At 40.0% G+C, this 64,885-nt stretch overlaps 2 protein-coding genes across 2 annotated transcripts in view; both read right to left on the reverse strand.

Moving 5' to 3' along the window:
• Positions 1-21,356, reverse strand: part of LOC308684445 (uncharacterized protein) — a 69,389-nt gene extending 48,033 nt beyond the window's left edge. The window contains exons 1-5 of the mRNA XM_081355659.1: positions 21,187-21,356; positions 4,349-4,538; positions 4,098-4,236; positions 3,877-4,010; positions 2,996-3,149 (exon numbers count right to left, since the gene is read on the reverse strand). Coding sequence (XP_081211785.1) covers positions 2,996-3,149; positions 3,877-4,010; positions 4,098-4,236; positions 4,349-4,538; positions 21,187-21,268 — 699 coding nt within the window. The 5' untranslated portion in view covers positions 21,269-21,356. The remainder of the gene's footprint in view (positions 1-2,995; positions 3,150-3,876; positions 4,011-4,097; positions 4,237-4,348; positions 4,539-21,186) is intronic.
• Positions 21,357-35,364: 14,008 nt separating this feature from the next.
• Positions 35,365-60,588, reverse strand: ces2b (carboxylesterase 2b). Its single transcript, XM_081355658.1, has 31 exons — positions 60,496-60,588; positions 60,246-60,392; positions 60,043-60,120; positions 59,546-59,693; positions 59,298-59,447; positions 58,751-58,823; positions 57,061-57,221; positions 56,785-56,974; positions 56,560-56,698; positions 56,320-56,453; positions 52,664-52,817; positions 52,436-52,540; positions 52,230-52,328; positions 51,261-51,407; positions 51,051-51,128; positions 50,433-50,580; positions 50,200-50,349; positions 49,966-50,038; positions 49,301-49,461; positions 48,970-49,159; positions 48,750-48,891; positions 48,539-48,672; positions 46,221-46,374; positions 46,008-46,112; positions 45,818-45,919; positions 44,325-44,468; positions 43,771-43,848; positions 43,514-43,661; positions 36,007-36,156; positions 35,826-35,898; positions 35,365-35,735 (listed from the first exon to the last, which is right to left on the reverse strand). Exons 1-31 carry the CDS (start codon positions 60,532-60,534, stop codon positions 35,552-35,554), a joined length of 3,978 nt encoding a protein of 1,325 aa, XP_081211784.1. The 5' UTR covers positions 60,535-60,588; the 3' UTR covers positions 35,365-35,551.
• Between the last annotated feature and the right edge of the window lie 4,297 nt (positions 60,589-64,885).

A 64,885-nucleotide genomic window follows, 5' to 3' on the forward strand; every position in this document is an offset into this window, starting at 1 on the left:
TCCAAAACTCTGGAATAGCCTTCCTGATATTGTTCGAGGTTCAGACTCGCTGTCCCAGTTTAAAACTAGATTAAAGACGCATCTCTTTAGCCAAGCATTCACATAATTATTACCTTTTATACTACAGTTAAATCAGATCAAGGGCCCTATCTTGCACCCAGCGCAACTGACTTTGTACACCGACGCATGTATCATTCCTATTTTGCACCCGCGCAAAGCGCGCTTTTCCCTCCACAGAAGCACGTCGCTAAACTAGGGAATGAACTTGCGCTCCCTGGGCGGTTCAGCGCAAAAAAGGAGGCGTGTTCCAGCGCAAACGTTCCTTCATGCTATTTTGCAGGTTTAGAAAACAATTGCGCCACTAACCAGGAAAAAATAGTTTAAAGTCAGTGGCGCGTTGCGCATGTTATTAATATGCTATTTTAAGGGCGCATGCTTGGCCATAATCAATGTAGCGTGTGCACAACGCGCATACACTTTGATTCTCTCAATTACACAGAAGCAGCAGTTTTCATTTTTGCAAATCATACATTATTACGATAGATAGATAGATAGATAGATAGATAGATAGATAGATAGATAGATAGATAGATAGATAGATAGATAGATAGATAGATAGATAGATAGATAGATAGATAGATAGATAGATAGATAGATAGATAGATAGATAGATAGATAGATAGATAGATAGATAGATGGACAATTTATTATAAAAGCATACATCTAGCTTACACATTTACCCAAATTATCATACGCATTTTTAACCGAAGTTAATTTGGGTGGGTTTCTCCATCCCCAACGTCCCTGACGAGAGCGTTGCTCTCCTTGGCTGTGAACCGCTCCTGGCGCGCGCCTGGCAAATCCGCCGTTATAATAGGAATCCGCTTAGAAAAAGCGCGCCTGCTCTTAAAGGGAATGTGAGATGACGCTCTGATTTGTTTATTTCACGTTACGCCCAAACCACACCTATGACTAATGAAGCTACTTCAGACCAGCCCAATTTAGATTTGCGCCTGGCGCAAGAGTCATTTATCCCGCCGGGAAAATAGCAACAGCGCCAAGACCCGCCCCCAAAAGTTACTTGCGCTTTGACACTTGCGTTTCAGATCATTAAAATAGGGCTCCAAATGTATTAATATTATGAACAGCAGCTACGCTAATTATTTCCCATCTGCTTTTCTGTTGTTATGTCGGGACGCTAGTCCCGAGGTAAATAGTTGGTCAGCTCCAGTTTGTATCCAGCCTCTCATGGAGACTTCAGATGCCCAAACACCCGTGAAGAGATGACTCGATGCCTGTGAAGAGAAGACCCGACGCCTGTGAAGAGACGACTCGATGCAAGCAATGTTATGCCCTAAATTAATACATGATTAACTAACTTTATTTTTCTATGTACATTTATGAAATGCACTTTCTGTAAAGCTGCTTTGAAACAATGTGTATTGTGAAAAGCGCTATACAAATAAATTTGAATTGAATTGAACTATAGACATAACCTCAGCTAAATCTATAGCACTACATCTAGCAGCTGAACCAGGCGATAAATGAAATACAGTGTTGCTCACAGCAACTCTACATATAACCCTACCAGGACTGAACAAGCCTAAAGGGAAGCAATGTACCGAAGGAAGCATGCAAAGAAAGAATTCCTCAGCTTCCAATATAAACCAGACTAATGGGCTGAAGAAGCAATAGAAAATGGTTTGCAAACCGTGATCCAACCACTCAAAGCCCCACTGCAACCTTAGAGTGGCCTGAGGACAGGGATCAACCCATTCACAAGGAGCATAATCCTGCTTCAACCCCAATATGACAATTTGGGTAATTGTAAGAAAGTGGAATTTTCCATACTCAACCTCAGCTGTCAAGCTCTACTCGTCCGCACCCTGCTCGGGAGCTCAACCCTACTTCAAATCACTCAAGCTCAAATCAACAGATGCTATTATCCCAGCGAGTTCAACCTAAGCCCCAGAAGAACATACTGAACAACAGCATTGCTCTGGACCAGATAAGATAGTGGATTGCATCATCTCATCACGACTCACGCTCTTAACATTAGTCCATACTCTGTGCTTAAGCTCCTGCAAAAGCAGGATGTAAGCATTAAGCAGGGTTCTCCTAGAGAAGCGAGCAGAGATCAACTGCACCCGCTCTAATCTCCAAGCCTAAAAATCTGGAGAGGGCGATAGACCTCTTTAATTCCTCCATAGAAAAAACACCTGCAGGACCATGAAGGAAGACCCCCAAATCAGCGTAAACTGAATGGGGGAGCCTAGGGAGAGAGTAATGACTACTCCTTCAACCCTGACAGACCCCCAGCGAGGGATACATCTCCTGAAAGCTGCTGACTGAGACCTCGCCTTTGTAACTTCTCTACTACCGCCTCACCGGCAGTCTGTAGAGGTCAGAGTGTGACATCAGAGCATCAATAAGAAAGTTTTTTTAATTTTCCTTGTCACAGATGCCTCTCTGTAGCAATTATAGCAACCACTGAATGACCAATGCACACTCCCTCCTCACGTGAATAGTTTACCTACACGGGACATAATGAACCAGATTCCTCCATGTTCTCCACAACTGACACAGCGAGTTCCTTCGAAAGGGAACTTGTGGTTATGGTAAGGGGTGTGACATTTCCCAAACATGCTCGAGGCAGTTGACCAATCACAGCACACTGGTCCAGCCAACCAATCAGAGCACATTTTGCTTTTTTAAAAGGAGGGGCTTCATAGAGACAGGAACAAAACAGAGTGTTACTGACAGACTGGGAAGAGAGGTGCTGCAACTGTGTGAAATATGTAAGAAAATATGAAAACCTATTCTATTAGACCCCCAAAACAAAATCAAGACTTCGTAAAAGGGCATAATATGGCCTCTTTAATAAATACTATAATACACTGCATGACAATTAAAACTGAAAATGATATTTTCAAAGATATATATATATATATATATATTTTTTTTTTTTTTTTTTTTTTTTTTTATAAATTCTTACATGTAAAGACACACTGACTCCTCCAGCAGACTCTCCAAAGATGGTCACCAATCCAGGGTCGCCCCCAAAGCTGTGGATGTTCTCCTGAACCCAATGAAGGGCAGCCACCTGGTCCAGAAGACCATAGTTTCCTGGCGCATGTTCATCTCCTGTGCTAAAGGGCAGAATATAATCATACAACTCCATCAAGAGACCTTAGACCTCAATTGCACTGAAACTATTAAACTAAACAATCAGAGATTCTAAAGCATCACAATCATGAACTAGTAGGACTTTATAGACATTCAAGTCTGAAGTCCAAAAACACATGGCCTGCTGAATGCAAACCAAACCTAAACCTTTATAATGTTTGATGTGTCATCTTTTTATGTTACTCCAACACCTGGACAGGTAAAATGAGAAAAAGTACTTCAATATATTGGCAGTGATATTATTTAGAACTACACAGAAAGGTTTGTTGTTAAACTGACATGAACTGTCCCATAAATGTTGTTTTTTGTGCTCAAATAGCACTAAAAAAGCTTATTTTTTCAGGCAGGACCAGCCAATGCATATGTGCAGTCCCAAGGTGCATTTCAAATCACTGACTGTTTCTACAGCAACTGTGACACAATAACTTTATCAATATATCAGTCTTTTATTTAGAAGGCTGGACTTATTCCAAAATACTGTGCAGTCAACTTTCTCCCATTCATAGTATGAGTGTACAGTCTTTCTATAAATATAGTCTTTGCACTAATGGAAGTTGCATTCATGTTTTAGCATGTTCATTTTCTATCATGTAGTTAAAGGTTGTTAGCACATTTCTAGCATGTTTTAGATTTAGTTGAAACTATTTTGGATTTTATTAGATCTTTATGTTGGTAACAATTAGTTTTTACCTGAAAAATCCAAGTAGACCAAGCCTGTATTGAATCAGGACCACAACTACATCTTGATAGGCAGCCAAAACATGTCCGTCAAACATGGAAGCAGAGAACGTCGAAAAACCTCCACCATGGATCCAAACCATAACCTTTTGCAACATTAAAATACTATTAAAATGCATAAAATACATATAATATTCAAATACATAAACATCAACCAAATCATTTACACTTACAGGAAACTTGTCATTAGCTCCAGGTTTAGAAGGTGTGTAGACGTTGAGGTAAAGACAGTCCTCTGCTGAATCAGGAACCTCTATATTCATAGAAAAATTGCCCACCAAGTCTTCAATTAAATGCTTATCCTGCAGACACCTGGGACAGACACAGAGTAACACAAGTCTCACCACTTGATCGCCAGTGTAAAATCTAGGACCTGAAGCAAATGCCTTGATCTACAGGTGGATTAGCTTTGATTTATTCTCACATGAGCGGCTGTTTTGTAGCATCTCTCACTCCGACCCATTTCTCTGCAGGTTGGGGTGGAGCGAGTCTCAATGAACCCACGGGTGGCTTGGCAAACGGAATGCCCAGGTAAGAATGGACAACTGTGTCCTTTCCCTTTGCTTTCATGTGTGATCCTTTCAGGGCCCCATATTTGGTTTGCAGGACAGGTCCTGTGTAATTAATAAAAAAAGAGAGTGAAAATAAAGTTGTTTTTTTTTAATTACTTTAAAGAAATGAATTGGCTTAATTGCCTAAATAATCCCTCTTCACTTTGGAATATTATCCCTAATTCTATTTTCTCTAAAGTTGGTGGCCTGAATTTCCTCATACTTTGTAATAATGTTAAAAAGATTCCAGTCAAACCTTCTAATATCTATAAACAGGTGCTCTTCGCTTGGTCCCTAATATACAAACACAACTTTTCTCCCCACAGATATTACTTATGGAAAATAAGGATATTCTCTACAAGAATAAATCACTTTTCTTTGACAACTAGTTGAAAAATTACCTTTTTTTAGTTGAACAGCTTTTTTAACTCACAGTGCAGACTTTATAACTATTTAGATTTTTTTTACAGAAATATAAAATTCCTATAACTGCTAATGAATATGCTATTGTTTTCAATGCTATTCCCTCTGGAGTGTATTTCTGTTGCAGGGTTCTACATTTCCATGGCCATGTACTTACTCTTTGAACCTAACTGACACAAAGATCGGAAATATATGCTTTTCTGTAGAGCAACAAAAAAATATATAATTATAAAATCAGAGCTACATACTATGGAATTACTTTTGTGCCAATAATAATGAATGTACCTTTTCAAGAAACTAATGAAAATATAAACTGAAACTAAATAAAATATCATTGAAACTTGAAATATTGAAATAATATTATTGAAATAATAAATCACAGGCAAATTATTTGACTTCGTTTTTAAAGGTGGTATCAGCGATTTCAGGCCCAAACATAAATGATCACATTCATCTTATATTTCCTAACGATCCGCTAGCTGCCCGCCCCATAAGCATGCTGTCAAAAAACACGTCTCTCTAGGTAGCCTAGGCTCTGAGATCTGCACACAAAAACAGTTGGTATCAACATCACTCAAAACCAAAATAAATAGTGTTCCAACCAATCATCGACAGGGGCGGGTGTTGTGAGGTTTTCGCGTGCAGCCGTGCTCGAGCGCAAAACCTCACAACACCCGCCCCTGTCGATGATTGGTACAGATTTTTATTTTTAAGTATTTAAAAAAAAAAAATTTAGGATACTATGCATCCTGATAAAGTTCCCTTGGCCTTTGGCATTAAAATAGCCCCACATCATCACATAGCCTTCACCATACCTAGAGATTGGCAGATTTTAATTCCAAAGGCCAAGGGAACTTTATCAGGATGCATAGTATCCTAAAATAAAATAAAAAAAAAAATACTTAAAAATAAAAATCTGCCTGCCTCTATGGGAATTTAACATAGGGGTGTACTCGCTTATGCACCATGTATTTTAAGGAAGAACATTTATTTATTTACGATACATTATTCATTCACAAAGAAAATTGGTGTCCTTAAAGGTTGGATTTTTCCTAATTTTTTTAATTAAAGGTATAGCGGAGGATTTTCTTTTTCCGGGTGGGTAGTGTAAACTATTGTTGGTCCACCTAAGTGTCAATCATTCTGGTGATATGTTTACGTAAGGCCGTCGTACGTGCTCGTCCCTTAGTTTTCGCTTTCTGCGCATGCGCACTTTCAGGTGTTTATGTGTGGTGAGCTAGAGCTCAGCCATTCATTGAAGCTCGCCGTTTCACCGGGTCCTTTGAAAATGTCTGAGGGTCGCAAGAGAAAAAGTTTGTACGAACTGTATGAGAAGAAGAGAAAGGCCTCAGAAGAGAGAAACAAGATCAGAGTGTTTTTGGGAGATTGTTTCACACGATGGCGTGCGCTGAAAACACAGGTTGGGCTTCCCACTGATGCCTCAGTCACGAAGTTTCTACTCGACAGGTTAAGTTTGGATTGCTATTTGGAGAAAAAGTGCAAATCTTCTTTTGGAAAGAAATCTTGTATGAGCGATGCCGACAGCAACTTGTAAACAGAGCGTGCACGAGGAGAACCTCGCACACGTTTAATAGGCGTTCCCTCTCGGGAACAAGTAGAGTGTTGCGCATGTGCATTTTTTCAAAAAGTGGAGAGGGCGGTTCTTATCTAAAATTCGGAAAGATCCTCCGCTATACCTTTAAGGCATTAAGTTCAATTTCCAAAATATGATTTTTTATTCCTCTTTTTAGTCAACTTTAGCATGGGTGTATTCACTTATGCATTGCACTGTATATACTGCAAACTTACCTCCATTCGTTCACAGTTTAACAGCATCCCTCCACCACCCCATCTCCTCACTTCTAGTCCTAAATACTCTTACAACAACGGGGGAGTACTCTGGGTTCGGGCAAAATTTGAGAGCTCGGAGCCCTCCCCCGGACAGCAATAATACGCCAAATACGCATAATCTTTACTCTGTTTAATTGATGTAAGGGTGAACTCGTGAATTCCATAAACGTTGAAGTGAATTGCTGGTTTTGTCATTCTTCTGAGGAAGATGTTATTCACTTGTTTTGGCAATTTACCCAAACAGAGACATTTTGGTCAGATTTGTTAAATGTTTATCCAATCTATTTTGTAAAGACTTTTCTTTCTGTTTTAAAGGTGTTTTCTTTGGATTGTTTGACTACTCAAAAGAGAACACCAAACACCTAAAAGCTCACACCAAACTATTACATAATTGTAATGTTCTTATTAATAGCTGCTAAACTCCTTACCTCTTTTTTGTTAAATAGTCAATTACAAGGGATTCTGATGATCATCTGATGATAACAAATCTGCCAATTTGCCGATGACACACTTAAAAAAAAAAAAATTTAACCTTGATCACATCAAAGTTTTCTCTAAAGCTTCTGGACTATCTTTGAATTTTGACAAATGTGAACTGCTTCCTTTAAAGCAACACCAAAGAACTTTTCCACTTCGGTCCCCCTACAGGTTGGAAGCGGAATTGTCCATTACCGCTGTCGTAAATAATTTAGCCTACCTCAGCTACTGTTGCACGCATGCTCGCTGTTTATCCAGCACCGCCCAGCTTTGGAATGAATGATGTCCACAGACAAGGTAGAGTATGTTGCATGATTTTATGAAAGTATGATATATTGCGACATCAGAAACGAAGAAAAACTAAATAATGACTATTGTAACGCTGGCCGTAAATCAAGTCAAATTTGTAGTTTCTTATGTCTCATTCGAACTACAGGCAAACTTGCATAGTGCGGTTATAGCAGATATAGGGCCGCAAAGCGAATGCAGAAGTGCCTTTCGCCCTGTTACGACTTGATGAACGACTGAAACGATTTTGGATTTTTTTTAAGGTAAAAAATTATCTTTAGTGCTGCTTTAAAGTCTCGCTCTGCCCCTCCCTGCACAATATTCCTATTAAGTCTCAAGTGAATTATTTGGGCATAGTCATTTGCAAAGATGACAATGCGAGGGAAAAACTAAACTTTGATCCGGTAATTGCTAAGGCTAAGAAAAATTTTAATTCCTGGCTCTAAAGAGACTTAAAGCTACAATATGCAAGAATTTTTTTCCGCTAGAGGGCGCTACATTCCAAACAACAACAACGGCGTAGCTTGATGACGATGTGAAGGAGTGTGGAATGATGGCAACTGTTGTTTTAAATTCCACCGTGGATGTAAATCAGTCAGACGGGAATCATAAAATCATGTTCATGCATGGGGTAAAGTTCTATTTTTATAAATGTTGCGTTTAATGACATGCTTTTTGTGGCGAGGGGGGCGTGGTTTAGCGCGGTCTGTAACGGGAGAGAGAGAGAAACGAGGCGAGCGGGACGCAAGTAGGTCAAGTGCAAATGACGAACACCTGTCTTCATACCTGGGACTGATTGCGCACACACCTGCATCTCATTCAGACTCTCTATTTAAACCACACTCAAATAGAAGATCAGTGCGAAGTATTGCATTGCCACGGCCTGTAATTTCTGAGCGTTTACCCTATTCTACTGATCTAGTTGCCGACCTCGGATTGTTATCTCACTTCTGCCTGCTTGCTGTCTGTCTTGACTTGGATTGCCTTTGGATTATTGTCTCTTGCTGCCTGCCCCGATCTTCTGCCTGTTACCTGATTTCTCTCTCTGTGTTGACCTCTGATTTCCCTGTTTGCTGTTCTCTGACCCCTGCCTGTTTGACGTTCCTTCAATAAAGCTGCAAATGGATCCTTCTCAATCTCCTGTATCATTACAGAATACTTCGCCATCAACTGATCCAGCAGCTGTTCTGCAGATATCCACTGAACTTACCTCTCAAGCATCTCGTCTGGATCTACATCACCATCAACTTAGTCATTTGACTTCACTCACAGAGAAACTGGTTCAGGGTCTGCAAGAACTACGAACTGCGATCACAAATCCTCCTGTTGCACCTGCCAGTTCTTCCCCAGAAAATCCTCCACTGGCTGCCACTTCCTCAGTAAATCCACGGCTGGCTTTCCCCGAGAAGTTCGATGGAAACCCCACGAAATGCAAGGGATTTCTGCTTCAATGTACTCTCTTTGTGGAGCAACAACCGTCATTATACACCACCAACGCAAGCCGGATTGCGTTTGTTTGTTCACTGCTCACAGGGCGAGCGCTAGAATGGGCTACAGCTGTTTGGAGAACTGATCCTTCCTTCCTTTAGTGAATTTTTGCAACAATTCCGCCAAGTTTTCGAACATTCTACTGAGAGAGGAGACGCCGGGGAACAACTACTATCTCTCACTCAAGGGAATAAAACTGCAGCCGAATATGCTCTAACTTTCCGCACACTCGCAGCACAAACTGACTGGGTCGAGAGCACTCTGAAAACTCTCTTTCGCAAAGGTCTCACCATGGAACTCCAGTCCGAACTAGCTTGCATCATCACGAAACACCCACTCAACATGAACCCATGCAGATTGGTTTTACTCACATCACTCCAGAGGAGAGAGAGCGCCGCATACAACACCGATTGTGCTTGTATTGTGGTCAATCAGGGTACATGAAATTTGCATGCCCAACCAGTCCTTCTGCCAGTTCCCGTGCGGTGAGTCTACGCATAAAAATTTCTATGAATCCATCCAGTTTCCAATTGCCAGTAATTATCACGATAAGAGGAACGATTTTTAGAACCATAGCTCTCATTGACTCCGGGGCTGCTGGAAACTTTATGTCCCGTACTTTTGCTGAACAATGCAGACTCCTTGGCAGTGGAGGCGTTAGACGGCCGACCCCTCGGAGAGGGAAGGATTCAGGACACCACAGAAGAGATTAAACTTCACGTTGGCACATTGCACACAGAGATCATCAGTTTTTATGTCATTCAATCACCCCATCATCCCATCATATTGGGGCATCCCTGGTTACACGCTCATAACCCACATATTTCCTGGAAGGAGGGTCAAATCATACATTGAGATGCTTCATGCCAGAACCGCTGCCTGACTCCTGTGACTCGCATATCGCTTCAAGAGACGAAAAGTGAGCCCTCGAATCTCAGCAGCCCAACTCACCGACTACCTAGGGTGAATCACATTCCTTTGCAAAACACAGAGCCTGAATCCTCAGCTAACAAAGAACCTAACATACCTGCTGTATACACAGACCTCCTCGAAGCCTTTAGCAAGAAGAAGGCATCCCAGCTCCCCGAACATCGCCCTACTGACTGTGCCATAGACCTCCTTCCGGGTGCTTCTCCGTCTCGTGGACGGATATTTCCTCTATCCCAACCTCAATCCGAAGCCATGAAAAACTACATCCATGAGGAATTATCCAAAGGTTTTATCAGACCCTCAACTTCCCCTGCTGCCGCTGGGTTTTTCTTTGTCAAGAAGAAGGACGGTGGTCTACGACCCTGCATTGACTACCGGGCACTAAATGATATCACAATCAAGTTCCGCTACCCCCTACCACTCGTGCCCGCGGCACTCGAACAACTCCGCAAAGCCCAGTATTTCACTAAACTGGATTTACGCAACGCATATAATCTGATCCGTATTTGTGAGGGGGACGAGTGGAAGACGGCGTTTTCCACCACTAGTGGGCACAATGAATATCTTGTCATGCCTTTCGGTTTATCCAACAGTCCATCCGTTTTTCAATCCTTTATGAACGACGTCTTCCGAGACATGCTGGACAAATGGGTGATCGTTTACATTGACGACATTCTAATTTATTCCAATTCCATGGAGGAACACATTCAGCAGGTCAGGCTGGTCCTTGAACGAATCATACAACATCAACTCTATGCCAAAGCTGAGAAATGTGAATTTCATCAGACAAGAACGTCCTTCTTGGGTTACATTATTGGTCAGGAAGGGGTCGCTATGGACGAAAGAAAGGTAAAATGAGTTCTGGACTGGCCGCTACCTCAAACCCTCAAAGAATTACAACGTTTCCTGGGGTTCGCCAACTTCTACAGAAGGTTCATTAGAAATTTCAGCATCATCGCGGCTCCTTTAACCGCAATGACCAAACATCATTCGACTAGATTAAAGTGGTGAGAGGAGGCAGAACAGGCTTTCAAGGAACTCAAATCCCGATTTACATCTGCACCCATCCTCCATCATCCAGACCCTGAACGCCAATTCATTGTGGAGGTAGACACTTCTAACACAGGAGTCGGGGCTGTACTATCACAGCGACAGGGTAACCCAGAAAAAATTTATCCATGCGCCTTCTTCTCCCGCAAACTTACGCCAGCTGAACAAAATTACGACGTGGGGAACAGAGAATTGCTCACAATGAAATTGGCACTGGAAGAATGGCGACACTGGCTGGAAGGAGCAAACCAATCCTTTGTCATCCTAACCGATCATAAGAACCTGGAGTATCTACTGTCAGCTAAACGCCTAAATCCACGACAAGCCAGATGGGCACTATTCTTAACTAGATTTCAATTCACCGTCACATATCGACCAGGAACCAAGAATATCAAAGCAGATGCTCTATCACGTCAAACTCTATTACGCCAGCTGAACAAAATTACGACGTGGGGAACAGAGAATTGCTCACAATGAAATTGGCACTGGAAGAATGGCGACACTGGCTGGAAGGAGCAAACCAATCCTTTGTCATCCTAACCGATCATAAGAACCTGGAGTATCTACTGTCAGCTAAACGCCTAAATCCACGACAAGCCAGATGGGCACTATTCTTAACTAGATTTCAATTCACCGTCACATATCGACCAGGAACCAAGAATATCAAAGCAGATGCTCTATCACGTCAAACAGAAGGCACAATTCAGAACCACACTCCAGAGAACATAATTCAGACAAATCTACTGGTAGCTCCAGTACAGTGGGATTTAGTCTCGGAGATTCAACAAGCGAACAGTCAGGTGAGACCCCCTTCTGAATGTCCGGATATTTTACTGTTTGTTCCAGAAACTCCGCTCCCGGCTCCTTGATCATGTGCACTCCAATCCCAGTTCAGGGCATCCAGGAATCACGGCTACCATTCATCTCTTGCAGAATCGCTTCTGGTGGCCGACGCTACGGGTCGACACCACTATACATTTAACCCTCTGAGGTCGACAAACGCGCCGGCGCGTTTTGCTGGATTTTCTCCACATTGTAGCACTATAAACTTAAATTTCTCCGTCATTTATGGTCATACAGAAAAAATAAATATAAAAAAAGAATCTGTGGTATTTCTACTTTTGTATGTGTCCACTTCCAATCAAATCAAAACATTGTGCTTTTGTAAAATAAAGAAAATAAACAGTGTGTGCGTTCTGCCTCTCCGTCGCGGTGAACTTTTTTTTCTTGAGCACGTCTATAAACTGAAACAAAACTCAGCGAATACTTGTCACACATTTATGAGCCATACACCTTTATAAACATTTAAGTGTGTACTTTTAAATGATCGGATTCAAAACGAAAACAAATATTCTCTGTTTAAGTAATTTGTATAAAACCAACAAGATTTCCAGCTTCTCAAGCGCTTCCTAATTATTTTTAATTCGGCCACGCCCACTCGCGCAAAAGATATTCACATGCAAATCTCCACATGGAACGCGATCGCCCTCATTACCTCAACAACAAAACACTTCACTTCACTTTTCGTCGAGTTTGAAAGACGTGCCTGAGCTTACATTGGATTTACATCAGAAGAAGAAGAACGATATTTGAAGACAAGAAAGATAAGGTAAGTAATTCTTACATATTAGTTTGCTATTGTTGCATAAATTTCACATTGCAGTTGAACTGTTGCTAGATATATGGTGAATATTATAATATTTAGACCCGTGTTTACTGTTACTGTGTTTGTGGATATCTGCTCAAACGTAGATAGGCTATGTATATGGTAGGCCTAACCATAATGTTTTATATTTGATCGCAATCGCGTTTTAATGTATCATATTTTTGATCGCGATCGCGTTTTAATGTATCATATTTTTGATCGTGATCGCGTTTGAATGTATCATATTTTGGAAAAGCAAAACGCTCCAAACGGCTTCATGTTTTTACTATTATCTCATTTCATATCATCATAACGAATGGAAACATTTGAAGTAACATGATAATCAATATATTTTTCTCTAGCTTAGTTGTTACTGAAATCTTTTTGAAAATATATATAGGCTGCTATATTGTTATTATTTTATGCAGCACTGCGCATAGCCTATACCTACAAGGCACAACAAACCTGGTGTTCATTATATGTTGTTGGAAACATTTGTGTGAGTGTGTGTGTGTATTCTGTGAATTTTAAAAAGCAATTTTAACAAGAAAAATCTAAAATGTATTCCCAAAATCGTGCAGGCCTTTCTCTTGATATCAGTATGTTCTTTTTTTTTTTTTTTCAGGGCCCAGATGCCACTGAGTCCTGCTGACTTAAACATTCACAGTACATGTCTCTGTACATGAACATGGTAAAGTGAAAATCAAACACCTTAGAAAATGAAAGGTATGTACAATGTTTTTAGGAATGGCACAAAGGTCTCTTTCTTCAATAAGTGCTTTTTTGTTGTGTATCTTTGGATTATGTTGTGTTGTAAATAAATCCAAACAATTTTAAAAGCCATTCTTTTTTAAATCTCCTCATTCTTTGTGCAAGGTTGGTCAGAATGATGGGCCCTGATAAGCTCCTAATAGGGCCATTAGGGAGGTTCTTTGTCTTTCTCAGGTGTGGAAAGCTTTCATATTAATGAGGTGATCCGCCCCTTCGCATATTGCTTTCTAACACAAAACACGTCGTAAAATTTTTAAATCAATATATTGTCTTCTCTGAATGAGCAGTCAGGGTGATTCTCACATAGTTTTAGAGCAAATATTCTAGGCTACGTGATACAATTTTCAAAAGTCTTGTGAAGAAATAATCAGTATGGGTTTCATGACCTTATTTCAGTGAGAATTTATTTTTGTATTTTCACAAACCACGCATAAATGTCATTATCTCAAAACTACAAACTTTTACATACATGCTGCTGATATATTATTGTAGCAGAGTTTGTGCTGAATACAGTGTAATTAGACTTTAGCCATGAAAATGTCACAAGTAACAGAAATAACCACAAATGTCAGAGCATGTCAGAACACCTCCAGGGCCCAGAAAACAGCTCAGACCTCAGAGGGTTAAAGAACTGTGTCAGCTGCAATACGTCCAAATCACCCAGACAATTACCTGTTGGGCTGTTAACACCACTTCCCACACCTCGCCGCCCCTGGTCCCATATTGCAATTGACTTCATCACAGATCTACCTAAATCGCAAGGACACACCACCATACTCACCATTGTCGACCGATTCTCCAAAGCATGCCGTCTCATACCTTTACCCAAACTCCCCACTGCTCTAGAAACAGCTGAAATTCTGTGCAACCAAGTGTTCCGCTCCAGAGTTTGGACTGCATTCTTCAAAAATCTGAATGTCAACATCAGTTTGACCTCAGGGTACCATCCACAATCCAACGGACAGACAGAACGTCTGAACCAGGATGTCACACGTTTCCTAAGATCCTACTGCCAGAAGGAACAAGCCGAGTGGAGCCGGTATCTATTCTGGGCCGAATACGCACAAAATTCACTGATCAATCCTGCCACAGGTATTACTCCTTTTAAATGCGTCTTGGGCTTTCAACCACCATTGTTCCCTTGGTCAGGGGAACCAATGGAACTACCATCTGTCACAGAGTGGCTACGCAAGAGCGAGGTGATCTGGGATCAGGCTCATATTCATCTCCTTCATGCAGTCAGACGACAAGAACAACAGGCCAATCGTCATCGGCGCCCTGCTCCGAAGTACAGTGCTGGTCAGTGGGTGTGGCTCTCCACAAGAGATCTGAGACTTCGACTTCCCTGCCGCAAACTCAGCCCCAGGTATGTTGGACCATTTCAGATATTAAAACAAGTTTCTCCTGTATCTTTTCGTTTGGATTTGCCTGCTGACTACCGCATCGCTCCCACATTCCATGTATCTCTGTTGAAACCTGCCGGTGGGCCAAGAGGAGCGTCCGAAGTGGGTGCTGCAGCTCCAGACCCCTCATCCATCCTGATTGACGGCGAGGAGGCGTATCGGGTGCACGAAGTGCTGGACTCCAGACGCCGGGGTAACGTCCTCCAATACCTGGTGGACTGGGAGGGGTACGGTCTGGAGGAACAATCTTGGGTCAATGGCGGAGATATCCTGGACCCATCACTCACTGAAGAGTTTCATCAAACATACCCGGGAAAACCGGCCGCTAGACCCCGTGGAAGACCCCGGCGTCGTCTGCCTTCTCGCCTCACGAGCTGCTCGCGGGGGGGGGGGGGGGGGGGGCTCTGTTACAGAGCGGGCTCCCGCACCGCCTCCTCTCCACCACCAGAGGGAGCCTTCACCGGAATACTAGTTCTCTCGGGAACTCTAATCCCCATAATGCTTCAGACTCTCTATTTAAACCACACTCAAATAGAAGATCAGTGCGAAGTATTGCATTGCCATGGCCTGTAATTTCTGAGCGTTTACCCTATTCTACTGATCTAGTTGCCGACCTCGGATTGTTATCTCACTTCTGCCTGCTTGCTGCCTGTCTTGACTTGGATTGCCTTTGGATTATTGTCTCTTGCTGCCTGCCCCGATCTTCTGCCTGTTACCTGACTACTCTCTCTGTGTTGACCTCTGATTTCCCTGTTTGCTGTTCTCTGACCCCTGCCTGTTTGACGTTCCTTCAATAAAGCTGCAAATGGATCCTTCTCAATCTCCTGTATCATTACAGAGAGAGACTGGAGAGAAAATTGGACGCAGAGAAAGAAAACCGGTGGATCCAAGCTCTCATTTTTGAACTGTTTTGTGCGTCGCGGTTGCCACGGTGAATGCGCGTTGTGCGCGACTTTTGTTTGTTTTGTTTTATTTTAATAAAGTCCCAGTCACTCCGATGCCTGTCTTCTTCCTTCCTGACTCTTGAACTAGGGCTGCAACGATTCATCGAGTTACTCGATTTACTCGATTACAAAAATTCCTCGAGGCAAAAACTCTGCCTCGAGGCCTCGTTAAATTCCTATGACGCACACTATACGCGCAGGGATCTGATTTCACACGAACCGTTGTTCAATGTTCAGGAAGCACGCCATAGCGCGTGATACATTTTTAATTTATTTGGCGCGATGGCAGAGAGTAGATGTCCATAAACGGCAGAGAATGTCTAAAGTTTGGGATCGCTTCCTTTCAGCGTCGCTGAATCAAGGTAACGATTCTGTCCCCCGCATTATTTTTTTTTTTGACCCAGCGCCAATATTTTCGCCCGTGCCGAAGCAAATGATGTTCGCTGAATTTAATCCCATACTGTATTTGTTGTGATGTCGTGATGCGGTTTGACTAGATATGATGTTTAGCTTTGATGTTTTTAAGAAGTAAACGTATTGCCTAAAGAAAGAACCCCTTCACACACACACACACTCACACACACACACGCACCTTCGTCTCTCTCACGCGCCAGTCCGACCAATTGCGGCAATGCATCATGCTCAAACTTTTATGTTGCCACGCAACAATAATTTCAGCATGCATTCACTGTATACACCGGGACGTGAATGATGGAGGAACAAATATTGTATTGCAGTCTTTGCGAGACCTTGTCTATGTCACGTCTATCAAATAGTTACAGACAAAAAAAAAATAAAAAATGAAACTCCCCAGCCTGCTTCTCCAAATCCACTCGTACTTTTGGGGAAGACATAGGCTTATCGGCTACCAAAGTAATTGAGCATAGAACATTTTAAATTAACAAAAATATATAATACTACAAAACGTGCTAATATACTTCAACTAGCCTAAGTGAAAAACTAAATGCTGTTCTTTTTCTATTTAACAAAATGCATATTTGCAATAAAAACATTCCCCTTTTCAAAGCTACACTTATTTTTTTTTTTATATAAATTGTATACATTGTGTACCTGTTTGGCTTGACATTTTATATTCATTTAATTTATTTTTGTTCTCCGGTGGGTAATTTGCAGAAGGTGCAATCCTTTTTTTGTAATGTTGTATTAAGAAGACAAAACTAAGGCCAAATGGCCTTTACTATTTAAGTTTGTATTCATAGTTTTACATGTTATACATGTTTTACAGTATAAAGTTGACTTAACTGTATTGTTATATAATTGTTGGCACTGGCACTTATAAACACTAAATGGGTAAAAATTACAATAAATAGGCTTAGTTTTGAAGCCAAATGTTGGAGTTTTTCAGCCACATCATTTTTGTTATGCATTATTTGTTTTGGTTGTTTAAAAACACACTAAAAGTTTTTATCCGATTACTCGATTAATCGATCGATTAAGTGCTAGATTAATCGATTACAAAAAGAATCGATAGCTGCAGCCCTATCTTGAACCTTATCACACTTTTATTTCACAAAAATGAATTAACAGCAATAAAAGTAAGGTTTAATACTACATTAGTTATCATAGATGTTACTGTATGTCGAATTCATTGTTGTGATAACGCTGTGCAATTTTGCGTGTTCTAAACAAAAGTACATTCGAACATACCCACATCATTTGCCAAAATACTGATTAATCTTTATGTATAACACATGCTATATTTATTTACATTGCCATAAACACCAGATAAACAATGTCAATAAACTAATGTTAAACACAAATCTAAAGCAATAATACTTTACTTACATAAACATAACTGAATGCTACATGTGGAAAATATTAAATTAAGCATGCTTTGTCGACAGAACCAGCTGCAATCGGTAAAGAATAATTGTGTTCCATAATGACAGCACGAAACAAGCTAACGTTTGTTGCTTGATAGACACTACAACTACAACTTCCGCATTTGTCCAGGACTCCACACAGTACGAGCGGAAACCGAGGGTAACGCGGATATGACGCAATTGACTGGCGACTCCCAGCTCCCCCCTGCTCTAACGCCCTGTTTCCTTGGTTAAAATCGCAATTTTCTCACGATTTAAAAATAGTTGAAAACATTTGGGATATTGTAAGTAATCAACTTAACAAAATATATAACACTGGCCTTGAAATTTTGGGATATTTTAATGCAAAATTCTTACATATTGTACCTTTAAGCTGCGAAATTACCAAGAACAATTTGTCCCAGGAACTTTTTTCCCCCAGACCTGTTGCTGTCTGCGTTTCCACCGCGGTCTAAAGTACCGTGACGATTAGGCAAATTAGTCTGGTGATGTAGGACTGCGCACTACTTTACAGTTCCTGATGGATTTCATCCTCTGAATTTAAGCTTAAAGGTGCAATGTGTGATATTTCTGAGGATCTATTGACAGAAATGCAATATAAGATCCATAACTATGCTTTCAGTGGTGTATAAAGACCTTCCTTAATGAACCTTTAAGTTTTTATTACCTTAGATATAGTCATTTATATCTACATAACCGCGTCCACCCCCTTCTATGAAGGTCGACATATTGTGACGTCATGTTTCTACCGTAACCGACAGCGAACAAACAGCGCTACAGAGCGCGTTTCGTCACTAACTTGAATGAGAAGCAGCAGAAAAAGACGAAGCAGAAAACTCAGGTTGTCCCTGACTCTGCAAACGTGGAGAAAAACATGCTGTCTGAACGACGCCTCGGACATAGTAACGTTAGCTATTTCCCCTTACCTAAGTTAGCTGCTTTGATGCTCTAATCTTATACTAACTACCATGGAAACAAGCTATGGTAAAGTCAGTGAATAAAAGACTAACACAATGATAAACAAGTAAAAATAACAATCGCAATAACATGTGATTTTACTGAATAATTAAGTAAATATAATTTAATATAAAATATAATATAGAGAAACCTCATTGCTTGACTTGCTACTCTCTGCTGACTCAGACGACGACATCTTCCGATCCTACGTCGGCCACCGTAGCTTCTCATTCGAGTTTGCAATTTGAAGGAAAGGCCACAGTTATTGACCAGTTGCAATTCGCAAATCTCACCACTAGATGCCGCTAAAAATCACACACTGCACCTTTAATAAAGCCTGAACCTCGTCGTCGGTCTATCGGTCGTATTTTTTAAAGTCCATTGTTGTATGAATAGCAAACAACTCTTACTGCGCAACACAACAGATTTAAAAAAATGGTGGGTGAAATAAAATGCTGCTTGGAGTCAACCAATCAAAATGCTGAGTGGAGTCAACCAATCAGCATGTTCAGCGCCCAAGTCCCACCCCTGAAAGTTTCTGAACTTTGAAAAAGTACTACCTTGCAAGCAGGGACTTTCGGAGGGGGAAATATTTAAATGCAGGCATTTAATTTACAAACACAATTTTAAAGTCTGCGTGAACCGGAAGTTGCAAACGACTTTTCTCCAGTGTTGTGACATATTTCCCAGTGAAACGGAATATTGAACAGAGGGCAGGGTTTTACTCTAGCGCTCCTCCTCTCCATCTCTGCTCATAGCAGACTGGTTTGAGGGGAGTGGTTAAGCGTTTCCCAACGCAAGCCGTCAAACCTACATCATCAGAGAAGGAACGCTATTCCAGACCGGAAGTAACTTTTCAGACTTTGATTAAAGGGGGGGTGAAATGCTATTTCATGCATACTGAGTTTTTTACACTGTTAAAGAGTTGGATTCCCATGCTAAACATGGACAAAGTTTCAAAAATAATGTTTGAAGGAGTATTTCTGTGGCAAAAATACTCCTTCCGGTTTGTCACAAGTTTCGGAAAGTTTTTTTCGAGTATGGGCATGTGTGACGTCAGATGGGGCGGAATTTCCTTGTACGGGTCCTAAGTGCACTTCTCCCGGAAGGGCACGCGCGCACCCGTAGACCAGAGCGAGAGAGCGAAAGCAGTACGCCCATCAAAGCACTGTGCTCGGCTTTAGGGAAGTATTTGCCCGGATTTGCAGATCGTCTAATGCTTAAGGATGGAGCAGTCCCAACGATAAAGGTTCACGGTCGTGTGTTGGAACCGCAGGCGGTGAGTAAAACTGCTTCAAATGTCTGTGTGTTGTTAGTTATCGGCGCGTAAGCACAGCAAGTAAACAGTGAACAGCGCTCGTGATTCTTTAGCCCACACAGCACGCCTCCAGGCGCTCGTTTTTTTCCGTAAAGACTCGGTACAGCCTATCTTTCTTTTATAAATATAATAAAACGAAAGACTTTTTGGAGATATGAAGGATGCAGTACTACTTTATAGGTACTCAAGATTAACATGAGATTGACTGAAACTGAGTGTTTCACCCCCCCTTTAAAGAGTATGACGGCAAACCAGCAGCCATATTACCCTGTAGCCCAAGACTGGTTGCCCACTGAAGCTAAGCAGGGCTGAGCCTGGTTAGTACCTGGATGGGAGACCTCCTGAGAAAAACCAGGTTGCTGCTGGAAGAGGTTTTAGTGAGGCCAGCAGGGGGTGCTCACCCTGTGGTCTGTGTGGGTCCTAACGCCCCAGTGTAGTGACGGGGACACTATACTGTCAAAGAGCACCGTCCTTCGGATGAGACGTAAAACCGAGGTCCTGACTCTCTGTGGTCATTAAAAATCCCATGGCATTTCTCGTAAAGAGTAGGGGTGTAACCCCGGTGTCCTGGCCACATTCCACACATTGGCCCTTACCAATCATGGCCTCCTAATAATCCCCTTACATTGAATTGGCTCCATCACTCTCTCTCCTCTCTCCACCTATCGCTGGTGTGTGGTGAGCGCACTGGCGCCGTTGTTATGTGGCTGCCGTCGCATCATCCAAGTGGATGCTACACACTGGTGGTGGTTGAGGAGAGACCCCTGATATGATTGTAAAGCGCTTTGGGTGTACAGTAGTACATATGAAAGCGCTATATAAATGCCTCATTCTATTCTATTCAAACAATTTTTTTTCTGTGTATTAACTTGCACGATTAATTTTTCACCACAAGACTAGTAATATGTGCTAACAATGTAAATAGGGTCAATTTTGATTTCAGTTGGACTTTAATCTCCAGTTACTTTATTTGGAATAACCAAGATTAGTTTTTCCAGATTGATTTAATAATGATATTATTTTGGTTTCTCAACTTGTAAACACAAATGGTCATTCGTTTTCTTATTTTGAATTCCTAACTAAATATTGTATTCTTGTCACCCCACACAATACCCCATTACCGCTTAGTAAACTAATTTAACATGCGTTCTTGCGGCGTGGTCTGTGCGCATGCATGTCCGATTACTTTGACGTTAAACCCGTGAAAGCACGATTGCTTCAACGCTTGTGTAAATGCTTTTATATCTTACCTTGACAAGAAAACGGTTAGCGTACTGTTGTGCAAGTAAACGCACTCATTATGACACATTAATCTGACTTACCATCCTCTGCTTTCACAGTGTTTTGAAGAGTCAGTGTGATCAGCATGCAGAGTGAAAGCACGACAGACTCTCTCATCGCCATGCCGTGAACGGTCCAGTCCTGCTGCAGAATGAGCGGAGAGTTCACAACAAGCACAAGTAACGGCGTGATCTGGCCACACTTTGAACTTTCCAATGGGAACTGTGGTTGCCAGATTTTTTTTTAAAAGCCACGATTTTAAACTTAAGCGATAGATTTAAATGTAATATTTTGATCTTCAGCTCTTTGAGGATCACTATTTTCAGGAGTATTTGGGTTTCATGGACGTGAATTTATGTTATTCATAAATGTGAAACAGCTTGTTTTTAGAAAAATCAAATACACAAATTTGTGTTGCTAATTATTTGTAGCCTATTATTTTGTATTGTAGTTAATAATACGGACGGTAGTGCATTGTAACTAACAAGAAAAAAAAACATATATCTGTTCCAGTTGTTGTCAACCAGGGGACCCAGGGCCCACTAGGCAAACTCCACTGTGGCCTCAAGATGATTTAAAATAACTTTAATTTAAACAGACATTCATAAGAGAATTGGACATTGTGCAACTATATGCTTTCAAAGTTGTGACAAAAATTCAGTCTTCCTTCTGCAAACTTTGTGAGGACATTTGTCTCCAGATGTGTGACATGTAGAAAGATCAGAGCAAAGGCTGTAGAGCAGAAGATGTCAGAGCTGCCACATGACAGAATAATACCAGATCAACCTCCCTTCACCAATGTGGGGGTAGACTACTTTGGACCGTTTGAAGTCAGGCAAGGTACATGTAGAAGTAATGAGAAAAGATATGGTGTATTGTTTACCTGTCTGACAACAAGAGCTGTGCATATTGAAATTGCACATACACTGGACACAGACTCATGTTTAAATGCCATCCGATGCTTTGTGTGCAGGAGAGGTCAGGTATCAATCATGAGAAGGATTGTATTCATTTCATATTGGTGCTGAGATTGAACTGCCCAAAGCCATTTAACAATGGAACAGTGGCGGCTGGTGCTAAAAAATTTTGGGGGGGGCACAACAAACTGAATTTTTAATTCAGGACTGAATGTAGGCTTATTGTTAAATAACAATTTAACAGTGATAATAATGTAGCTATCATAAGCCTAAAGTTTAGCTAAAACTTCAGCCGGTAGGGTTTGGAAATAGCCAATTGCCAAATAAATCTGAATTTATGGTATAATCTGAGTATTTAATTATTATTTTTCTTTTTGAATAAAAAAAAACCTGTATTTATTTTTTTTTTTTATATTTAATATCCTGATCGATATTGTCCTACAAACAATGTTTATATTGAAGGTTATAAAAACAAACATAGTGTAACCTTGCTGTCTATCTGCAGTCTATCCAAAAAAGGGGTCAAATGAATCACATTACATTTATATTTATAATTTAGTGCTTATGTATATTTTAGTCAGAATAATTGCGCTCCTGTATTGCGCTCCGTCTGTTCGGCGCGCATGCACGCGGGGGCGCTCGTTCACGGAAGTATAGCTTGCAGAAAGCTCGCCCAGTCATGACAGCAAACTGGACTTTCTAACATTTACAGATGGAGAATATGTCCGTGAAATGTAAGTTATGCACTGAGGAAATTATTGGATGTCACTTCAGCTTATGGCTAAATACTAATAGAGGTACATTTGTTTCCACCAATCGCTGCACAAGTTAAGGTTACGTATGATGACGAAAGCACGTTAGTGCGAGCCCTCCCGGAACCCATAGAGAATGCATTGCAGTGCCTGCAGTTCGAAAAAAAAAATCTTTGAATGTACTATGGGAAGACTCTGGGCGATTCTCAGCCAGAGTGAAATCGCCCAAAAAGAGGCGGTACTCCACAGAACGTGACTCGGCGCTGATTGGACCATATCCAGAGGCAGAACAACAGTGAGTGACTGCTAGCGTAACTCTGTGGTTGAATGAGATAGTGATAGAAAGTCCCTTTCACACTTTGGTGGTGCGTCGCCCGATCGCCCTAATGAAGAAACCGCCGCTGCAATGGAACCAATCAAACATGTAAATTATTCTCATGTAAAAGGGAATACAGTGGATATTACTCTCAGTGAAAAATCCTGAGATCTGTGCTTAAAGAACAAACATTCACTGATGAGAGCTTGCATGTGCCTGTGTGAAGTAGAAGCATTAATAAACAACAGACCACTTAGTTACAAAAGATGATCCCATAGATCTTGAACCCTTGACACCTAATCACCTGTTATTAATAAAAAGGCAACCAGCCTTACCTCCTGGACTTTTCAAACAAAATATGCACGTCGCAAATGGAAGCAAATTCAGTATCCTGCTGACCTGTTCTGGAAGCGATGCGTGAATATTTACCTTTGCTTCAGGAACGTCAAATGGACTCAAGTAGGGCCTAAAGAAAAATCTTTCTGTTGGAGATGTCATCCTGATAATAGACGACTCTTCCCCAAGAAATTCATGGGTCTTTGGAAGAATCATGAAAGTGTTCAGGTAAGATGCGTATTGGTTAAAAATAAGCCCTGTTGATAAGTGGTAAGTCTGTGAAATGGACTGTTCACTAACTCACTTTGCTTACATACACTCTGCTTATTACACACGCAGGGACGTGCAGCAGCACACAAACTAGCCAGAAAATAAAAGTATTACAATGTAAAAGATTATTATTGAGTACATGGGTGATTCTCCAACTAGGAGCACTTTTGGCACTGTGAGCTTATGGAAAATTCACTCTCTTAAAACAATCTTCCTAGCTTCATTAATTTGTCTTCTAACACAATATAACAGTGGGCAGTTTTAGAATTCCATGGATTATTATTATTTTTAACTGTTTTTCCGAAGAGCGCTTTCAAAGATGTCATTTCCACCACTTTTCAGTTTATGTATTTTATTACATATTATTAATAATATTGTAAAACTTATTATATAAGATTATGTATCAGTCAACAACATCAGTGGCTACCTAATCATGCAACAAAATAAATCTTAATACTTCATGAACTTAATGCATTTTTATTTAAAGTTGCTAAATGCCATAAGTTTTTTTGCCTACAGCATTTCACTTTTGCTCAGGTCTATGTTTATTATAAGTCACTCACATATATATTGTAAGTAATGAACTATTAATTCCTTGAACTGCCACCTTACCGTGGTGGAGGAGTTTGAGTACCCGAATGACCCTAGGAGCTATGTTGTCTGGGGCTATATGCCCCTGGTAGGGTCTCCCAAGGCAAACAGGTCCTAGGTGACGGGTCAAGCTAAGGGCGGTTCAAAAAACCCTTATGATGCAATCCAATTCAAGGACCATGACGTCGCCCGGCATGGCGCAGCCGGGGCCCCACCCTGGAGCCAGGCCTGGGGTTGGGGCTCGTATGCGAGCGCCTGGTGGTCGGGCCTCCCCCCATGGGGTCCGGCCGGGCTCAGCCCGAAGGAGCAAAGTGGGGCCACCCTCCCGTGGACCCACCACCTGCAGGAGGGACCGTAAGGGGCCGGTGCAAAGTGGATCGGGCGGCAGTCGAAGGCGGGGGCCTAGGCAACCCGATCCCTGGACGCGGAATCTAGCTCTAGGGACATGGAACGTCACCTCTCTGGCGGGGAAGGAGCCTGAGATTGTGCGTGAGGTTCAGAGATTACGACTAGAGATAGTTGGGATCACCTCTATGCACGGATTGGGCTCTGGAACCACACTCCTCGAGAGAGGATGGGCTCTTCACCACTCTGGAGTCGCTCATGGTGAGAGGCGGCGGGCTGGTGTGGGTTTGCTTATAGCCCCCCAGTTCAGCCGCCATGTGTTGGAGTTCACCCCGGTGAACGAGAGGGTCGCTTCCCTGCGCTTTCGGGTCGGGGATAGGTCTCTCACTGTCGTATGTGCCTATGGGCCAAACGGCAGTGCAGAGTACCCGGCCTTCTTGGAGTCTCTGGGAAGGGTGCTGGAAAGTGCTCCGACTGGAGACTCCGTCGTTCTACTGGGGGACTTCAACGCCCACGTGGGCAGCGACAGTGTCACCTGGAGGGGCGTGATTGGGAGGAACGGCCCCCCTGATCTGAACCTAAGTGGTGTTCTGTTATTGGACTTCTGTGCTAGTTACAGCTTGTTCATAACGAACACGATGTTCAAGCATAAGGGTGTCCATCAGTGCACATGGCACCAGGACACCCTAGGCCGGAGGTCGATGATTGACTTTGTGGTCGTTTCATCCGACCTCCGGCCGTATGTCTTGGACACTCGGGTGAAGAGAGGGGCGGAGCTGTCAACTGATCACCACCTGATGGTGAGTTGGATCCGATGGCAGGGGAGGAAGCTGGACAGACTCGGCAGACCCAAACGTACTGCGAGGGTCTGTTGGGAACGTTTGGCCGAATCTCCTGTCAGAAAGATCTTCAACTCCGACCTCCGGCAGAGCTTCGACCAGATTCCGAGGGAGTTTGCAGATATTGAGTCCGAGTTGACCATGATCTCCACCTCCATTGTCAACGCGGCCACTCGGAGCTGTGGCCGTAAGGTCTCCGGTGCCTGTCGAGGCGGCAATCCCCGAACCCGGTGGTGGACACCGGAAGTAAGGGATGCCGTCAAGCTGAAGAAGGAGTCCTATCGGGCCTGGCTGGCTTGTGGGACTCCTGAAGCTGGGCGATCCCTTAGGGATAGGGTGAGAAGCTCGGTCACTCGGGAGGAGCTCAGAGTAGAGCCGCTGCTCCTCCACATCGAGAGGGACCAGTTGAGGTGGCTCGGGCATCTGTTCCGGATGCCTCCTGGACGCCTTCCCGGGAAGGTGTTCCAGGCATGTCCCACCGAGAGGAGACCCCGGGGAAGACCTAGGACACGCTGGAGGGACTATGTCTCCCGACTGGCCTGGGAACACCTCGGTGTCCCCCCGGAAGAGCTGGAGGAAGTGTCTAGGGAGAGGGAAGTCTGGGCATCCCTGCTTACCTGTAGACTGCTGCTCCCACGACCCGGTCCCGGATAAGCGGTAGAAGATGGATGGATGGATGGATGGATGAACTATTAATACTTGATTTAAAATACATTTAGATCCACATAATTGGTTATTCTTATTTTTTTTTTTTTCTTAAAAACTGTAGTGGTGGAAAGTGGTGGAAATGACGGTTTATGGTGGAAAGACTGTTTCTGTTTATTTTTACTTAAATTGCCAGTCCAAAATATTTTTAACCATGCATTTTATTATTTAACATATATGAGTTAAACAGAATACCTAATAGTTTTAGAAATAATGATTACAAATGATATGCAAATTATATGAACCTGCTCAAAACATTCATATAAATATAGATAAATAAAAATAAATAACTCACAAATAAATCAAAAAAGCCATTTTTTTTATTTGTAATAGTTTGCATGCTTATGACCATACAAAATGTTTATATGATACAGTTTGTATATATTACCCCAAATTTCCAAATAATTCCCTTTAATTTCCATAATTCCCATTAAGTTTCCAACTTGGAATATTTACAAAATTCTTCCCATAGAAAGTGAAGGGAGTGGATTGGAATTCACTGCTGCTTCAATGTATATGTAATGAGTGATTATAATCAAGGTATTAATCAATACTTTTCCTTCTAAATATCACATGAGTTGAATGACTTCTCTGGAGATTTTACTTTGTTATAGAAGTTACCAGTGTGATTACTGAAATATTCTTTTCATGTATTCTTTAATGTCTGTATTTGATATTTGAATGCAGTAACAGTGCTTGCCTATTTATCCCAGCTTCCAGAAATTAAATAGGGACTGGTTTTGTGTTTTTAGAAAGGTCTTCAACGTGTTAAAACATATAGGGGTCATTGAAGTCTATAGTTTAAGGGACCATTTGTCAGTTAAAGCCTATATTTTCCATTTAGACTAAATTGTCCTATCCTGAGAGAAAGAACTTGTTATCTTGATGTTTTGAGACGAGGCTCCTGTTTATAGTTAGAGCCTGGCCAAATCCAATCTTGGAAAAGATGTGTGTCAGTGTGTGTATGTGTGTTAGTCTTCTTGCTTACAGGTTAAGGAACCACTGGCATTATTGGAGATTGACTGAGTTGTTGTTCGAGACATGCTGGCACCCAGCCACCCAAAATTGCGACCTGGAAGGTCACGACGTGCCTAACTTCAGGGTCCGAGTGTCAGTGGCATAATCTTTGGAGATATGCTTCTGTCTATCTGTATATGTGTGGAAAATGATTATGTTTATCAATTTCTTAGCCAATCAGAATCATTCAGCCTGTAAACAATGACGTAGCTTGGAAATGGTATAACTGCTGTGATCTTTGTAACTGTAAGCGGGGCGGCCTACGAACTCCTGTGTGAGTCTTGAAGCTGAACTTCTGCTGATGAAACTGCAAACTATTTTCAGTAAAACTTTTCTTCAATTTTTTATAATTTTGACTCCGGGTCTTCTTTCAAACATCCGGTCCTTGAGTCCTAAACTGTTAACCCCTAACAGTAATGGTGGAGAATGCGGGCAATTATTCTTGGTGACACCCCTGGCAAATCAGCAAACAAGGTAGAAAGATTTTATTATTTGGTACACTGATAAAATATTTTCATGCATCCAATAAAAACATTTTAGGGTAATGGTTCACATCTACTGTATATTTTATAACTTGAACCAATGAAAAATAAATAACTTGCCCTTACCAATATTTTCTATGTCAATGAAAACTATTTTATAACACTTGGCACAAAGCATATTTTTCTTGTTGAAAAAAATCAATTTATTTAAATTCTATTTTTGATCTAAACAAAAATATATAGATTTAATCAAAACAAAAATTCTCATTTAATAAATATGTATTAGAAATTATTTGTTTTCTCCAATTAAATAGATATTGATTTAATAATACAATTATTTCTCATTTTTAAAAATACAAGTTAATAGAAATTATTTATTTTAAACAAACAAAAAGATATGGATCCAAAAAAACATATTTCCCATTAAGGAACATTAATCTTGTCCAAAATCAAATCGATTGTCGAGTTCACGCGCGTGATCATAGGTAATTAAACCTATGCGTGTGAACTCGACAATCGATTACTATGGACTTCGACCGAAAACAGGAAGAAAATACAGGTATGTGCGCTGGCTGAAATAACATCATTTTTATTAATATCTTTCACATCTACTGCAGTCAGATTCACCCATGATCACTCTGAAGGAATCACTCACATTAGCTGTGCACTTGTAATGACACATCAAGGATGTTAAGAGGCTAAAAGCAGGTTTAAAACTTGCCCCATTGAAGTCAACAGGGTGCAAATTTTAAGAATAGGATAACACGGTGTAGGCAACACCGATTTTTGTCGTTGTTCTCTGTATTGACAGCACTCCAAATGTACAAAAAAAAAAGAGCTCAATGTTAAAATTGACCGGAGTTCTCCATTAAGGGAATCCTTTTGAAGGAAAGATCTATAATAATTTTTTTTTTTTGTGAATTGATGAATACAGGTTGATGTAAAATTACAGATAATGACTAAAAATATGAGTTGCAAATAACTAAAAAGTATTTTGTAACAAAAGTAACTAAAGGGATGATTGTGTTTTAATTGAACACTTTAAAGAGTTTAGATGATATAGAGAGACTAATCTCACGGATGATTTACAATGATAACTGCAAAAGATGCATCACAAGCGTAGAGTGATAGCCTCCTCAAAGTTAGTGTGAATCCTAATTGCAGATTGATAAACTCCTAAAAAAAAAAAAAACATTGAAGTAATGAGAACTTGACAACTGAAATGAGGTGAAATGTGATCAAATAAGAGAAACAGTATTACTGGATTAACAGTTGCTAAATGTAAAATGTGTAGAAATGCATCTGATTAAATAAACAGCTTTGTGGTGTTTTGAACATGGAGGAATAGTGTTGACCATGAAAGAACTAGGAGCTGATGTTTTGCTTTCAAAAGATAAGCTTGTGATTGGCTGAAACAGTTTGCTTATCTGAATGGAGTGTGTGCTGTGGCTGAGACGACCAGTGCGACAGAGACACGATCTGAGTGAAAATTTGTAATGTCTAAATTCCCTGATGTGGGCAAAGAACAAATATAAAAATTATGTTTATTTGAAAACACATGTCATTTCTGGCAAAGATGCCTTATGCTGGGCTAGAGTTTAAAGATGGTAGATAAAGTTTGATTTTAGAAGTTGATGAGAGTGCAGTGTACCAGCCCTGAATGTCTCAGAGTATCTCTCATTCAATGTCAGCTAAAAGCTGTTATCTGAGCTTGTGTCATAATATAGTAAGGCACAGTGTTTTAGTTGAAAACCATAGACATTGAGATGTTAAAAGAAATCATGCTACAGGCAGTTCAGATTTCATACATTTAAAGGGAAATTTGTAAATGTTTTAAATGTTTGAATGACTTTAAAGAAGTCTTAAACGATAGAAGTGACGTTTTTGACTAGTTTAATTCAGGGCCAGTAACTTTGTTTGATCTTAGCCTCCACCATGAAACAGTTCCAATGGCTCCGGCTGCAGACGTAGATGTACACTGAATAGCCGGATGTGATTAAAGTTCACTAAGATTTTGCTCATTCGGACAGGTTTAACAGATTTAAGTGATTAAATACTGTTGTTATTAACCTGTCTCCCTGTGTTAACATTAGGCAACCTGATGGCTCTGGTGACTCTTGAATGTGCCTTCCCTAAGCTCCAGAAAACAACTGATTATGTTGAAGAAAACGGTAAAAGATTCTGTTATGGGGAAGAGCGGTTACCAGTGTGCACGAAGTGACTACTCAATGACGGGTAAGATCCTCTTTGGCCAGAGGTCAACCTAAGGCAGGGGGTCACGCCGACACTGGGCATCTCCTGATGGAGGTGTTTTATGTGAGAAAGGTATGAGAGTGGAGCGGATGACTGAGGCCACCAGCATCAGCAGATCATTGAGAGGGGAGATGAGCTGTGAGAAGTTACGGCAGTCTGACCCAGAAAATGTGAGTTCCTATATACCACTCACCAGAAACCGCATTCATTGCATGGCTTGTTTTTCATTGTGACAAGTGTCTGCAACTATGCCAGGGGACAGCACCCTGAAGAAAAGGAGATTAGATAAAGAGCTAATGGGAATGGGCTTTCAAGAACCAGCTGAGACCGTGAGGTGATTGTCATTATTTGTTGTGGAGACAGTAACAAAACGTCTTATTTATGTCAGGACAATGATGTTGTTTGCCTTATGGGCAAGAGAAAAAAAATCTATAGAAGTGTTGATTTTGAACAAATATGTCTGTAAGATAGTTTTAACTCTTGAAGGTCGTTGGACATGTTGGTGGCTAAAGATGAAGACAGCTTTTGTAGATTCAAGAAAAGCCTGGAAAAAGGTTAATGGTCAAAGGTTATTGAAATTAATTTAATATTACATTTTGTCTAAGTTACAGTCTTAGGAGGCTGTTGAAAAGATTATATGTGTATAGTGAGAGAGACTGCTTGAGTGGAGGAAGGGATGGTACTCTGTCTATCTTTCTGTTATCGGCCTGCTAAAGCAAGCTGAAGCAAAATAATGAGAATGAACCAAAACAACCCAGCTGACTTTTCTAAAATCAAATGAATACTGAACAGACGTGCTTTGAAACTGGTAAAGAGACTATGTAAAATTAGGTAAAATCGAAAGAAAAATTTGAAGTTTTATGTCTTAGTTTGTGGTATTATTATGTCCTGATTTTGTGAATATTTTGTCATTAACCTCTGGAATCAGTGTTTTACCATTAAAAATGGGTTAAGTGAAACGACAAACTTTAAAGAAGCTGATAATTCTGAGTCAATCTGATGAAAAGACGATACAGAACATTTGATGAGCTTTAATTGGATTGGTTTTCCAGCTCTGACTGCTATTGGTAATTATGACTACTTTTGTCATTTATGATGTTGATCTTAATTACTCTCTGGATTAGTATTTATGTAAATTGGAATTGTGAAGTTGAAGATTGTCATCCATTATGGAGTAAAAACTCTTGTCTAAATTCAACTGAGGGTCTAAATTTAAATAAGATACCTAGGTGGGATCATAATGGTAAACGTAAAAATAATAGACTTGATGGCAGAGAGACAAAGTGACACATTGGCAAATTCACTATTCAAATTATTCAGAGAGGGCTCCCTCATTTTTATGAAAGGCCGGCGGTGGGCGAACAAAGGAGTGGATATAACTTAAAAAAAAAAAAGAAGGTTTTATTTCTCAATCCCTTAAATGGATGTATGACATTAGGGGCCCTATCTTGCACCCAGCGCAATGGACTTTGTACACCGACGCATGTATCATTCCTATTTTGCACCCGCGCAAAGCGCGCTTTTCCCTCCACAGAAGCACGTCGGCGTCGCTAAACTAGGGAATGAACTTGCGCTCCCTGGGCGGTTCAGCGCAAAAAAGGAGGCGTGTTCCGGCGCAAACGTTCCTTCATGCTATTTTGCAGGTTTAGAAAACAATTGCGCCACTAACCAGGAAAAAATAGTTTAAAGTCAGTGGCGCGTTGCGCATGTTATTCATAAGCTATTTTAAGGCCGCATGCTTGGCCATAATCAATGTAGCGTGTGCACAACGCGCACTTTGATTCTCTCATCTACACAGAAGCAGCAGTTTTCATTTTTGCAAATCATACATTATTATGATAGATAGATAGATAGATAGATAGATAGATAGATAGATAGATAGATAGATAGATAGATAGATAGATAGATAGATAGATAGATAGATAGATAGATAGATAGATTTATTATAGATAGACAATTTATTATAAAAGCATACATCTAGCTTACACATTTACCCAAATTATCATACGCCTTTTTAACCGAAGTTAATTTGGGTGGGTTTCTCCATCCCCAACGTCCCTGACGAGAGCGTCGCTCTCCTCGGCTGTGAACCGCTCCTGGCTCGCGCCTGGCAAATCCGCCGTTACAATAGGAATCCGCTTTAGAAAAAGCGCGCCTGCTCTTAAAGGGAATGTGAGATGACGCTCTGATTGGTTTATTTCACGTAACGCCCAAACCACACCTATGAATAATGAAGCTACTTCAGACCAACCCATTTTAGATTTGCGCCTGGCGCAAGAGTCATTTATCCTGCCGGGAAAATAGCAACAGCGCCAAGACCCGCCCACATAGTTACTTGCGCTTTGCGCTTTGCCACTTGCGTTTCAGATCGTTAAAATAGGGCCCTAGATGTCTAAGAAAACTACAATTTAGGTAATAAAGGTTAAAGAAGAAAGCAGCTATATGGCTGTCTCAAGGGTTGAGATTCAAGTAACATAATGTTTTGGTTTGTGAAAAACAGTAAAGATAAGTGGGACTGAGACCATACTGATAATATTTTTGGGGATTTTCAGACTAACCATTTGATAGAGGAATACTGTGAGAAGTAGTTATAATGGAAAAATAAAGTTAAAATTAATGTTATGAAAACAAGGGTATTGAAGAATTAATAAAATACCATGATTTCCCTAAAGAGGCAACTTGAAGTTTCACTAGGCTGACAGCGGTGAGAGACTCGGTGGAAGAGGGAAGTGAAAAACAAAAAGGTTGTATGAGACACGTGTGTGTGGGGATTGTAAGAAAACAGTGTAAATATACTAGGAAATGTATGTTATGTGAGTTTCAGATAAAAATAAGGCATTGAGTATGATTAACAGGGATTAACGTGATATAAAGATAAGGAATTAACAAAAGTTTTATTAAGTAGAATGGGGAACAATTCTATATTTTAGTGGTAAAATGATTATTGAAATGATGATGTGAATTTGTTTTATTTTATTTCTATTTTTGAAAAAAAAAAAAAAGTGCAAGATGTTACATGCTATGTGACTGTAAACTGAAGGATGAATTCAGTAGAGACTTAAAGTACTTGGATTATTATGGGTCTTGATTATTATTATTATTATTATCATCTTTTGTTTTTTTGTTGTTGTTGTTTATTTTCAGTTTGACAACCATTGCGTTTTGAACTTAAAGGGTCTATAATGGGGGTAGTGAAAATAATGGATTAACTTAACTATCTTTCTTAGTTTATTATAAAAGGAATTGGAAATTATAGTTTTATGCATGTATCCTGGTATTTATGATTATAGACCATGTCTTTATTTAGGATCTGAGTAGTGACTGCGGGTCTAGCCCATGCTAGGAATACAGCAACAGTGCTTTCTTATTTAGCCCGGCTTCCAGAGAATAAATATGTACAGTACTTGTTTTGTATCAGTTAAGTTGATGATAATACCAAATTCGCCAAGATGAATAACAGCTGTGTAAGACATGTAAAGACAGCTATGTCCAAAGGTTCTGGAGATCAATAAGGGATATTATGTTCATGTTAAGTCCTTAAAATGAAAAAGATATTATCTGTTTTATAAAAATGTAACCTGATAGAGGAGCATGGGTCAGAAACCAAACCTTTTGAAGCAGCCTTTTTGGAAAGACCAGATGTGGTGTTTTGGACCCCACATTGGTCTAAAACGGGGGAATGAAGGGAGTGGATTCGAATCCACTGCTGCTTCAATGTATATGTAATGAGTGATTATAATCAAGGTATTAATCAATACTTTTCCTTCTAAATATCACATGAGTTGAATGACTTCTCTGGAGATTTTACTTTGTTATAGGAGTTACCAGTGTGATTACTTAAATGTTCTTTTCATGTATTCTTTAATGTCTGTATTTGATATTTGAATGCAGTAACAGTGCTTGCCTATTTATCCCAGCTTCCAGAAATTAAATAGGGACTGGTTTTGTGTTTTTAGAAAGGTCTTCAACGTGTTAAAACACATAGGGGTCATTGAAGTCTATAGTTTAAGGGACCATTTGTCAGTTAAAGCCTATATTTTCCATTTAGACTAAAGTGTCCTATCCTGAGAGAAAGAACTTGTTATCTTGATGTTTTGAGACGAGACTCCTGTTTATAGTTAGAGCCTGGCCAAATCCAACCTTGGAAAAGATGTGTGTCAGTGTGTGTGTGTTAGTCTTCTAGCTTACAGGTTAAGGAACCACTGGCATTATTGGAGATTGACTGAGTTGTTGTTCGAGACATGCTGGCACCCAGCCACCCAAAATTGCGACCTGGAAGGTCACGACGTGCCTAACTTCAGGGTCCGAGTGTCAGCGGCATAATCTTTGGAGATATGCTTCTGTCTATCTGTATATGTGTGGAAAATGATTATGTTTATCAATTTCTTAGCCAATCAGAATCATTCAGCCTGTAAACAATGACGTAGCTTGGAAATGGTATAACTGCTGTGATCTTTGTAACTGTAAGCGGGGCGGCCTACGAACTCCTGTGTGAGTCTTGAAGCTGAACTTCTGCTGATGAAACTGCAAACTATCTTCAGTAAAACATTTCTTCAATTTTTTATAATTTTGACTCCGGGTCTTCTTTCAAACATCCGGTCCTTGGGTCCTAAACTGTTAACCCCTAACAAAAGTTTCTGGAAATTTACCGGAAATTTGCATCCCTAGTTCTGATCCCATTTTTTATCATTAAGTGTCTTGATTAACAAATTGGATACGAATGCCATTCCATGTTGACTTCAATGCCAAGTTTTCTTCCAATTTTAATGACAATTTAACAAAGCACTGTGCCTAAAACTGCAATTTATACATTTGTGCTGTTGCAACTATATTGATTTTATTTTAAATATTATGTAATTTAAGCTGCTTATGTTGACTGCTAACTATTTGAATCACATTTCAAAGCATTTGTGGAAACATGCTAATTTATGTGTCAAAATTTACCCTATTTACTTCAATTTCTCAATTCCCAATGGATAAAATCAAGTTCAAGTTTTTCCTTGTTCAATGTCCTGATTCACTGATTCCCAAATGGGTTGCGAATGCTGTTTCATGTTGACTTCAATTCTAAAACTGTAATTTATACATTTGTGCTGTTCTTTAATTTCCTTATTTTTAAGTTCGTAATTATATTGAAAGTAAAAACATGTTGTCAATAATTGTGATCATTTTATGTGTATCAAAACAGCTTAATTAGTAAATCAAGCATCCGGTACGGGTGATGTTAATCTGCTTATTTGGCAATATTGTCAATAGTTGGTTTATTGTTGTCTATTTAAATGTGCCAAAGTCTCGAAGCGCAAATTCATGACTAGTTTGCACCTCGTTGCATTCAAATTCAGGGAGGTTTGCAGCTTTAGCCTTCGTTTGTTTTCAATAAAATGGAGGAAAATCTTACATGTTGTCCAGCTTTTATTTTTAAGTGCCAAAAAGATTAGTTAAAGTTACTCAAATTCAAACTTTAGCATCAATGCTAATTTGATTTTCTCAGGTTATCTGTTTAAATTTTTAAAATTACAGTCATTTTTTTGTGTTATTCATACATTCATTTGTGTTCATTTTTGACAAGATAAAGATATTTTTTTACAGTTCTAAGTGCTCTCTTTTCTCTCGGCCTTGTAGTATTAGATCTGGAAGCGTCTTGGTCATGAACTCAGAGTGTTTTCCCTTCAGGTTCTTGCCGGTTTTCTGTTCCAGTCCAATGCCGAGATACTCGGCCTCATCCTCATATTCAGGCCAGTGTGTCAGACCCGGACCATTCGGAGACCTGCCAAAAAATAGACATATTAGAGTGCAGAAACAATATACTTTGTTCTTCTACACACACAGAGAGAGAAAATCAGGACGGATATTTTACCCAGTGTGTGCAAAGTTCCCCCAGTAGGCCATCACAGTCCTGCATAGCTCTTCCTCTTCCTTTGTGAAAGGAGCTAAAGGGGTTGAACCATTAAATGATGTTTTACTACTTATTTAAAACCCTTTCAGAAAATGTCGGTGTTTGTAAAGAATGCAATGGTTTTTGCAATCATGAGTCTTACCAGTTGCTTTGAGATGAGCTTTAGCAAAGCAGGTTCCCTGAATAAAGAAAAGTTCATCCGCATGGTCGACTCCAACAAAGCTGGGTCTTTTCTTCTGGATCATACTGGGAGGATGCTGGAACTCGTACAGATAAACCGGCGCTCCTGAGCCTAAAATCACAACAGGGTTGCTTGGTTTTACTCACATTTTTACTCACAGAGTAGTAACGGACAAGCACATGATGGCCCCTCAGGTCTGGGAGGAAGTGTTTGAGTGCTCAAAACACCGCCATCATTTCCATGCCAGAAGGATGCCATGCCATGCTCCTTTGAAGGGGCGAGCATCCCAGTGCCGCTATGCCGGAGACCACCGCGCCCCGAAGCACATGAGATGGCGGGGTTGCCAGAACAGCCCCCTTAGAGCACCGTATATGAGGTGGGAAACATCTTCCCTCGGAAGGGTGTACCCTCAGAAGCCAGACTTGACCTACTTATGGTAAAATGGATCTAAGGACCGTTATTATCTCTAAGTATGGATTTTAGAAAGGGCACGAAGCACTCGGCGCGTGCCCTTATAGTATTTCAAAAAAACCTGACAAATTTCAAAAGCCTGACAAATATTTCATTTCATTTCTCAAAATTAAATGCAGTTTCAATAAACAATCAGACAAGTATACATGGTCTGAATGACATTTTTTCAATATTCATATTTGAATACAAAGAATCATTGCTTGCAAACACATTAGTTGTTATAATAGGAACAAGAGAAAAGGTTTATTTTACTCCTTCAGCTCAGTTCCCTCCGCATTATAGATATATTGCGGACTCATAACCTACGCGATGCCGATCCGAGCCATAGATTCTTTAATGCATCCAGAATACGTGCTGCCTCAGCAAACCGCAATTTAAGCTTTCTTGCTTTTTATTTACGGTAGTTCAAAAAGAAAGCCAAAAGGGGCGGAGCTAAAACTCCTGAAAGTGCATTCTTTTCTACACGTTGGGAATTTTATGAAAGAACACTTTTTCTTTTACAAGAGCTGACATACATGCTCCGCTCCCAGACAAACAACACTGTAATCACGTGTATGCCCACTCGTAATGTAGTGAGGGCAGGGAGGGACACACGATTCAAAATGCTGCTTGCTTTACATGCTGGAGACTGGCGTGGCGAGTCTTCAGTTTCTCCCGTTTCAATACCAACAAATATTCAAGAAGTTTATAAGAAGTTCCTCAGAACTGGGTAGCTGCAGTATCAGCGACTCACTCGAGGACGGAAGAAACCGCAATGCGTGCTTCACACCCTGAGATGAGACACTGGACCTGGCAGGTGAAGACAGAGAAAGGGCGAAGCCCGTCTCTAACCCCTCTGCCAGATCCATTTGCGAAGGAAACGACTTGAGCCGCCACTCTGCCTCGGCCAGAGGAAGGCGAGCCGAGGCGGGAGTGTAGCATTCTTAATGGTAGCCGTTCTCACAATGCCCCTTGAGGGCTGACTGAGCGTGCTGCGCACCCAACAAATAACACACAGTACATGTGTAAATATTTATACAACTAAATATTCTAGGGGCCATGAAAATATTGTGAAAATTATCAAAAATTCTGGCGGTGGCTGGCAACTTTACGGGTGATGTAACGAGGGCAGGGATGAACACACTTCCTGCGTCGCGTCTGAACGCGTTGTTGTCTTTGGAGCTCCATCGATTTGATTTATAATTCTTGATTTTACTCTTTAAACTTACTTACAACAAACATTTTCTACTTTTCCTCACTGAGAAGCACTACTGCTCAAACCTCATAGTATGGGGGTGGTGTGGCGCAATGGATAAGACACGTGCCTTTGGTGTGAGAGACCCGGGTTCGAATCCACTGTGAGACACCAATGTGTCCCTGAGCAAGACACTTAACCCCTAGTTGCTCCAGAGGCGTGCGACCTCTGACATATATAGCAATTGTAAGTCGCTTTGGATAAAAAGCGTCAGCTAAATGAATAAATGTAAATGTAAATGTAAATAGTTACAACGCGGACTGTTGAGCAGACGTGTCTCAAGCCTGTTAGTGATCCAACGCTGGATACTCCTATAGGTTACTCCCGGTGATCACGGCTGAACGCGTCTTCTCAACACTCACTTACAAACATTTTTCACCTATTGTGCGTCTACTCTACACCCGTACCACTAAAAAGACGGATTATATCTAAGACGTTTGTCAGAAATTAGTATTAATTGATAGCATCACTGGTAGTGTCGTTGCTAACTTACTGTCCACCTGTTAAAATGGCGAATATATCAGATGTAAGTAGTCTACCTTTTGGTGCAGGTGAGGACACATTTGAGCTGCACGCGGTGCAGTCTGAGCTGGAAGCTGTTGAGAAACAGATCCACGACCTTTTAGTGAGACAGGCCGAGCTGATAGACCGGCGTTTGGCTCTTGAAACATCACGCGCCGATGCTCACAAATCAGAGATTAACGTTACTAACCCGCTGACTCCGACCTCGTCTACTCCGTGCGTTCCTCAACATCGGTCCCAAGCGCCAAGGTCGCGATCAGCCATGGTCTCGTTCACTCCGGCTCCAACACGCCACCACGAAGCCTGGATATTTCCGCAGCGGAAGACGCGAGTCAGGTCTAGACCAAGACCCTCTCCGACCCTCCCGGTTTTCGAGTTATCCACACAAAACCGCTTCTCCCCTCTTCGCAAAACAGAACGCGATGCTGTGATCATCGGCGATTCCATCGTTCGGCACGTCCATGCTACATCAGGTAAAAATAAGGTGCACAGTCACTGCTTTCCTGGTGCTCGTGTTTCTGAAATCGCTGCTCGCGTTCCCGATATTCTGAACGATAATGAGCGCGTCGGAACTTTGGTATTGCACGCGGGAGTGAACGACATCAGGCTGCGCCAGACGGAAGTTCTGAAGAAAGACTTCAGGAATCTGATCGATACGGTACGCAGCACATCGCCTGATATAACGATCATTGTGTCAGGACCGCTTCCCACGTACCGACTAGGACATGACAAGTTTAGTAGATTATTCGCGCTAAATGAATGGTTAACGTTATGGTGCAATGAGCAGAAACTGCTCTTTGTAAATAATTGGAATCTGTTTTGGGAGCGTCCTAGGCTTTTCCGTTCTGATGGCTTACACCCAAACAGATTCGGATCGGATCTTCTGTCAGATAACATCTCCAAAATGTTAAATACCTTTTGACTAGTAACCAAAAGTCCAAATCATAGTCTCTGCTGCACCAAATTAACTGATATAAATACTAGTGTAGAACATTGCATAGAAACTGTGTCTATTCCTCGTTTAGTGCGATCAAATAATAAATCTACTGCAGGATCTAGGAAAAATCGAATTGTTATTAAAACAGAAAATGTTGCTATTAGTAAACAAAAACAATTTCTAAAGCTAGGTCTTTTAAACATTAGATCACTCACACCTAAGGCAGTTATTGTAAATGAAATAGTCACAGATAATAGCATCGATGTACTTTGCCTTACTGAAACCTGGCTTAAACCAAATGATTATTTCGGTCTAAATGAGTCTACTCCATCAGGATACTCCTATAAGCACGAGCCCCGTCTGATTGGTCGTGGCGGCAGTATTGCAACTATCTATAGAGATTTTCTTAAGTGTTACTCAGAAAACGGGTTATAAGTTTATTTCATTTGAAGTACTTGTACTAAATGTTACGCTCTTAGATGATAGAAAAACATCCCTATTATCTTTAGCCTTGGCTACCGTATATAGACCACCAGGGCCTTACGCTGATTTCCTAAAAGAATTTGCAAATTTTCTCTCAGATCTATTGGTCAATGTCGATAAAGTACTAATTGTTGGAGATTTTAACATACACGTAGATAATCAAAATGATACGTTAGGGGCTGCGTTTATAGATTTATTAAACTCCTTTGGGGTTAAGCAAAACGTTACCGGACCAACTCATCGTCTTAATCATACACTCGATTTAATTATATCACATGGAACTGATCTAACCGATATTGATATCATTCCACAAAGTGAAGATGTAACTGACCATTACATGGTAACTTGCATATTACATACCCCGGTAATATATCATGCTGCGCCACGTTATCGATTAGGCAGAACAATCCTTCCATCCACCATAGATAATTTTTCAAATTGCTTATCCGATCTGTCTCAGCTGCTCAGTGAACCCAAACAAACAGATGAACTAGACAAACTAACCAGCACTATGAGCACCATTCTCTCTGGAAAATTGGATATTGTTGCACCTATGAGACTAAAAAAGGTCAGAGAGAAAATTAAAGCATCATGGTACAACAATACTACGCGTGTTCTAAAGAGAGAAACCCGTAATTTAGAGCGTAAATGGAAACAAACTAATTTAGAGGTTTTTAGAATCGCTTGGAAAGACAGTACGTCACGCTATAAAAAGGCCCTAAAAGCGGCCAGGGCTGAGCACCTGCGCAAACTAATAGAAAACAACCATAACAATCCTAGGTTCTTATTTAACACCGTGGCTAGACTAACAAATAAACAGATGTCTCCTGAACAAAATATCCCGTTACAGTTTAGTAGTAATGATTTCATGAATTTTTTCACTGAGAAAATAGAAAACATCAGAACCACAATTGTAAACGTTCGATCCTCAATCACGCCTTATAATTCAGCCTCAATTATCACCCCGCAAGAACAATTACAGTGCTTTACAACTACAGAACAAAAAGAGTTAAATAAACTTATCATTTCCTATAAAACAACAACATGTTTATTAGATCCCATACCAACTAAACTATTGAAAAAAGTATTACCTATAGTGGAAGAGCCTCTCCTCAATATTATTAACTCATCTTTAACTTTAGGTCATGTTCCAAGAACATTTAAATTGGCAGTTATAAAACCTCTCATTAAGAAACCACAATTAGACCCAAATAACCTAGCAAATTATAGACCCATTTCAAATCTTCCATTTATGTCCAAAATATTAGAAAAAGTTGTGTCTGCCCAACTGGGCTCTTTCTTACAAGAAAATGACATCTATGAAAAGTTTCAGTCTGGGTTCAGGCCGCACCATAGCACTGAAACTGCGCTCGTCAAAATTACAAATGATTTACTCTTAGCTTCTGACCAAGGCTGTATCTCAATACTAGTTTTACTTGATCTTAGTGCTGCGTTCGATACTATAGATCATACAATACTCTTAGATCGACTACAAAATTATACTGGTGTTCAAGGACAAGCATTAAGCTGGTTCAGATCATACTTATCAGACCGCTACCATTTTGTTTATTTAAACGGAGAAAAATCGATCATAACTTCAGTAAACTATGGAGTGCCGCAAGGATCTGTGTTAGGCCCTCTATTATTCTCAATATATATGCTGCCACTTGGAAATATTATAAGGAAATATGGAATTAGTTTCCATTGTTATGCTGATGACACTCAACTATATATTTCATCACGGCCGGATGAAAACGCTAAATTATCCAAATTGACAGAGTGTGTTAAAGATATAAAAGATTGGATGACGCACAATTTTCTTTTATTAAATCCTGATAAGACAGAGGTAATACTTATCGGTTCAAAAAACCGCCCACAAAACCTCTCACAATACAACTTTAACATAGTAGGGTGTCCTGTTACTTTATCCTCTACAGTAAAAGACCTGGGTGTTATATTAGATTGTAACTTGTCTTTTGAAAATCATATTTCATATGTTACAAGAACAGCCTTTTTCCACCTTAGAAACATTGCTAAGCTACGTAATATGCTATCAGTTTCTGATGCAGAAAAGTTAGTTCATGCATTCATGACCTCGAGACTAGATTACTGTAATGCTTTATTAGCTGGTTGTCCTGCATCCTCAATAAACAAGCTACAGTTAGTCCAAAATGCCGCCGCTAGAGTCCTTACTAGATCAAGAAAATTTGACCATATAACACCAATTTTATCATCACTACATTGGTTACCTATAAAGTTCCGTATTAATTACAAGGTATTGCTACTGACTTATAAAGCCCTAAACGGCTTAGCTCCAGTTTATTTAACGGATCTTCTATCGCCCTATAATCCATCGCGCTCTTTAAGATCACTAAATTCGAGGCTTTTGGTCATACCTAGGATATCCAGATCCACCAAAGGAGGAAGATCATTTTCACATTTAGCTCCAAAACTCTGGAATAGTCTTCCTGATACTGGTCGTTGCTCAGACTCGCTCTCCCAGTTTAAAACTAGATTAAAGACGCATCTCTTCAGCCAGGCATTCATATAATATTTTAATCTTACAGTTAAATCCGGTCTCTACTTCATAAACGCCAGAGGAGAACTGGCCCCCGACTGAGCCTGGGTTCTCCCAAGGTTTTTTTTTCTCCATTAGGTCACCTGATGGAGTTTTTCGGTTCCTTGCCACTGTTGCCTTTGGCTTGCTCAGTTGGGGATACTTAATTTGATTAATCGATTCAACAGTGCTATTGATCAGCATTACCAAACGTGGATGTTGTACACCAGAAACAAACACTGATGTACTATTTTATTTAATACTGTGAAGCTGCTTTGATACAATCTGTATTGTGAAAAGCGCTATATAAATAAAGTTGACTTGACTTGACTTCCTGAAATGCTGTTTGTTTGCCATTCTTAAATTTTTTTAAGGGTGAAAAAACTCCTGCCTAACAATTTTCTACAGACAGACAAAAAACACCAGGGACATAGATTTCACATAGAGCGCTTGCTGAAGACACAGAAGCTAGTGACTGTTTGTTCCAGGTGTGCTTTATAGCTTCCTGGTCGATGACGTTACGCCATTGGACTAATTTCATAGGTGCTTCACGACGCAATCCCGCAGAGGCGTTCCCACAGCGTCTCGACGCAGCTCGAATTCCCTTGAAAGGGAACTAACTTTTTCCTTGACATTGACGGAATTTTTCGTAATTTATGACACAACACTTTCGGTGGATTGACGGAAATTTACGGCGTTCTGTGTTTTTTTACTGTTAGCCTATACGGTCGGGGGCTATCACGCATCTCTTGAAAGAGTACAGAATCTCCTGATCAAAACACAGATGAAGAAGCAGCAGAAACAAGTGACAGAAAATTTCTTATGCACATGTGAAAATAACGTGATGTTCTATGTTTTGATCATCGTTCTGATTCTGATCTGACTGACAAAAATGTGATTTTCTTTTTTTAGCTGTTTGTTCAAAATGTTTTTTTGTATGACATTTAACCACATTCAAGTGTTGATAAAAACAATGCATAAAGCTAGAATTAGTTTTTTTAAAGCAGAGTTTTTTTTTTTTTTTTTTTTTACATATTTCATGTCAAATATTTATACAACTAAATATTCTGGGGACCATGAAAATGTTGTGAAAATTATCAAAAATGCTGGTGGTGGCTGGCAACTTAAAAAAAAATAAAAAACAACACTGGCAGGAAAAGAGTTAAATGACTCTACAAATATGATGAAACCCTTTTACTATATACAGTGTTTACACAGTTGCAATAGTTAAATATGAATGAATCAGTAAATGATTGCTTCTCACCGCTGTGGTATTTTGCCAGTTGGAGGGCGGGGATATTAAAAAGCACATCCCCCATCATCTCTCTATAAATGTCTCTGATTTGAATGGGGTCGTTTGTGTCGCCCAGGTACTCATTTGCCACCAGGTCAATTATCCATCGATCCCTGGGCTAAAGGAAATTGAGTTCAAAGCACAGAATTCAAAGAAAAAAAAAGTGAAGAAAGATTTGAACTATTAACTGAGAGGTTAAAATTACATAATGTAAATGTGCATCTTACGTCAGGGAAATTCAGGGTCAAGGCTTTTGTGGCTTGCTCTTTATCTATTCCATCAATCCATCCAGGACCTAAAAAATACTAAGGCGAAATAACATTCAACTTTATGCATAAAAAAATAAAACCTAAAATATGAATATATTATAAATGCATCTGAGATCTTTGTGTGTTTGATGTGTGTGTGTTGATTTCATACAGTTGATACCTTTTATTTTCAACAAGCGTAATAGGGGAACTTTAGGGTTAAAAAAGGCATTTATCAACATTTATTCATTTATTCCAACTGATGTAACCTGAACTATCCCTGTCTAAAACTACTTAAGAATTTCAGCCTTTTAATAACACTTTTTGTTGCATTTTTGATGTAAAAAAAAAACAAAAAAAAAAAAAAAGAGTCAAATTGAAGTAAATCAAACCAAGTGAAAGATGCACCTGCATACAAAAAATAATACCACTATCCTGTGGATACTGATGCATTTTCTGTTGATTTCTTTATTGATATAATAGCTGTTTGGAGTTTGATATTGAATATAATAATAAATGTAATATTTACTCACTGTGGGCAGTAAATAGCCAAACTCATCATTAGTAATACCAGTGATGAGAGGAACTTTACTGAACTCTTGTTTCCGAATGATCTCCTCTACAGGCTTGGGAAGTAAATGAGAATCCACAGCAACACAGAAGTGCATCATCTCGAACTATGAACACAGTTTCAGTTTATAGTTTGAGTATATATTTCAGTTTATCATAATTGCTTGTCAGTACATTTGGCAGTACACTTCAAACCATATGTCAAAGTCAATAGGTTTAGAAAATTGGATATAAAGATGTCTTTAAACTAAAGCACTCTTTAGTTCAACAAACTGCAAGTTTTGTTGAACTAAAGCACTCTTTAGTTCAACAAACTGCAATAAAATATACAAATTTTATTTATAGAGCTGTACACACAATGCACAAATCTGTACATAACTGTTTCAGATGTATACTATAACTATTATTATTGTTTATTCTATTTATTTATGTTCTCATTTAAATACCTGTTCTAATGTCATATATGTATGTATGTACCAAGAGCTCCTGTAAAAACCACAAAAAATTCCTTGTGTGTTTGTGCACACTTGGCGAATAAAGCTCATTCTGATTCTGATTCTGATTCTGATTCATTAAATATAAATTTAAACTGATACTTTTTTTAAAATCTAAATGGTAAATAACATGCAATTAAGTGTCTGAAAACAAATGAATTATCATAAATGACAAACTTTTTCACAAGTGATCTTTTTGCTTTACACCGAATGGTTTCAAAAACATTTTTCTTAAAGGGATAGTTCACCCAAAAATGAAAATTAGATGATTACATGATTTACTCACCCTCAATTCATCTTAGGTGTATAAATATATAAGTAAAAGTAAAATAATCAGTTTGTTGATAGACACACTCTTGTTAATGCTAATGGTGAGGAATTACAGTTGCAACATCTCATAATGTATCTCCAACTGAGAAGCGTCCTGCTCGAGCCGTCTTTGCGATGGAGGTTTAGGTTTAATAACTAGTTCTTCCAGTGTTTCATCATCAGACTCGAGCTCGGATTGATATGGTAAAATTGACGTAATTGTTTGTTACTGTCTTTAGTTTATGGTATACAATCCCTGAGCTGACGTTCAGTTATTGCAATGGCCGTTTTTGTTTTCGACACGCGCGCTGTATGCGGTAGACCAATCACAACAGACTGAGCTGCCAGGCCAATCAGAGCAGAGTAGGGAGAATCGTTAAAAAAATGTGGTGATGTGCAAATGTATATTATGAGAAAATTAAACTGTTTTTTTACCTTTGATGCATGTAAACCTGTTGTAGGAGACTCCAAAACAACATTAGGAAACTTTAAAATAGCATAATAGGTGCCCTTTAATATAACTCAGATTATTAGTCTGAAAGAAGAATGTCATATACATCTAGGATGGCTTGAGGGTGAGTAAATCATGGGGTAATTTTCATTTATGGGTGAACTATCCCTTTAATGGCTTATTTTTATGAAATATCTCACACCTTTTTGGAACATTCCAGAACTTCCTCCTCAGACCAGCCCATGATGCAGTCAACGATCTTTGATGAACTGCTACTGTCACAGTTGCATGATTTGGCAGCATTCTGCAATGATCATCAACATGAGGACTTAAGAAGACTTTTAAATAACAAAATGATGAAAATATAAGAAGGTTATGAAAGGAAATGATACCTGGGCTATCAGCAAAGGATTAGCCATCACTAAACCATGCCAATAGGCAGTCCCGCTTTCTGCAATGGCTCGATGAAACAGTCCAGAAGCCAATGGTGAAAGAATCTTAAAGACATAATGACACAGAAAGTGACTCCATCATTCAATATAAATAATTGTGCAATCATTACAGCTGAAGAATTGTTTCTACAGTTACTAAATAAAGATGCACACCAGCGTGGATATACTGATTCCCCCAGCAGACTCTCCAAAGATGGTCACTGATCCAGGATCTCCACCGAAACTGTGGATATTCTCCTGAACCCATTGAAGAGCAGCCACCTGGTCCAGAAGACCATAGTTTCCTGGCGCATGTTCATCTCCTGTGCTGCAAAAAGAAAAGGAAACTTTTATCTGAATCTGTGATTAAATACAGAAAAATGTATTCACATAATAGGGCTTAAATCATGTGTACTAGTGTTGCACCAAGATGAGGTTTTTTAATGAAACACTGAAGCCAAAATTAAATAATGATGAAATTTCGTCAATCATTTTGGCCCTTCAGAACTTTTTTGCTAAATACATTACGGCTATTGAAATTAAAAAAATCATTAAAAGAATTTATTTGAGAATGAAAATTTAATCCAGATTTGATTAATTTATCAATTACAGACTAAATTTTTACCTATTTGTAGTAAAGATCCATTAAATCAAGATTCCAATCTTCAACTGTGGGTTTTTAATCCAGTTATATTTGCATCTTATTTGTAATAGTTTTTTAAAGGAACAAGCCGTGCTACATTCTCAGAAGGCGAAGCACTGCTACTTGGGCAGAGTGATTTGCTCGCAGCACCTGAGAAGCCCCGTGGTGAGGAGCAGAGAGTTCGCTCAGAGTTGGAGTAAATCTCTCCGCCCAAGTAGCAGTGCTTCGCCTTCTGAGTATGTATACGGTTAGAAGATGGCTATGTCTCATGTGACCTTGTTATTTGTACACGCTGTGACTATAAAAAATAACAACATGTAAATAGGAAAATGTTGGAGTTATTTTGTCACTTATTGGAGCAGTATGCTAGCTGGAGCCATTTACCTCCAGTCTTTGAGTTAAGCTAGGCTAGCGGTGGGTGCGTCAGACAGAGTTACGGCACGCTCGGAGATGAAAAGGGTATGTATGGACCAAGGTTATAATCGTAAACGAAAACAAACGAAAAAACGAAAACTAGGAGGGAAAAAACATTGTCGTTAACTGAAATAAAAATAAAAACGAGGCATTGCAAAAAAACGATAACTAACTAAAACTGTAATGTGTGTTTGGCAAAACTAACTTAAATAAAATAAAATTATAGAGTAAATGTCCTTAGTTTTCGTCTTTGTCAAGGTCTTTCATTTTTTAACGCTATTTAAAACACGCAGCGTATTCATTAAGCTGCATTTCCTTTCCCCATGCGTCTCTCACATGCGCGCGCGCGCGCGCACACACACACACACACACACACACACACACACACACACACACAGCCCCTCCCCTCCGTGCACACCGCGTCTCCATGAGAACGAGTGTTCGTTCGACGTTGAAAGCAAGTTCGCGAAAGGTTGGTATCTCTATCTCGTGAACACCTTTACACAATCACACATTAAAAAGTGGTATAAAAATATTTTAAATTCTGAATATAATTTTGTCAGTGTGTTAATGTCGACCCGAGAAGCGATTGGCCTTCTTTAGAAAGTTAACTAGTCGCAAGTTTGAGGTAAAATGCACTTTTTGGTTGTGGTTGTCGATGTCAAAACACTATAAGCTGTGATTCAAATATAAAATAATGTTATGTCATTTTTTACTTTTACACTTAATGTTTGCTGCTTAAATCCAGATGAGTAGGCTATTGGCTATTTTCTAAAATTGTATGATGTTTTTGTTGAGTTATTATTACACAATACTTTTTCCGACCTTTTTGAATCTTGCCCCTGACAAATAACCCAAATTACAAAAAAAGACTAAAACTAACACTAAAACTAATAAAAACTAAACTAAAACTAAGCATTTTCAAAAAATAAAAACTAAACTAAACTAGCAAACCCACTTTAAAAACTAATTAAAACTAAACTGAATTTGAAAACAAAAAGTCAAAACGAAATAAAAATAAAAACTAATGAAAAATGCAAAACTATAATAACCCTGGTATGGACTTATCTAACTCTGGGGGATACGGTGAATAAGTCCCAAAAAGTCAGCGTGTTCCTTTAAAAAATTAATACAGAATAATTTTCTGATTTTTCTGATTTATTGTGATAATTATAAAGCGTCTGATATAATAACAATATAACATGAAGTGATTTTTATGCATAGAGGTTTTATGCTTGAACTGCCATAATAAAAAAACTTTTAATTAAAACATTCTGAATTGTACCAAAGACCAATTTTCAGATTTTATTATGCACTGCATCACTTGAATCAAATTGCTGTCAGAGCAAATATTCACACCTGATCTTTCCGCTTTCATTAAGCATTTCATATGATCCAGGGAATCTGCAGCTGTTAAATCATTTATGGCACCAACCTTAAGAATCCCAGCAGTCCCAATCTGTACTGAATCAGCACCACGACCACATCCTGATACGCTGACAGAACAGAGCCATCGTACAATGAAGCTGAACCAAAAGAAAGTCCTCCACCATGAATCCAAACCATGACCTAGAAAACACGTGGAAACATTCTCGACCCAATTTCTATGAGGACGTTCAATCCCAAAAAGCTGTTGTTGAACTTACTGGCAACTTGACATCTTCTTCACCAGGTTTGACTGGAGTGTAGATGTTGAGATACAAGCAGTCCTCTGAGACCTCAGGAATCTCCACATCCATAGAGAGAAACTCCAGCTCAAGGACACTCGCTTGTCTGTCCTGAATGCACCTAAAGAATCAACGGTACATTAGATTCTGGAAATGTCTAAACACATTTGAATTTAAATATGGTTGTGTGGCATCTCACATTGGTGGCTGTTTGGTTGCATCTCTCACTCCTTGCCATTTCTCTGCAGGCTGGGGCCGAGCCAGTCTCAGAGACCCCACTGGGGGCCTGGCAAATGGTACACCGAGATAGCTATTGATGACAGTTTCCTTGCCCTTCACAGTCAGGAAGGAACCTCTTAAATATCCTAATTTTGTTTCCACTACAGGTCCTGTCAAGAAAACCAATTATAAAATCATATAAAGATTTAATTTAGTTTGCATTAGGCAAAAAATATCCAATTTGACTTGCATTTAGCAAATAAATTATGGTTTTATGACAAAAAAAATGTATTCTGAAATTGATAACTTGCCTTCATTCCACTCTTTTATAATCTGTGGAAGTTTTTGAGTCATGAAAGTAAAGTGTTGTCCCTTAATGTTTTTGCCAGGTTTCTGTTCCAGTCCAATGCCGAGATACTCAGCCTCAGCTCCATATTCAGGCCACTTTGTGAGGCCCGGACCATTCGGAGACCTGACGTCAATGACAAACACAAAAATACAGACATTCTAATGCAAAACTGCCACTTGCTATACTGTTATATAACTAATGTTAATTATTTTAGTTTCTCTGACTGGAGAGACATAAGCGGGAAGGCCTGAAAACGGAAATCGAGGTTGTTTCTGCTCTATATATACGCAAATAACATTGGTTTTCAGTGTCACTGTTTGTCTGGAGCTGGTGTGCTGCTGGCGACTAACAACCAACTCTTGCTTGTATATACTCTTGTGTACTGAATGTTCACTTTTTTGTGCTTCCTTATCGTTCGTTCGTCACCGCGAAGCATTATTTTGCTTCACTTCTGCTATGATAAAAGAGACACTGCATTGCGTGTTTGTGCATTTTATGGGCAGAGCAATGAAGGGAGGGGTGTGTTTGTTTGGGTTGATTTCAAATATCAACAGTGTTAAACAACGATTTAGAAAAATAGCATACTAGACCTATAAGGGAGTGTTTATCACTGATGTGATCACTTACCCAGTGCGGGCAAAGTTTCCCCAGTAAGCCATGGCAGTTTTACAAAGTTCATTTTCTTCTTCTGTGTGTTTTTCTGAATTATGAAGAAGAAATAATATTTAAGAGACTTAGTAGCCAATGTCTCATTACTTTGACAGTATAGTTCTGGTTAAATCTTTGCAACAAAAAAAACAATGAGACTGCACTTAGAACTTGAATACTAACAAACCTATTTTATATAAATTAAGGCTGTACCTTTCATTTGTATATGTCCATTTCCAAAGCAGTAACCAAGAACAAAAAAAACTTCATCTCCATGGTCACTTCCAACAAAACTGGGTCTTTTGTTTTGAAGCATACTGGGAGGATGTTGGAATTCATACACGTACACTGGTGCACCAGCATCTATTAAGAAAAAATGACTGAAAATAAACTGGCATAATTGGTGCACAGTGGCACAGTGATGCATAAATAGAGTAAACTCTCACCTCTGTGGTAATTCGCTACTTTGCGAGCTGGGATGTTGAAAAAAAAGTCACCCATCATCTCTCGAAAGCCATCTCGGATTTTGATCCTGTCAGTGGATGGCCCCAGATACTCATTTAAAACAAACTCAGCAATCGCCTGATTCTGAAGCTAAAGGAAGTGATATTTAAATTAATAGAGTATTTTTTATTTTCCGTTTAACATTTTAAGCAACACAGCATAACTTATCCTCCATGATTTATATGTATTTTTGTAGACTGTATTTCAGTCATGCCCTGAAACTTGGTATTTCCATTGTGTAACATAACAGATCAGTCTGTTTACAAAGTTTTGATCTTTAGAAGAAATAGGAATATACAGTGGGATATACGTTTGCATAACTGTAATAAAAATAAAAATAAAAACTTAAAAAAAACAATGCTTTGTGATTGCATTACCTAAAATTAACACACAACTAAAACAGGAGTGAACCTAGAATAAAACCCTGGGGGATGCCACAAATAAATGCAGCAACTATTTGTATATACACTTATTACTGCGACTTTTCAAACTTCAAACTTTTTAATCTTGAAAAAAAAATATGTAGCTATCAACAACAACAAAAAAAAAGTATGTCTTACATCAGAACAAAATAAAGGCAAAAATGTCATGATCTGCTCTCTGTCCATTCCATCTATCCACCCTGGAGGTCCAAGAATCTACAAAAAAAAATAGATTTTGAATATTAAGTTCTCTTGCACGCATTCAGAGATTTCATATTTTGGAAATAATCTATGACTTTAAATCAATGTTTTTCAGTAATATTATGTTAAAAGAAACATTTCCATTACATTAGGTAATATATAGCCACCATCATCATCAGTAACTCCAGTGATCAGAGGCACTTTATTAAACTGGTGGGATTGAAGAAGCTCCTCTACAGATTTCGGAAGGAACTGGCCATCCACTGTCACTCCAAAACGAAGCATTAGTTGTTCCTATATTATAAGCCCAACATATGCAAACACACATTTAGCACAGAAATTATCTGTATTAAAGGAGAACTCCGGTCAATTTTAACATTGAGCTCATTTTTTTGTAAATTTGGAGTGCTGTCAATACAGAGAACAATGACAAAAATCAGTGTTCCCTACACCGTGTTATCCTCTTTTTAAAATTTGCACCCTGTTGACTTTAATGGGGCAAGTTTTAAACCTGCTTTTAGCCTCTTAACATCCTTGATGTGTCATTACAAGTGCCCAGCTAATGTGAGTGATTCCTTCAGAGTGATCACGGGTGAATCTGACTGCAGTAGATGTGAAAGATATGAATAAAAATTATGTTATTTCAGCCAGCGCACAAACCTGTATTTACATCCTGTTTCGGTCGAAGGCCACAGTAATCGATTGTCGAGTTCACGCGCATAGGTTTAGTACCTATGATCACGCGCGTGAACTCGGCACTTGTAATGACACATCAAGGATGTTAAGAGGCTAAAAGCTGGTTTAAAACTTGCCCCATTGAAGTCAACAGGGTGCAGATTTTAAAAACAGGATAACACGGTGTAGGCAACACCGATTTTTGTCGTTGTTCTCTGTATTGACAGCACTCCAAATGTACAAAAAAATGAGCTCAATGTTAAAATTGACTGGAGTTCTCCTTTAATATTATTATTAATACTGATATTAATCACTTAATGGCGTGACCTTACAAGGTTTTTTTTACAGAAAGTAAAAGATGAAAAGAATTTATCAAATTCAATTAAATATAAACATTTCATGTGAAAGGATGATAGATGAATGTATGGTTGCAATGCAAACCCTAGCAATCTTTATTATGTCCTCTTCTGACATCTGCATAACACAGTCAACGATCTTCTTTGTGCTGGAAATATCACAGCCAGATGCATTTCCCACATACTACAGAAAGATGTTGATACATTTTGATTAAATATCTGTAAGTCGCAGTGAAAGAAAATGAAAGAAAAATCGTAACTTTGAATTTGTAATGAATTTGTGAAATGTACCTGGGCTGTTGGCAGAGGGTTGGGATTCATAATAGCATCCATTGCTGCCGTACCGCTCTCTGCGATAGCATAGCGAAACAGATTTGCAGATAATGGAGAAAGAACCTATAGAAGATGCAGAGAAGCTTTTTAAAACACACAGGTATATAGAAGCATTTGTAAAGTCATATTTCAGAGGATCTATACAAGTCCCTAATCACTGCATGACCACAACAACTAAATTCTTACATGTAAAGACACACTGACTCCTCCAGCAGACTCTCCAAAGATGGTCACCAATCCAGGGTCGCCCCCAAAGCTGTGGATGTTCTCCTGGACCCAATGAAGGGCAGCCACCTGGTCCAGAAGACCATAGTTTCCTGGCGCATGTTCATCTCCTGTGCTAAATGGTCATTTATCGAATACAAGGTCATAGAGATAATGTTCAAAACATGGAAAATAGTCTACAAGTATTCTATACAACTAAAGGTGCAGTCACATTTACTGTTGTTTGTGAATTTTCACGGCAAAATCTAATTTCAATAGGAATTCATGCATCTGGAATTTCACACAAGGGCGAAAGGTTTCCCTAATTCTTCCAATGCAAATATTGTTTTTATATGTCAGAGTTTCTTCTATTTCAGGCACTTTTATATCTCAGAGGGTTCTTTAAAGCTGCAGTCCGAAGTTTTTCCTCTTTGTCGCCATCTCTGTTCGAAATCTGCAATTGCAGTTATTCGCAGGATTATCAACTTTACATGGGTTGTGCCTCGGCACAGCACAGCGCAAATTAATCCAATGTTTTGAGGAGAATGTGTGGCTGTCAGTCGCCGCGCCGGTGTGGATACTGGCATTCGCAATCACAGATTCTACTTTTTGGAAGAATGACCAACATAAGAATTTTCACCGTAAAATGTAATCTGAACAAGTAAGTAACATCCACTTTTGTTCAGACCAACTAACTAATGTTAAGGGAAAAAACAACATCAGCATTGCGTGACTACATTTAATGCCCTTCCGATATTATCCTTGTTTTCGCATGGGCCGGTGGCAGTCTATTTTTTTCTGTAGCCACTCCGAAGTCCAAAGTCTTTTGCATTTTACAACGGGTGAATCTCTAGTTGTCACTAGTGATTGTTGTTTGAACCTTTCTGGATCCGCCATCAAATTGACAAGTTTAATTATATCAAGTGCTGTGAGAAAAGGCTATAAATCTTCATCTCCAACATTCTCACAAGCAATATAGCCTACTAACCGAGACACTTTCTTGTGCAGATGTGACATAATGACGCAAAGACATGCTCGAATTTCCCCTCTGAAATCCACCAGTACCACTAGAATTATTATTGGAAACATTATTACAAGCTTACCATTTTGAATCGAACTAAGGCAAGCAGATAGTTTTGAACACTGGCAGGTTATGTACTTGCTCAAACATTTATTTTGGAAAATTTAAACCAAAAAAGTTACGGACTGGAGCTTTAACAGATTTTAAGATTTTTATAATTTTTTGTTGTAATGAAGATCCCATTACAAATTTATTGGGATATTTTTATCATGCCATGTTTTATTTTTGCTACTTTTCAAATACCTTTTACATATAGTTTCCCCAAACCTGGACTTTCAGTCTTAAACTATGATATCATAAAATACAAACCGTTATATGTTTACAATCACAAAAAGTTATGATAGTGAAATTGTAAAAACTTTCAATATCATTGTGCAAAAGTTCCCTTTCGATACAGTTCTCTTGCATTGCGTCAGTTCGCTGACGCTGATGGGGAAAACTCAATTTTCTCTGAATCCTGAAGCCTGATTGGTTCACGTCTGTGCAACTGCACAGACAAATGGCATTCTAGCCCACTGAAAGGGGCAGGGATGGCTGGCTATATAAGCCATGCAGAAATGCCCATTAGTCAGAATCCTTCAGCGTGAAGATTATCTCTCGCTGCTCCGAAGAAGACTGAAGCCTCTTCTTGCTTTCCTCGCTTCTTCTCGCCGAACGAGCCTTGCAGAGGAACAATGATGCTCTACATGTAAACTGATTGAATGGTGCTCTGCAAGCAAGCTGATTCAGCGATCTCTCCTGTGGCCATCCGGCGATTGATAAAAGAGCAAATTTAAGAGCAAATTTCAAGGCAATGTTGACAACCGGCCGCTCCCTCATCTCCTTCCCCTCTCGAGCCAAGGTGAAAGAGTTGAGCAGCGAGACAGAAGCGAGCTCACATTGGCCCAGCGGCCCCAGAAATGAATGGCATCACTCTCCCCCGAAGTGCCCCCTTTACTCTTCACCTGCGAGGATCAACACCTCTCATCTGGTGCGAGTGGTGCATGGAGTTAAACTCAATGTCTCTAGCCACCTTTGAGTGCAAGAGTGGGCGAACTGCGGCGATGACTCTGCCCCCTCTGCCACCTAGAAGAGCTCGGCTTGGACTGGTTGGCCCCAGAAGAGCCCGCCCACAGCCAACTTGATGAATGGTTTCTGCAGCCAGGGCGCTTCCAGCAGGTTCCTCGCCAATGTCCAGGCCCGTTCTTCCCAGAGGTCCACCAAGAGATCACTAAGACGTGGCGTGCCCCCAACTCGGAGCACAAAGTTCCCCCCTGTGGAAGAAGCTGTCACTGCACATCTCTGCCCGCCTATGGCTATCATCTGGAAGACTACAGCTAGTCACCTCTCCAAGCCCTGCAGAACCACGTCAGCGTTCACCTCCAGAGTATTCGCCGCTGACGGCCACGCCGACTCCGGACTGTTTAAGAAGCTGTGCAATGCACCATACTTGGCACTGCACACTACAAAAGCCACCGCAACTTCTGGATCGCCACTTGTGGCTTAATCTCACCGAAATTTAAGACGCTGACAGGACAACTCTTTTCGACTCTCCCGTCGGGCCTGTTTGGCTCCGTGGTCGACGGCTTTGTGGAGTGCTATATTGCGGCCCATAAGTCATCACAGGCTATGCGTCACTTCTTCCCCAAAAGAGCCAGCTCCTCTACTGCCTCCAGTCTCTTCAAGATGGCCAAGTCGACTCAGAAATGACCCAGGCCAGCTTCAGCGCCCGTCCAGCCCCAGCCAAAAGCGGAGAGGAGGGGGAAAGGGTTAAGTCCTACCGAGGCTGGACCACCCCCAAAGCGTGCCCGTCTTCCTCTTCAGTTCAGGGCACTGGAAACAATGTTTTTGTTGCCAGTTCTACTTCTTCGTCCCCAAGAAGGATGCCGGCCTCAGGCCTATCCTTGAACTGAGATGTCTGAATCGCACCCTCATGAGACGGCCTTATAGAACGTTAACTATTAAACAAATCCTCACGCAAATTCGCCCCAGGAATTGGTTTATATCAATGGATCTGAAAGACGCCTACTTTCATATCCAGATGTCCCCCCACCACAGACTGTTCTTGAGATTCGTGTTCAAGGGGGTGGAATTCCAATAAACAGTCCTTCCATTCGGACACTCTCTAGCTCCGGGTACTTTTACGAAGTGTGTAGACACAGCTCTCTCCCCTCTGAGACAGGCGGGAATAATAATAATAATAATAATAATAATCATTATTATTATTATAATTATTAATTGGATGGGAGCTATGCGGCCACAGATCCCAGCAACAGACAGCAGTGAAATTAGCCTCTTAAGGCAAATGAGTTGGTTGTTTTAAAATTAATTGTCCACCTCAGAACGCTATTAAACACAAATCATCATTTGAGATGTGATAGAAACAACAATACAGCTGTAATGCATGCATATACAATGTTGGACAATCTTAGTGAACATGAGAGTATATGATATGTGACTTTATTTTCAAAAAATCCACAGGGCCAAAAGTGCTCACAGTTGAAAAAACAATGGAACAATTGAAATAATATTTTTTAGCAAATAACTTAGAATGTTGAGAAGCTGTAGATGTTTTTACCTGAAAAATCCAAGTAGGCCAAGTCTGTACTGGATCAAGACTACAACTACATCTTGATAAGCAGCCAAAACATGTCCGTCAAACATGGACGCAGAGGCCGCAGAAAAACCTCCGCCATGAATCCAAACCATGACCTATTGCACATCATTTATTAAAAAAGAAAAAAAAAACATTAACCAACATACATTTTTATGCATACAAATAGAGCAAAGCTCAATTAAATTCTGGCCAAACACGTACAGGTAACTTGGTGTTGTCTCCAGGTTTAGAAGGAGTGTAAATGTTGAGGTAAAGACAGTCCTCTGATACTTCAGGGATCTCCAAACTTACAGACACATTAGCCATCAAGTCTATAAGCATCTCCCTTGCCTGTAAACACCTAGGATAAAGAAAAAAGCAAAGTGTCATTGTTTCCAAAAGAAAATGCCTGACAATTTAATTGCAGTAGTTCTGCTTTACTCTCACATTGGTGGCTGTTGGGTTGCATCTCTCACTCCTTGCCATGGTTCTGCAGGTACTGGTGGAGCCAGTCTCAGGGGGCCTACAGGTGGCTTTGCAAACGGTACACCTAGATAGCTATTGACAACTGTTTCCTTGCCCTTTGCAGTCATGAAGGAACCTCTTAGAGATCCTAATTTGGTTTGTGCTACAGGTCCTGTCAAAAACAAATGTGCAACCATTCTTAATATTATACAGTGAGCCTTAGCAAATTTTGAAACAATGCTGACTTTGATAACTTGCCTTCCTTTCGCTTATTTATTAATCGTGGAAGGGTTTGAGTCATGAAATTAAAGTGTTTTCCCTTCAGGTCCTTTCCAGGTTTCTGTTCCAGTCCAATGCTGAGATACTCAGCCTCAGCTCCATATTCAGGCCACTTTGTGAGGCCCGGACCATTCGGAGACCTGAAAAAGGTTTTTAAAATATAGTTTAAAACAAACTCTTAGAAATGCATTCTTTTTATACATATTTGTTTAATATAATTTAAAAAAATTAAAATATCAGCGCCTCCAGCTTGCAGAGCCGACGTGTGGGTGTATATGTATCCATATGTATCTATTGCAATATATCGTGATATGCATCGAATCGTCAGGCCCTTGCCGATACCCAGCCCTAATTTTCAGCAAAAAGTATGAAGTTAATGACCCTAAAATGTCATGTATTGTAATCATCAAGTAAAAAAGTAATGTGTATTTCTTACAATTTAAATACATGTGAATGTACAGATCTTGGTCAAAATATTAATATATTTTTATTATCTAACATTAGCAAAGGTTGATAAATTTAGTAAGTATATACTGCTCATTATTAAAGTTAACTAATGCATTAACTGATTTTAACAAATTAAACCTACTGTAAACTTTGTTTATTTTATTTTTTTAAATGTCATGATAAATTATAATATACAGTATTAAAGGAGCTGTATGTAAGAAATGTATTTCAATTAATCATAAAATGGCCCTGATGTGTCACTAGACATTAGGAAATCATGTTCATTTCAAATACTTATATCACTGACAACAGTAGTCCGGCCAGAATATTGTAATTTAAAAAGTGAAGTTGCAGCCCTCAACTGATGTTGATGTTGTCATCTTGTGTTTTGGCCTGATGCCCCACCCTCCACCTATCTAAAACAATCACGAAGTCAGTAGTGTTTCAGCATCCGGGTTGCCAGCTCTGCTCTAGTTAGCACTGCTGCAGCTACAAACGTTCCTGCAGCCTATCTGGCAACCTCGAGTCAGGGGGGAGGGGGAGGGGATACACCGCTCTACAGTAATTTGAAAGCGATTGCAGTACCAGTTTTGGCCACAATCTTACATACGGCTCCTTTAATTCATAAATATCATGTTTTTTTGGGAGCCGCATCACATGACTTTTTACAACCTTAACTGAATGACTCAAGAGGACGGCAGGGGTCTTCACTATGATTTCACTTCCTGTTTTAAGTATGTTTCTGCATGTTGGTTGCACCACAAGATTTGATTTGGCAGACATTTATAACATTTGAACAAACTTCTTCAAAGATTATAGCAAACTACTTGGTAATGTTTTCAAGAATTTCATCCTTTAAACAAAGCTTTTTATTCATGATATCCGTCTACCACCCTGACAATTTTCAACTGGATTTGTCTGCTGAACCTGTGCAACATCTTTGTTGATCCTGGAACAACATATCAATCAACCAATCAGATTTGAGGGACACGTTTACAGTTAATGTCAAGTTTATGCTTACAACCAGGGTTAGGTGCTTCTACATCAGTGTTATTCACCTATCATTTCGCTCTGATTTTAGGGATAAGTTATGGGTAGGGTTAGCATAAGGGGTATGGATAGGGTTAGATAAGATTTTCAGACAGGAATGTTGTTCCAGGACCAGTATCAACAAAATATGTTGACCCAGGAACACACAGGACATGAGTTTTGTCTCACTCACCCAGTGCGAGCAAAGTTTCCCCAGTAATTCATGACAGATCTACAAAGTTCATTTTCTTCGTTTGAGAGTTCACCTGAATTAAAACAGGAAGAAAGACGTTAAATAGGAAAAACAAAGAGAGACACTGTATTGATTGTCACTACCTATAAAATCCTTACTTTGACAACTGTTGTGGTTAATGATATCAATGAGACTAAAGTCTGAGATCTTAAGGTATGGTCACATTTAACGTTTTTCAGCAAATTTTCACAGTCCAAATCCAGTCATTTCAATAGTAATATACATGACTGGATATTTCGTGTGAGACCGAAAGTTTTCCCCACGCATATTTCCCAACGTGTTAAAGCAAATTCACTGTGTTGACCATCTGAAAGCTGCTTGGTCTGAAAGTGATTTCTCTGTGAGCTGTGCTTCATACATCGCTACACTGCTGACAATATACAATGGACCATTTTTTTGTGGAATTTTGTGAAAGTTCGCTAGTGTGACTGTACTTCTAAAACACTAAATCTATTTGTTATATTTTCTAATATTATTGGGGTTGTACCTTCCAGCTTTATAAGTCCATCTGCAAAGCAAAACCCAAAAACAAATACAATTTCATCTCCATGGTCACTTCCAACAAAACTGGGTCTTTTCTTTTGAAGTATACTGGGAGAATGCTGGAATTCATACACATATACTGGTGCACCAGCATCTAGAAATAGACGAAATTGATAATTATTGTTGTGTATCACTGAAACAGCATTCTACAAATTTAGTCATACTTCTAAAGCACACTGAACAAACTCTCACCTCTGTGGAAATTCGCTACTTTGCGAGCTGGGATGTTGAACAAAGAGTCTCCGAACATCTCTCGAAAACCATCTCGGATTTTGATCCTGTCAGTGGATGTGCCCAGATACTCATTTAAAACAAGCTCAAGAATTGACTGATCTTGAAGCTAAAGGGGATAAAAATAGACCAGAAATATTATTTAAAAAGTTTAAAGTATTTTTAAATTACAAACCATATAGGCTAGTCTTGCAGCTTACTATCAGAGTTCCTCTATAACCCTCCACCAGCTCCAACTGCCTAGATCTATGACAGCAAGTCCATTCTTGCTCTGCAGCAGCAGCAATACACAAAAGCAGCAGTGTAACAGATCTAATCCACCAAACCAAACTATTTCAAAAGTTGTTATTAAATTATTAATATAATTTATAATTTAATATATTTCAATCATAACAACTTTTGAAATAGTTTGGCTTTGGTGGACTATATATGTATAATTGATTTGAAGGTAGTCTTACAGCATGATTAAACATGGTCAAAACCGGCACAATCTGCTCTATGTCCATCCCATCTGTCCATCCTGGAGATGACAAGAACTATGGAAAAACATTTGCTAAATGTGAATATACTGTAAAATACTGACTGAAGTTCTAATTTTTGGAAAAACAAATCTCATGTTTGCATTTTTACAGATTTTAAAAGTGAAGAAGTCTGTCTTTACATTTGGCAGCATATATCCACACTCATCATTAGTGATTCCGGTGATCAGAGGCACTTTATTAAACTGGTGGGATTGAAGAAGATCTGCTGCAGGTTTTGGAAGGAACTGGCCATCCACTGTCACTCCAAAACGAAGCTCCGGATGCTCCTGTTTCAAAACACACGGTTTAGTGCATAGGTGGACTGTTTGCATAAATTTATGAGTGTTCACAGAGATTCAATAAGAAAGACTAGTATTTGGACAGACAGACCTTAGCAATTGTCAAGATGTCTTCTTCTGTCAGCTGCATCACACAGTCAATGATCGTCTTTGTGCTGGAAATATCACAGCCAGATATATTTCCTACAGCCTAGAGAGAAACCATTGATATTTACATTAAATTTATTTCATTTTGACTACAGAACGTTCTTAATGAATTTGTTTAGAAACTGAACAGGTGTAACTGACCTGAGCGAATGCAAGAGGGTTGGGACTCATGAGAGCATCCATTGCTGCTGTACCGCTCTCTGCGATAGCATGATGGAAGAGGTTTGCGGATAATGGTGATAGAACCTGTGAATTTTTTTGGGGGAAATGTTTTGGTTCAATGACATAATGCTAATTTTTTGACTGAAAAATACTTGAAAGTCTTATTGGAATATCAGCCTTATGGGTTTATGTAACCAATGAAAAGTGTTAGAAAGAGCTTGTGACTAAACCTTGTAACTGCATTGGCTTCTCAATGTGTTAGTCAAACCTCATAACTCCACCCCACCTCTATCATGAATGAAGGGCCAGGTTGGTGACCACTGCACTACACCATGCAGACCAATGCCTGCCTATGGGCTGTGAAGGTCACCAAGCACAACCTTGTCAGGTTTAAGCACTGAAGTACTTGATGGGCCTCAGCCCAGAAAAACCTAAATACATCAGCAACCAAATAAGACACATCCTGTGACACCACAGCCATGCTACCAAGAAGCTCAGTGTTAAAGACTCCATGCTCAGCTTTTTCTGAAATGTGAACTCTTGTATTAAACCAGTCTGAGCCACAGCAGCAGGACAGCCCAGAGCTCCTAAGAGCAGAGCTAACAGGGGAGACTATAGACATAACCTCAGCTAAATCCGTAGCACTACATCTAGCAGCTAAACCAGGCGATAGATGAAATACAGTGTTGCTCACAGCAACTCTACATATAACCCTACCAGGACTGAACAAGCCTAAAGGGAAGCAATGTACCGAAGGGGGCATGCAAAGAAAGAATTCCTCAGCTTCCAAGATAAACCAGACTAATGGGCTGAAGAAGCAATAGAAAATGGTTTGCAAACCGTGATCCAACCACTCAAAGCCCCACTGCAAACTTAGAGTGGCCTGGGGACAGGGATCAACCCATTCACAAGGATGGGAATCCTGCTTCAAACCCAATATGACAATTTGGGGAGGACAACAAGTAAGAAAGTGGAATTTTCCATACTCAACCTCAGCTGTCTAGCTCTACTTGTCCGCACCCTGCTCGGGAGCTCAACCCTACTTCAAATCCCAGTAACTCAAGCTCAACTCAACAGATGCTATTATCCCAGAGAGTTCACCAAGGAAGAGTGCTATACGGCAATATCACCTCTGTGCTGGAGTAGTTTTCTCTCCCTCCAGCAGGAGGCGTTGTAGTTGTTATGAGTGTTATGTTTAACCTTTACTAGCATGAGAGTGAGAAAAACAGCACATGTTGAAATATGGTTGACAGCAGAATCCACTTCTGACGTGATCTACATTCATCCTTCTTTGTTGTCTTACAGAAAGCATTGCTTGTGAGTATTTTATGTTTAATATGAGTCTTGAAAACAATATTTGTGAACATTTTTGTTAAACAAGATTATATTTGATAGTTTTTAGTTTTGATGAATGTTAGCCAGACTTTGCATAAATACATGTGAACATACATTCGAATACATGCTGTTTATTCGTTTCTTTTTGTAGTTTCACTCTGTCGATAATTGAAGGATACGTCAATAAAAGGACATCACACCTGTCAATTGTTGAGGAGTTTATCTATCTGCATAGCTGTGTCTGAGTTTAACAGTGAGGGCAGAATAGTGAAAAAGCACCTATCTACGCGACAACAAGTGGATGTCACATCAGCCTCAGTATAATCAACTATGTCTGAAGAAGGGAGAAAAAGCGCAGCGTCCGTCTGCTCCAAGAAATCGCATCACTCCAAGAGCTCTAAAGGTTCAGTTAAATCAGCTGCCAGTATAGCCGCTCTCAATGCTCGAGCTAAAGCTGAAGCAGCTCGTACAAGAGCAGAATTTGCAAAAATGGAAATTGAAATGAAAGTTAAGAAAGCAGAGCTTAAAGTAGAAGAGGTGCGCCTGGATGCCACACTACAAGCACTACAACAGCAGTGTGATGCAGAAGCCGCACAAGCTGAGGCGCATGTCTTTGAGAAAGCGGCCACTGATCTTGATGAAGAATCTGCATCGGGGTCCGTGAAGGTAGATTCCACAGAACGTACTCGCGACTATGTAAAACACCAAATAATCCTAAAGGCAGATTCAAGTCCATTTCGCATCACAGAGCACAATGATACTCTAGCAACAACTGTCCCATATGAGCCACCAAAACAAGAACCAGGCCAGTCTACGGACACAGAGTATCCCAATCTATCCCCGAGTGTAGACAAACGTAAAGATGTTCCCCAACTTTCCCAAAGCATTCCTGTGCAGAAACTTTCATTTGGAGCATTACCGACACATCAAAGTACGGGATACACTCCACAACATGGCAATATGACTGATATAGCCAGGTTTCTAGCACGACGTGATTTGCTCACTGGCGGCCTCAGAAAGTTCAGTGACAAGCCAGGAGACTATTGGGGATGGAAATCTTCATTTAACAATGTTATTGAGGATTTGAACCTATCTGCTAGCGAAGAATTTCACTTGTTGATCAAATGGCTCGGAGCAGAGTCCGTTCAATATGCAAAACGTCTGAGAGCAGTGTATATTAACAGACCTTCTGAAGGATTGGGCAAAGTATGGGAAAGACTGGACGAGTGCTACGGCTCCCCTGAAGCCCTGGAGAAGGCGCTACTCGACAGACTTGAGCGTTTTCCGAGAATCTCCAACAAAGACCCATACCTCTTGAGAGAACTTCAAGATCTTCTCCTAGAGATAGAGGCTGCAAAGGAAGAAGGCTATATCCCAGGCCTACTGTACCTCGACACTGCAAGGGGCATTCATCCTGTTGTGGAGAAGTTACCCTTCGGGTTGCAAGAAAAGTGGATGACGTATGGGTCTAAATACAAGGAGGAGCATTCTGTATCATTTCCACCATTCTCAGCATTTGTCACCTTTATTAGCAGGGAATCAAAAATGCGCAACGACCCAAGCTTTAAGCATTCAGTGCAACCCGGTATTGTACCCACTAAGATGAGGTTTCAGGACAAGCAGAGTAAGAGAGAAGCAATTTCAGTCATCTGGACTGAAGTGGTCAGCACTGAGCCAAATCCAACTGCAGGATCAAACATCCATGACCCAAATAAAGAATGCCCAATCCACAAGAAACCTCATGCGCTTAAAAAATGCAGAGCTTTCAGAGAAATGCCTTTGGAGGAGCGTAAGGTCTATATGAAGAGGAATCTGATATGTTTCCAATGTTGCGCATCCACTAATCATCAGGCAAAAATATGTAAAGCTGAGACCTTTTGTGCAGAATGTAACTCCAACTCACACATTACTGCTCTTCATCCTGGTCCTGCACCTTGGGCAACCACCACAGAGCCTGCTTCCGACAACGGCGGGAGTGCAATATAGCTTTACCTACGGCCACGTCTACATGTACGCAAGTCTGTGGGAGTGAAGTTGAAAGTCACTCATGTGGCAAGATCAGTCCTGTATTCATTTATCCACAGGGCTCCCCTGAGAAGAAACTCAAAACCTACGCTATTTTGGACGACCAAAGCAACAGGTCACTTGCCAGATCTTCAATCTTCGATACGTTTGGCATCACCAAAGGCTGGTTCCCGTACAAGCTGAGAACCTGTGCAGGCCTTGAGGAAGCTACGGGGAGGAGAGCATACAACTTTATCGTCGAATCTGTTGATAGCAAGTCACGCCTAAAGCTCCAAACACTTATCGAATGTGACATGCTGCCGGACAATCGCAATGAGATTCCTAGACCTGAAGCCGCTCGTAACCATTCCCACCTCCAAGACATTGCATCCGACATTCCAGATGTTGATCCTGACGCTAAGATCCTGCTTCTCATTGGTAGGGATGTTATTCAAGCACACAAAGTTCTTGACCAACGCAATGGACCTCCAAATGCACCCTTTGCTCAGAAGCTAGCTCTAGGATGGGTGATTATTGGAAACATTTGTTTGGGTGGAGCTCACAAACCCGTACAGGCAAGCGTTTTCAAGACGAACATTTTGGACAATGGTCGCCCGAGTCACTTCCTTCCATGCAAGAACTTCATCCAAGTAAAGGAACGCATCATCCCACAAAGCCACAACAAGGTCAGTCTCCCTAACCATACTAAGAACACATCCATCGGAGAAACCGTGTTCCAACAAACAAGTTTGGATGAGAGACCTGGTTACTCTCAAGAGGAAACAGCCTTCCTGCAGATAATGAATAAGGAAGTCTATCAGGATAATACAAAT

This window comes from Scardinius erythrophthalmus, assembly GCF_964197995.2.
Source record: "Scardinius erythrophthalmus genome assembly, chromosome: 24".
NCBI classification, from domain to species: Eukaryota; Metazoa; Chordata; class Actinopteri; order Cypriniformes; family Leuciscidae; genus Scardinius; species Scardinius erythrophthalmus.

What these genes read in the sequence shown, in the direction of transcription:
- ces2b (XM_081355658.1), bottom strand. Translation starts at nt 60,534, where the DNA reads ATGCAGCTGACAGAAGAAGACATCTTGACAATTGCTAAG. An exon ending in ACATAATAAAGATTGCTAGG is followed by an intron (nt 51,408 to 52,229) that starts GTTTGCATTGCA and finishes CTTATAATATAG; the next exon opens with GAACAACTAATGCTTCGTTT. An exon ending in GCAACCAAACAGCCACCAAT is followed by an intron (nt 48,892 to 48,969) that starts GTGAGATGCCAC and finishes TTGATTCTTTAG; the next exon opens with GTGCATTCAGGACAGACAAG.